This window comes from Leptodactylus fuscus, chromosome 2, assembly GCF_031893055.1.
Source record: "Leptodactylus fuscus isolate aLepFus1 chromosome 2, aLepFus1.hap2, whole genome shotgun sequence".
Classification (NCBI taxonomy): Eukaryota; Metazoa; Chordata; class Amphibia; order Anura; family Leptodactylidae; genus Leptodactylus; species Leptodactylus fuscus.
Window position 1 is genome coordinate 77,736,447 of NC_134266.1, and position 72,089 is coordinate 77,808,535.

A 72,089-nucleotide genomic window follows, 5' to 3' on the forward strand; every position below is an offset into this window, starting at 1 on the left:
GACCTATTGCTGTAAAACACAATAGCCGTCTTCTAATACATGAACTACAAAGTTAGGATTCAGGATTTTTACACTTTGTCTTTTCTAAATGGAACTGAAGATCATATGGTTAGCAATGCTATCTTACAACACCTGTAACATGAGTTAAAATTCAACTAGGCGAATATAAGCATGGAGCGCTTTATGTTTGCACAGGCTACTCTGAAACTGCAGATACAGTGATATATTGACTGGCTTCCTATAGTGTGTATGTGTGTCTAGGGAAATGACATGGAAAACATTATTGGCTGTAGGAAAAAAATACGACAGAATACATTTTATTACGATGTTATACGTAGTAGTACAATTCAGTACAAAACAAGGTGAGAATACAAGATACAAGAGCAACTGTTATAGGAAGACAAGATGCAGTAGGAGAAAGTCATTTCCATATGAGCTTATATCCTGAAGGCAACATCTGTGTAATATGATGTTACTATGTAAACAAATGGCAATAAATAATACAGTACATACAGTACTTATTCTCAAAGTATGCACTAGGATGAAGTCGACATGTGTCACACAGGGCCGGCTCCAGGTTTTTGTGGGCCATTGGGCAACAGAGCCTCGGTTGGCCACTTTTTATAGTCACTCATGCAGACCGCAGCAAAAGAAACAACTGAAATTGGGCATTTTTTGCTGGACAGCCCATTCCATAGAAGTAGATAGAACCTGTACAGATATCAGAAAGTAAAGAGGAATTTTAGGCAGACATCTGCCTTGGATTTCTCCTTATTTTCTGCCCCCGGCTCACGATGGTGGATGCAGACCATCGGCAGGCCCTTGCGCCCCATAACATACTTTTGTCCCCACATACCCTTTCCTGGCCCCCACACAGTATAATGCCCAAAATTGATCGTCGGCCTTGTCCCTTATGCAGGTTGATTTTCTTCAAATTGTCTGAATTTTTTGATGTTATGCACTGTAGGTGGTGGAATATGAAAATTACTACAGATTAGCGAGTAGTACTCAATCGAGTAGGTATTCGATCGAATACTACGGTATTCGAAATACTCGTACTCGATCGAGAACCACTCACTATTCGAATGGAAAAGTTTGATGCAGAACCAGCATTGATTGGCCGAATGCTATACAGTCGGCCAATCAACGCTGGTTCTTCTCCTACCTTTAGAAGTCTTCTCCGTGCAGCGTCCCCGCGGCGTCTTCCGGCTCTGAATTCACTCTGCCTGGCAGAGTGAATTCAGAGCCGGAAGATGCCGCGGGGACGCTGCACGGAGAACACTTCTCGGAGGATCCAGCCCGACCCTCACTCGTGGACTTGGTAAGTATAATTTGATCGAACATTGCCTACCCCTGAAATGAGCATTTTCCCCCCATAGACTATAATAGGGTTCGATATTCGATTCGAGTAGTCGAATATTGAGGGGCTACTCGAAATGAATATCGAATCTCGAACATTTTACTGTCCGCTCATCTCTAAAAATTATGTGTTGAAGAAAATTTTTCTGAAATCATTACATCATTTTTAGACATTTTTTTTTTTTTAATTGCGAACCGCAATCTTTGCTTTTGAGGGACTACTTGTCTCTAAAAAAACTCTCTAGTATTTAATTTCTTTGTTTGTGTTATTGCCCTGAATTTCTAAATTAGGGGTTTTTTTTATGAAATGGAAATGTCTATCAACTTTTGACATAAATTCTGTTCTGATTTCCAAATTATAGTGCTCTTGTTTTATTTAAATTTTGCAAAATGTTCCAACTTTTTGGGAATTGGGGTTGATAGATAGATAGATAGATAGATAGATAGATAGGAGATAGATAGATAGATAGATAGATAGATAGATAGATAGATAGATAAATAGATAGATAATGTCAGAAGTGCCAAGACCCTAAAATATGCTATACTTACAATATACTGTTAGGTTGTCTTCAGTCCTCAACTTCCTTTAGCTGTATTATGACCCACACCCATTCACGTGGTCAGCATTACCACAGATTGCTCAATTTATTGCAGACTGCTACATTCCTGTCAGCACATCCAATAATTTGTTATTTTAGGACAATCTAAAAAAGGCGTTTCCTAGGCATTTCGAAAAGTTATGCCTTAGTTTTGCAATGTATTTAAGTCCTCTATTTGGCAATGATGCAATGAAGTACTATAGTCCAAGGAAGTCTTTAACTAGGAAACTCAATATCAAGCCAGCTACAGTGAACTACAGGGGACATAATGCTGACCACTTTTAAATGATCTAAGGGTCAGTTCACACTTAGTTTTTTGGCAGCGGATGTTGAGGCGGAATCCGCCTCAAAATCCGCTGCCAAAACTGGATCCCATTCAGTTCAATAGGAGCCACTTGCTTCTTTTTAGTTTTTCTTTTTAGTTAGTAGTGGAAAAAAGAAATGAGATGATCCTTCTTGGATCTGCAGCGCGAGACTCCCTCCCTATTAACCCCATTCATTTGGGCCTAATCCAGAGCGGAATGCCACGACGGGTTGCCGATGCACTCACAGCATTTATAGGATGCTGTGAGTTTTAAAGAGGAACTTTCATGGTCCGGGGCACAAGCAGTTCTATATACTGCTGGAAAGCTGACAGTGCGCTGAATTCAGCACACTGTTGGCTTTCCCGATCTGTGCCCCGGGTAAAGCGCTATCAGTCCCAGTACCGTAGCACTTTACAGTCAGAAGGGCGTTTCTGACAGTTAGCCAGGGACGCCCTTCTGCCCAGCAGCGCCTATCGCGCTGCACAGTATGAGCGGGGAGGAACGCCCCCTCCCCTCCTGATAATACTCGTCTATGGACAAGCACTGTGAGCAGAGGGAGGGGGCGTTCCTCCCCACTCATACTGTACAGCGCGATAGGCGCTGCTGGGCAGAAGGGCATCCCTGGCTAACTGTCAGAAACGCCCTTCTGACTGTAAAGCACTACGGTACCGGGACACAGTGCTTTACCCTGGGCACAGATCGGGAAAACCGACAGTGTGCTGAATTCAGCGCACTGTCAGCTTTCCAGCAGTATATAGAACTGCCTGTGCCCAATCTGATGAAAGGTCCTCTTTAACAAATTGGATCCCATATCACATTTCTTAACAAATAACTGCTGGTGGTATAATGTCTCCAATAGTCTTAGCTCTTTTAGCCAAAAATTGGCAGCCCAATTCTTGAACTCCATTACACGTTATGTGAACACAGTCTTACCTATCACCATTTGTGATTATTTCTATTCTGATATACATTACTGGAAAAGGAGTGGTTGTGGGGCGAAGTAACTATAAGTTTACCATATACTTTCAGTAGCAATCTGACCCCTGCATACAGCTACTAGCTCAATTGGCTAAGCATAGGTATATCTTCAATGGGGAAGGGAGTGATTCAACATCTTTGATTCTTTCTTTCCCCAACATCATGTTGGAGAAAGGTTAGCATGCCCCTATATGCTTAAGATAGTTGGCTTGATCTGCCAAAATCGGGAGTTTGGGATAACTTTGCTATAATCATATGTGTATGCATTGAGAATGGCAGCTTGGCTTTACTGTTATAATATATATTTATATTTCAGTTTTGCTCTGTATTCTCACATCTGAGCATCAAATACAGTATCTGACCCACCCTCTAAATATAAAAGGGACATACTGTTTTGCTCAGTTACAACTATTTCAGCTGTGCTAATACATTGAGTCCTTGAGAAACAAAAATACTTGAGATATTTCAGGCAGCACAAAACAATGGCTTTACTTCAGTGTGAAAGTACAGATCAACAGCTTCCTGCTTCAGCAATGGCACCATAAGCTCCTTAAAGAATTGCTGAATTTCACTACAAGAACGGAAGCCTCACATGACACACATGCAGTAACTACATGCTCCATATCTGCTAGCAGTATCGCTGCTTGCACATTACACTTGGTAATATCTTACATAAACTACAGAAATCTAATTGGAGGGTTTTTTACTAATATATTTTTAGGTAGAGGAAGTTTTTCGCCATTGTATGTGCTATTTTTATCAACAGTGCTTTGCATAATAACCATAACTCATTTGACGATTTTGTCCTGAGATTCATTCTGTTCAATGCATACATGGATAGCATGCATAAATCTTATTTAGTTATCATACATGGGAGGGTATTCTGGGACAGCAAAGTATGGAGTACCATAGAGGAAACAAAAAGTCTAAGGCTAGATTCACACCTGCGCTTGGCTCCCGTTCATTCAGTTCAGCTGGGAGACTCAAACAACAGAGAGCCTGTCCCCTAAAACAGCAGTGCCTGCGGACACCCATGGATCCCATAGACTATAATGGGGTATTCCTGATTTCCGCAATTTTAATACGAATACCAACATAGTAAAAAGTCTTGTCCAGGCCGGGATTTTGTACAATGAATATCTGTATTGAGTATACCTTACTGAAGTGAGGGCCCACTGGGTAATTCCCCTGTGCGTTAGTCTGAGCCTGCTTACCAGGATCTTGCTTAACCCTGTGATTGCACAGTTCTTCACTGTGCTTGCCATGGACCTTGAGTGCTTGCGCAGTGAAGCCAACATATACTTTCCTGAATTTAGTGAAAACTGCAAAAGCTTCTGAAGTAGCCACATCAGGATAAGTATAAAGACTTTTGTTTTTTTATTGCAGACATGCTATAGGATAGGGTTATTTGGGACACTAAGACTAAGCCTCAGGTCCATAAGGCTCAAAGTGAATTTAGTTTCATTACAGTCTGTGGCAAGTTCCCTTAAAAGGATTTTTCTGTCTCCAAACTGATTTTTCATACTGTTGACCTATCCACAGAATAGGTCATCATTATCTGATCTAATTAATTAATCCGATCTTTTCACAGATCAGCTATTTAGAGCTAATGGGTGCCGTAAGCTTCTAGTGGATGGGTAGCATGTGCAGCACTGCCCCTGTGAAGTTCATAATTATGTAATGTATGAAAAAACATTGTTATCCTTAAAAGTTGAATGATATAGTTGCTTATGCTTGAAACTGGTATAATGTTATATGGTAAGATGGCGCCTGCATCCATGACGCGTGCAAAAAAACAAATGTTTGGCTTGCTGCCAGAAGACAGCTCCCCAAGGTTACCACGCAGGACTGGGAGTAGCTGGCTATATATGGCACTGCTTAAACTTTTTCTGTTTGATTGAGATGTACCATACTAATCAGGAATGGATAGGAAAACTTAAGTTGTTTTTATATCACTTCCTTTCTCCTTTCCTTACTATTTAACTCCTGTGTTTTAATAAAAAGTGCGTCAGCACACATTCTTTAGCTGAGAGAAGAATGAATACCAATACATACAGTAGAGTGTAGAGATGAGCGAACAGTGAAATGTTTGAAGTTCGATTCGAGTAGCCGCTCAATACTCGACTGTTCGATCGAACATCCAACCCCATTATAGTCTATGGGGAATAAATACTCGTTTAAGGGGAAACCAATATTTGAATCAGGAGGGTCACCAAGTCCACTATGACACCTCAGCAAATGATGACAACACCTCTGGAATGCAACTGGGACAGCAGGGGAAGCATGTCTGGGGGCATCTAACAAGCCCAAGTCACAGTTTTACCCCAACATCACAGTCTATCAACTACACAATTTCCACACTCAAAAAACCTACTATAAAAGTGGAAAAATACCTGAAAACCTTTTTTCCTCCCCAATTGGATGGACAGAAACCCAAATTTTACTCTAATGAAACTTTAACAAGCACCCCTTTAAATCACGTTGCCCATGACAACCACAGATGGAATAGGCAATGGGAAATCCAACAGTACCCACCCTTAACTGTCATTGTGGATGTGTGTGTGATGTGGTAAGACCTTCCTAAATTCACTTTTCTGGCCCTTAACGTGAGCCCTTCCAAATTAAGTTAGAGGCCCATAAGCTGAGTTACCAGTAGAGATTGAGGCCCTTTAGGTGACTTCAGCCTCTTACCAGTAGAGATTGAGGCCCTTTAGGTGACTTCAGCCTCTTACCAGCAGAGTTTTAGGCCCTTTAACTTAGTTGAGCCTTGCACCAGCAGTGTTTTTGGCCCCTGGGGTTAGTTGAGCCTTGCACCAGCAGTGTTTTTGGCCCTTGTAGTGAGTTGAGCCTCTAACCAGCAGAGTTTGGGGAAATCAGGGTGGATTCAGCCTCTAACCAGCAGAGTTTGGGGAAATCAGGGTGGATTCAGCCTCTAACGAGTAGAGTTTGGTGAAATCAGGGTGGATTCAGCCTCTAACCAGCAGAGTTAGGGAAATCAGGGTGGATTCAGCCTCTAACCAGCAGAGTTTGGGGAAATCAGGGTGGATTCAGCCTCTAACGAGCAGAGTTTGGGGAAATCAGGGTGGATTCAGCCTCTAACGAGTAGAGTTTGGTGAAATCAGGGTGGATTCAGCCTCTAACCAGCAGAGTTAGGGAAATCAGGGTGGATTCAGCCTCTAACCAGCAGAGTTTCGGGAAATCAGGGTGGATTGAGCCTAGAAGGATCAGAATTGTGCAACGCAGATGGTGGAGGAATATGAGGAGGAATTGTAGAGTTTGAGCGCAGACATGACAATTCATGTTGGGGTGCTTGACACTGGTGGGCACGAAAATGATGGGTCTATCCAGTGGCTGTTCATTTTGATGAAAGTCAGCTGGTCGGCACTCTCAGCTGACAGCCAGCTGCGCTTATCCGTGATGATACCACCGGCTGTGCTGAAAACCCTTTCAACTAGCACGCTGGCAGCAGGACAGGACAGCACCTCCAAGGCGTATAGAGCAAGTTCAAGCCACAGGTCCAACTTCGACACCCAATACGTGTAGGGCGCAGAGGGATCGGAGAGGACAGGGCAGTGGTCGGACAGGTATTCTTGCAACATGCGCCTATACTTTTCCCGCCTGGTGACACTAGACCCCTCAGTGGCGGGAGTTTGGCCGAAGGGGTGCTATTAACGTGCCCCAGAGCTTAGACAGTGTACCCCTTGTGGGTGTGGACCGGACGGCACTTGTTCGCCTCATGGAGGAACTGTCCTCTCTGCCGCCAACGACACTTGATGGAAACATCTCCATCATGTTCTGCACCAATTACTTGTGGCAGTCATTAATGCGATTGGCCCTCCCCTCTACCGGAATAAAAGACGAGATATTATTTTTATACCGGGGGTCAAGGATTGCAAATATCCAGTATTGGTTGCTCTCCATTATTTTGACTACGTGCTTGTCACTTGAAAAGCACCCCAACATGAAGTCAGCCATGTGTGCCAGAGTGTTACTTGGCATGACTTCACTACCCCCACCAGAAAGGTCACTCACCATTTCCTCCTCCTCCCTTTCGCCCCATCCACGCTGCAAGAATGGGACGCATTGAACTTCCCTGGTAGCCTCCTGTGTCACAATCATATCATGTGCCACGTCTTCATCCTCCTCCTCATTAAACGCTGTGAAGCGGACAGGTGTATGGATCTACTCTCCTGCTGTGACGGTTCTGCTGCTATCCTTGACTCCTCAGTGTGATCAGTGTTATCCCTGATGGCAATGAGGGATTCTCGCATCACACACAAGAGCGGGATTGTTACACTCACTAGTGCGTCGTTACAGCTGACCTTCTTGGTGGACTCCTCAAACACCCGTAGGTCAAATAGGTCTCCCATCCATGGTCACTCATGGTTGGGAAACTGAGGAAGCTGGCTTTGTGGCACCCTAGGGTTTTGGAGATGGTACTCCATCAAAGGTCTCTGCTGCTCAACCACTCTGCTCAACATATGATATGTTGAGTTCCAGCGTGTGGGGACGTCGCACAACAGCCGGTGTTCGGGCAGATGTAGGCGTTGCTGGAGTTTTTTGAGGCTAGCAGCGGCTACTGTAGACTTGCAAAAGTGGGCACACAAGCGCCGCACTTTCACCAGTAGCTCGTGCACATTTGGGTATGTCTTTAAAAAACGTTGCACTACTAGGTTAAAGACGTGGGCCAGGCATGGATCATGTTGGAGGCTGGCAAGCTCCAGAGCTGCTACCAGGTTCCTGACGTTATCAGACACGACCATGCCTGGGCCCAGGTGCAGCGGCTCAAACCATATTGCTGTCTCATCGAGGAGGGCATCCCTCACCTTGGAGGCAGTGTGCTGTCTGTCCCCTAAGCTGAAGAGCTTCAGCACGGCCTGCTGACGTCTACCCATGCCAGCGCTGCAACGTTTCCAGCTTGTAGCTGGAGTCAATTTAACGGCAGCGGAGGAGGGTGTTATTTCAGAGCCCCTGGCAGGAAAGACGAGGTACACCGGCCCAGTTTGTGACCCAGCCCTAGCCTCAATTACATTCACCTAGTGTGCCGTCAGTGAAATGTAGCGTCCCTGTCTACATGCACTACTTCACGCGTTGGTGGTCAAGTGGACCTTTGTGCAAAGCGTGGAACTTAGGGCCCGCCTGATGTTGAGTGACACGTGCTGGTGCAAGGCGGAGACGGCACACCGGGAGAAGTACTGACGGCTAGGGACGGCACAGCGAGGTGCCGCACTTGCCATCAGGTCCCGGAAGGCTGGAGCTTCCACAAGCCGGAACGCCAACATCTCCTGGGCCAAGGCTTGTGCGTGTGTGTGGTTAGCGCTGTATTTTTGCCTGCGCTCAAATGTCTGAGAGATGGTGGGTTGGGAGGAGGTGCATGATGGTGCAGGAGAAGGAGCTGAGACAGGAACAGGGGAGGATGAGGGAGAAGTCCCCAAAGTGGCGGAGCCAGATGTTGCGGTGTCCTGGCTGGTGCTCTGGACTGCAGCACCAGCACTGGCAACAATGGGAGAGGCAGTGACGGCAACGCCAGACGACGATTGTTCTGTGTTTGCTCTCTCCCACTGAGCCCAGTGCTTGAATTCCAAATGATGACGCATGGAAGTGGTCGAAACGTTACTCTTTTCAGAGCCCCTACTCAGTTTCGAGTGGCAAATTGTGCAAACCGCACTATATTTGTCCTCCGCGCATTCCTTGAAAAATCTCCACACCATCGAGGAACGTGCCTTCGATGGGGGAGTTTTTCTGGGCTGGCTATGATAGGGAACATCTTGGGCCATTCTGGGTGTGGCCTGGCTTCGGCAAAGCAGCTGACCTCTGCCTCTGGACATGCCTCTGCCTCTAGCTACCCTCTTTGGTGCTGCACCTCCCTCAACATCGACACTGCTTTCCCCGCTTAACATCCCCCCTGTCCAGGTCGGGTCAGTGTCCTCGTCATCCACCACCTCCTCTGCCAAGTCCTCTCTCGCCTCGGTAGTAGTTACCCACTGTGCTGTCTTTAGGGATGCCCAGATATAATAAGGCTTCAATGCCGTACACTCACTCCAACAACTCTCTCTCTGAAACTCAGCCACCTCCACAAAATAATTCTGGGGGATGTAATCCAAGGTAGTCCTTCTTAGGGTCTGGTTATCTTCTGAGGCAGGTCCCAGATAACACCTCTTGGCAGTCAGGACTCCTTCTCTCCTCAGCACTGTGTCAGAATGCTGGACAGCTAAATTCTCTGTTTCAGGTCTTGGTAAAAGCTTTTGGCTAAAACTTCACCCTCTGAATAAATGCTGTTGGATCTGAGCTTGTCAGTGCTAAGTACTAAAACTCCATCTATACTACACAACTACTCTGAGGTTCCATTGGTTTCCTGGAGATTTTCATCTCCCACAAACCACCCAGTGTCTTGTGAAACACCAAGTGAGAGGGGAACTAGACAGTAGGGACAACCAAATAGGGAAATAAAATGGGGAGAGCTGCAAAACCATACATACATTTAATATATGTTTCTGCCTAATCCTCTTATAAAAGAGGCTATCCGCGGAAACAATAGACTATAATGGGGTCTGCTGGGTTCTGCAAGAAAAGGGTAAAAAAACGCGGAGAGAAAAGCACTGCATGCAGCACTTTGCTCTCTGCATTTTTTAAACGGGTTCGGGGATGGAAATGCTGAACGGAGTTTAAGCACTGGTGTAAACCCAGCCGTAAAAACACAGAAAAGGTACAAATATCTCTCTTTTTTTTTTTTTAACTGTAGATTGTGAGCCCCATATAGGAATCACAATGTACTTTTTTTTTTTTTTTTCAATTTAAGTATGTCTTTTAGAATGGGAGGAAATCCATGCAAACACAGGGAGAACATACAAACTCCTTGCAGATGTTGTTCCTGGTGGAATTTGAACTCAGGACTCCAGTGCTGCAAGGCCAGACATGAGCCACCATGTTACCCCTCAATATCTCTAGCCTGCCTAATCTCTGTACAGTCTCCACTCCTAGTTTTGGCTCACAATCACTGAACAAAATCACTGACCAAACACTGCTGTGTGAAAGAAGCCTAAGGCTGAAGCCCGACATTGTGGAATGCAACTTTTTTTTAATTTTGCTGACGTTTTTTGAGCCAAAGCCAGGAGTGAATTGAGCAGAAGGTAGAAGTACTGTATAAGAAGCTTCCTATATATGTTCCATTCCTATTGTAGCTGTTCCTAGGTTTGGCTCGCATAGGTTGTAGATTAAAGGTAGATGCCGAATGACAAGTCAGCTAAAGGACCTTTATTGACTAGGATATCATAAGTCTGGTCAGTGGGCGGAGCTACACTGGACAGTGTGATTGTGTTAAGGTAAGTTCACACGGGAGTTTTTTGGTCCGGAATTTGGCGCAGAGGCCGCCTCAGATTTTTGACCAAAAAACGGCTATCCGCGATTGTCATGAAATTCCGCTACGGATTAGACCCAAATGAATGGTGGTGATTCTGCCATGGAAGATAGGGCACATCGCTTCCTTTTTGTGCGAGTGGAACAAACCCGCTTGCGGAAAAACTAAATGCCCAGCTCCCATTGAATTCAACGAGAGGCTGTGTTTTAATCCGGAATTTGACGTAGAATCCGCGCCAAATTCCAGACCAAAATCCGCCGTATGAAAATAGCCTTACACAAAAAGAGTAAGCTGACGGGAATGGAGACTGATGGAATATAAGGAGGAGAGGAGACAGCATGTATGAGTAAGAGGAGGGAACTGGGGGCAGATGTAGGGGGCAGTTACAATGAAGGCAGATGGAGGGGGACATTAAAACTGGGGTCAACCGGAGGAGGATATTAAACCGTGGCGCACTCGAGAGGGACTTAATACTGTGGGACATTTGGAGGAGAACATTATAATGTGGGGACATATAATGTACAGGTGACTGTAAGAGCATTATACTGTATGGGGGCACATGGAAAGATGGATGAGAATGGGCGGAGTCAACATAGAAGTGGGTGGAGCTAAATTTGTCGTGGCGCACATAGCATTCTAGAACCGTTTCAATTTCTCATGTGGCCTCATGGGAAAATGAATTGCCCGCCCCTGGTCTATGGGGTCTGTGTGGCTTCTTAGCAAACCGCTTTTTAATGTGTTTGGTATGCTGTTCAGGGGTCCCCATGCGGAATACAGAACGCAGATGTGAACCAGGCCTCAGGTAACACTAGTATTTATGTGCCTTGTGTTACAGATTCTCACTATAGTTACAAAAGCACACAACCAATCAGAAGCCGGCTCTCATTCTTTTGGAACATGAAAGCTGAAACATGATTGGTTGCTATGGTCCTCACCTTTATTATGCCAGCAGTGTCTGGTTAGTCCACAGCAACCAATCGTTTTCTCCGATCTATTTCTAAACTACATTGGACATATTTAAGCTGCAAGCTGATTGGTTTCTACGGGCAACCCTGCAGTTTGTTCCCTGTAATGCATGTTCTGTCAGACCCTATAGGGCGAGCTCCACTGACACAGAACTATTCTATAGTCACAGGAAGGCTCTGACCCTCGAGGCGGACCTGTGACACGTCAGTGCGCCTATAGCATGACTCGGGCCTTGCCATTGGCTGCCTACACACACGTTGTAATTCCAGGCCACTTCTATATGCACGTACAACTGGCCGTATGTGACAGGAAGCCGGGCTCCTTACATCACATAACGGTCTCGGAGGTTCTGCGGCTCTCATTGGCTGTGTCGAGAGATGCTCGGAGCCGCGCGCTCACTGTCCTGCAGGCCACGCCTCTTCCCCGCGAGTAGGAGGCGGTGACGCGCACAGGCGAGGCGGGTTCCCGGCGTGAGGCGCTAGTAGCGGCTGTTGTGTGCCTGTGTGTCCGGTTAGGAGACGGTTTAGTGCTCGCACAAGGGGACAAGGGTCTTGCCGGGGGATCCGGCTGGAGGTGTCGGCAGCAGCATTGTGGAAGAAGCCAGTCTGGTGGTAAGCGGCAGCTGGGTGTGAACTTCGAGCTTCTATAGTGAAGTGGAGGACGGGCTGAAAGCTCAGGAAACGCCGGGGATGCGGCCCGCCCTTCACTTTAGGCCCCGAGTTGTAATCTCCCTGTCCGGGTTGGGTGGGGAGGGTTCAGGCCTTTCACTGTGACTTCCTCCAGGCTTTGTACGCCCCAGCCGCGTCCTGTTTCCGTGCTGCTGCCGTGTAGGCTTGTGAGCTCCAGTGAAACTTCTTCCGCCTGCCCTCTGGGTGGCTGCTTGGCTGGAGAGCTGGCACTTAAGTCGGGCAGTGGAAGGGAGCAGGGCTGTCATTGGTCCCTGGTCAGTGCCCACATGGTGCCCTCTGCCTGTGCCCCCTGTGGCTGACTGCTCTGCACCCTGTGTGGGTGGTAAGGCTAGTGGGTGTGGTGGTGACAACAGAGCTGACTTGTGACATTGTGACCGCAGCCTGGGCACTGGCTATTTGTAACCTGTAATTGCTATGTGTCCACTTCTGCTGGTCACTGAGTAACCAGGGAAATTGCAACAAGTAGATGCTAGACAGAGGGTGTAGTGTCATCTGCTGCCCGGTACTGTACGGGCTATGTCATTTTCTGTTTGGCTGGGTCACTGGTGGTTTGATGTAGTTGCTCAAGCCTGGTCACATGTGTGTGTCCAATGTGATGTGGGATCTGTTATGTCCTAGGTGACGTGTGATTTGAGATCTATAAAGGGAAGTTTGACATTGTGAGGATGGTGTTTGGTCACGAGTAGGCTCCCTACTAACTAGAGGGCTCACTGTCATGACAGGTAACAGCTGGCTGGAGTGCCGGTCTGGGGATGGCTGCTTTGTCATACATACTAATAAGCATGTGTAGTGATCCGTCCTGTGACTCCTCTGTGCTATTCAGCAGAGGCGTAAGAGGTGACATGACATGCTTCTCTGCAGACCGCCTCTTCAGAACAGGAAGAGATGTTCTAAGCGGGCAGTCATCTTACTTATGACAATTTATTGTACTGACTAGCACATCTTCTATAACAGTCTGCACAATCATCTGAACACAGATCTGTGATGGTCAGAGAAAAACAGCCGAGACTCTAATACTGTGCGGCCATCGTGTGCCCTCCGCTTATTAGGAGCGTGATATCCCTTGACCCCTGTTTGGTAACCTAACAAGTGTACTGTATTTAGAAGTGCCTGTCTTTTCTGCTTTCTACATTGTAGTTTATGGGAGTTGTGTGGTAACCACAGTAGCCATGAATTTTATAGACGAGAACCACATGCATGGTCTCCTCGGGGCGTTGGTGTCGGAAAAATGTTGCTCGCTCTGGCTTCAAAATAAAGAGATGAAATATTTTTAATTATTGTACTATTATTGATTATTGTGCAGTAAGTTGCAAAGCTTGTGGCATATTTTCTTTCCTAAGAATTCACTTTAATGAATAAGAGGAGCTTTATTGCTTAGGACTGACCAGTCTGTGGCCCTGCTCCTCTCTGATGATGGGGTGTTTAGTATGGTAACATGACCCTCACTCACATCAGGTATTCCTACTCCTTTAAGATATTGTACAGGTATATGTAACTTACAGAGAGTCTGTCATTAGGAAAATTTTAGTCAAAGTAATCCCAGTACCTTATACACTTTCCAGATATGGCTGTTATTCAGCATTGCATATCCATTGCTGTTTTACTTATGTGCACATGAGGTGCAAAGGGCTTTTGGGGCAGTACTTATCTTCCTGGAGCTTTGCTCTATGGTGTAGATGACCTTCCCTAACTGCTGCCCAACTCAACCCTCCATCCTTAGATAGATAGCTCTCTGGGGAGAACTGGACGGCAGTGAGCAGAGGTGAAGCAAGGAAAAGATGACCAACACCCCAAACCGAAACCACAGATTTTTTTTTTTATGGCTGGTAAAGGAATACTGTTCTGTTGTAGTCCGTGTAATGCACACAACTGTATTCTATCCAGGAAACCCTGTGAGGACTACATCTCCAAGACTGACTGCAGCTGTGTGCATGAAACTCTGCATCATAGGCAGTTGTGCCGCAGCGGGCACCCCGATGGCCCGATCACTATTATACTGAATGCATAAGGCTGTTGGTCCTCACTGCATCATGTACACAGCTGTGGTTGGACTGAATATGGTTGTGTGTATGAGACCTTACTGCTTGAGTAACTCATGAAATAACATTTTTTTTTTTATCTTCCACGTTGTGTTGTTCCTCTGTTATTACTCCTAGTCACGTTGACAACTGGGTGTTGCCAGCTGGGAGGTGTGTCCCTTCACAGTCTGAAAGTGTGCGCTCCTGCTGCCAGGGTCAGACTATGCAGGGGTATAACCTTTTTGAAGAAGGACTTCCTAATGGTAGAATCTTGTCATTTTTCCTTGCTGTGCAGTGGCATTCTTCTGTAAAGAAATTTTTTTTAGACTCTGGATTTTGGGGTTCAACTGTCCTGTTTGCTTGTAGCATGGAAAGCACAAATACGTTATTGTACTTCTATAGTAAAACAAGGAGCGTGTGTGTTTTGCCACATAGGGAAACAATAGCAACTATTTTGCTGTCATGTTCCTCTGCATAATAGTCAAGGAAAGGCAAAGACCTTTTGGGCCTAGTTTCTCAACCTGTTTATGCAGCTCCATAGGCCACCTGGCAAAATGGGTTAAATGGTTATGTTTTATAGAAGTGGCCTAATAGAATGACCTAATGTTGGTATTCCAGCTCTCCACCTCTGCCTGATCAGCTGTCTGAAGCAGCCGTGGTATTAGTGCAAGCCATTCCGCCTCTCATTTACTTCATTTTCTCCAATCCTCAAAATCCTGTACTTCTCATAGCAGCAGTTCGGGGTATTGCTGTGTTTTGAAGTGAATGAGACCCAGCACCCAGTATAGTCACTACTAATAGTATGAAAAAGACAGCCGCTTCAAGCAGCTTATCATCAGGGTTATGCAGAGTTTGAACCCATCGATGAATAGTTTGCCTTAGCTTAGAGTTGTGTTTAAAAATTTTTTTTAATAAATTTCATAATTCAGGTATTTAATAGAACTAAGTTTCTCTGCTTATGAGCTTTCATCTGTCTGCTAACCTGTTCAATTAACTGCCAGCACTGAGATGCATGAAGCTGGTGAGATGGATATCTTGACCCCGGTTCACATCTGCTTTTGGGCCATTCTGTTCCCCTCTCAGCATGAAAGATGCTGAGAGAAAAGTAGGACTTTTCTTGGTGCGTTTTTCATGCGGAAACCACACGGACCCCATTATAGTTTATGGGGTCTTCCGATTTCCTAAGGTAACCGCTTTTTTTTATGCAGATTAGGTTTCCATTAGGGGGTCCTCAAGCGAACTCCCCAAACAGAAACCCATGTGCAGATGGGAATCAGGCCTTACTTTCATCTGCTCCAGGACAATTTGCATGTCTTTACGTCTAATTTATTCCTCGTTCTCCTTCCCTTCTCCATAGACTTCTGTGAAGTTCAGCTTGTCTTCAGTGAATTGAGCTGTTAATAGGTGATTGTTCTTTCCCGTGATAAATTGTTACACGGTTTCTTACTTTCACTTGAATGCTTTACACCTAAGGAAAAAAAAAATTGGGCTGCCGCTAAATCTATAAGATAATCCTTTAATAGTCCCACAATGGGGAAATTTCAGTGATAGTTTCATAGATGGTACAGTAATATATAAAAAGAGAAAAACACATACAAGCTCATGGCAGATAGAGAAATCCTAGGAATCATAGCAACTAAAAAAGAAAGAAACACAGACACACTGCAGGATCATTTAGTTCTCTGTGCGGAGTGATGTTAATAATACAGCCGACTGTGGTTGGAGGACATGAGGAGGGGGGGTCACAGCATGTAGATATAACAGGCAGAAATAACATTAGTCTATCAGTTTGATACAGTTGGATAAACCTCTAAGGGATCGTTCACACGACGGAAAAGTTTTCCGCTGTGTTTTTTGTTTTTTTTTTTGGCACGGCTAGCCACGTCGGGATACCGATACAGTGTATCCCGCTCCTGATTTAAGCCCGAACGAATGGGCGTAAACAAGGAGTGTGTCCCGAGATGCGGAGTCAGTGACAAAATAGGGCATGTCACTTCTTTTTTCTGTTACTAGCTAGTGGGAAAAAAAAGCAAGCAGCCCCCATTGAAGTCAATGAGAAACATTTTTGCAGGCAGATTCCGCTTCAAAATTTGCCTGCAAAAACTGTGTGAATACCCTTAAGGTTCCTTGGAAACTTAAGAATGTCTGTTTCTAACATGGAGTTTTTGTCAAGCTGAAAAAATCTGCAGGAAATAGGAAACTTTTTTTTTTCCATGCAGTTTTTGGTATGATGCGGGTATTTGACCCATATTTTTTTTCTCCAGCACATTGTGTGAAACTTGAAATTTTTCTCTAAAAAACAAAACAAAAAAAACCTAGCAGTTTTTGCAAAAATATCACAAAAAAATCTGTTGTGATTTTATTTATTCCCCCCCCCCCCCCCCGACTCCCATTGATTTCAATGTTTTTTTTCTAGGCGAAATCCGCCTGAACATAGGTCATGTTACTCTCTCTCCCCCCCCCCCCCCCCCCGACTGAAAAAAAACCCCATTAGTGACTCCCATTGAAATGAATGAGAGGCGGATTCCGCGTCAAAATTCGCCTGCAAAAATCTGTGTGAACTGACCCTAAATCCTGAACAAACCTACGTGCCGATTTTATTTCTGTTTTCACTACTCTTTGAAGTATGTGAAATCTGCAGTGAAAATCCCCACACGCCATGTATTAAAGGAATTGTCTGGGCTCTTCCAAGTGTTTGATTCGGATGACGTACTGCAGTAACTCTCCATGGCCGTTATCTGCTTCTGTTCTCAGTATAGTGGCTGCAGGGGGCCCCGACTGTCGGACCCCTGCTCATCTCATACAGGTGACTTGTCCTACTTAACCCTTTGAGATTCTGTTGTAGTATTCTGCAGGTTTCTGCAGCATGTGCATATAGTGTAAAGTGGCTGTCCAGTGTAAATCTACTATGTATTAATATTTTATAGCATATTAATTTTTTAATGTAGTTATGTCTTCCTAATGCTGTCTGTCAGTAACGTGACAGGATCCATTTGTCTACTTGCTGTCTCAGTAAATAAAATACTTTCTGTTTACATTGTTAGGCTGAACTCCTGCCCCTGGCTCATGTCTAATAGACTTGTTAGGCCTCATGCATTAATTTTGCTTCCATCTCACAAGGCAGTCATATTTCTACAGTTTGGGCATTTTTGGATGTAGAATGCCTAATGTGTGTTGTTTTTGTGTTTTTTGGAAATCGGGCAATTTCGGGGGGGGGGGGGGGAGGTATGGGTATTCCACGAATATTCCTTTCATTGATTTGGGCACAGGCAGTTCTATATACTGCTGGAAAGCCAACAGTGCACTGAATTCAGCGCAATGTCGGCTTTACCGATCTGTGCCCCAGGTAAAGAGCTATCGGTGCCGGTACTGTAGCTCTTTACGTCCTTCTCCACAGCAGCGCCTATCACGCTATACACTGTGAGCAGAGGGAGGTGGCGTTCCTCCCCGCTCACACTGTACAGCGCTATAGGCTTTCCAGCAGTATATAGAACTGCTTGTACCCAAATCAATGAAAGGTCCTCTTTAAATTACTGCTTAGGGGCAGTGAGACTGAGCCTCCAATGGCTCTAGCGTTACTATGATAGGCCTGGGAGCCTTCAGTAGGCTCCAGGCTGTCCTAGGAACAGGTTGGCAACTTTACAGGTATGGGACCAGCCCCAGGGCGATTTTTAAATTTTGGGGGGATCTTTAACCACTTGTGAGCAGACTCTCCCCGCTGTCATTCACTTTGGTGGTACCAATGGAAAAGTGCTGAACCTCAGCTATTTCCAGCACTGCCATTGAAATAAATGGGAGCAGGGGTTCATCTGTGTACACTTTAGCTACATTCATTGTGGGGATAAATCACCCCCAGAATCAGAGGGGGTCTCGTGTCCACCTATCAGTAATTTTATTCTCTAGTTTAGAGAATACATATTTTTTAAAACTTTTATTAATTTTTTTTTTTTTTTTTTAAAGATTTCTTTGCAGATGTGTACCACCACCCATGGGCTTTTAACAGATTTCTGACTTCCGTGGTCATCACTGACCGCACATGGTCTTTCACATATTCAGTTTGTGTGGATGACCTGTCTCTGATTTCATGAAGAATGGACATCACATGGATGACATCTGTGTACTGTCTGGTTTTTATAGACCACTAGCTGGTACCCGCAACTTCGTCTGCGGTGATTGTAGAAGTGGGTATATACAGGGGTGGGTAAGGTTTTCGTAGTGTGTATAAGGTATGGGATATGAAATGCAACTTTGTATCTTGTTTTTGCTGTAATTCAGAGAATACGTGAGACTTTTGTGTTGAAGTTAATTTGTATTTGAGCTGCTATACAGTGTTGGTATAAACTGTACATAGTGACTTTGGGACAGAAGTATTTGAAGTTAACCCTTTCCCGCCGATGGCATTTTTTGATTTTCGTTTTTGACTCCCCTCCTTCTAAACCCCATAACTTTTTTATTTCTCCGTTCCCAGAGTCATATGAGGTCTTAATTTTTCCTGGGACAAATTTTTCTTCATGATGCCACCATTATTTATTCTATATAATGTACTGGGAAGCAGGGAAAAAATTCAGAATGGGGTGGATTTGAAGAAAAAATGCATCTCTGCGACATTCTTACGGGTTTGGTTTTACGGCGTTCACTGTGCAACCAAAATGACATGTCCCCTGTATTCTGTATTTCGGTACGGTTCCAGGGATACCAAATTTATATGGTTTTATTTACATTTTGACCCCTTAAAAAAAATCCAAAACTGTGTTAAAAAATTATTTTTTGAAAAGTCGCCATATTCCGACAGCCGTAACTTTTTTATACGTGCGTGTACGGGGATGTATAGGGCGTCTTTTTTTGCGGGACCGGGTGTACTTTGTAGTTCTACCATTTTCGGGAAATGTTATTGCTTTGATCACTTTTTATTCAAATTTTTATCAGAATCAAAACAGTGAAAAAATGGCGGTTTGGCACTTTTGACCATTTTTCCCGCTACGGCGTTTACCGAACAGGAAAAATATTTGTATAGCTTTGTAGAGCGGGCGATTTCAGACGTGGGGATACCTAACATGTATATGTTTCACAGTTTTTAACTACTTTTATATGTGTTCTAGGGAAAGGGGGGTGATTTGAATTTTTAATCCTTTTTTATTTATTTTTTTTTTTTTACATTTTTTAAACTTTTTTTTTTTGCTTTTATTAGACCGCCTAGGGGTATTGACATGGGTGGGCGGTGTCGCGGATTGTCAGAGTGGTGGGGGTCGGCAAACATGGCTGCTCCGGAGCGTTAAAGAGCGCCTCCTGGAGTATCGTTAAGGTGAGGGGCAAAGTGGTAAAGTATATGTACACTCACCGGCCACTTTATTAGGTACACCATGCTAGTAACGGGTTGGATCCCCTTTTGCCTTCAGAACTGCCTCAATTCTTCGTGGCATAGATTCAACAAGGTGCTGGAAGTATTCCTCAGAGATTTTGGTCCATATTGACATGATGGCATCACACAGTTGCCGCAGATTTGTCGGCTGCACATCCATGATGCGAATCTCCCGTTCCACCACATCCCAAAGATGCTCTATTGGATTGAGATCTGGTGACTGTGGAGGCCATTGGAGTACAGTGAACTCATTGTCATGTTCAAGAAACCAGTCTGAGATGATTCCAGCTTTATGACATGGCGCATTATCCTGCTGAAAGTAGCCATCAGATGTTGGGTACATTGTGGTCATAAAGGGATGGACATGGTCAGCAACAATACTCAGGTAGGCTTTGGCGTTGCAACGATGCTCAATTGGTACCAAGGGGCCCAAAGAGTGCCAAGAAAATATTCCCCACACCATGACACCACCAGCCTGAACCGTTGATACAAGGCAGGATGGATCCATGCTTTCATGTTGTTGACGCCAAATTCTGACCCTACCATCCGAATGTCGCAGCAGAAATCGAGACTCATCAGACCAGGCAACGTTTTTCCAATCTTCAATTGTCCAATTTCGATGAGCTTGTGCAAATTGTAGCCTCAGTTTCCTGTTCTTAGCTGAAAGGAGTGGCACCCGGTGTGGTCTTCTGCTGCTGTAGCCCATCTGCCTCAAAGTTCGACGTACTGTGCGTTCAGAGATGCTCTTCTGGCTACCTTGGTTGTAACGGGTGACTATTTGAGTCACTGTTGCCTTTCTATCAGCTCGAACCAGTCTGGCCATTCTCCTCTGACCTCTGGCATCAACAACGCATTTCCGCCCACAGAACTGCCGCTCACTGGATGTTTTTTCTTTTTCGGACCATTCTCTGTAAACCCTAGAGATGGTTGTGCGTGAAAATCCCAGTAGATCAGCAGTTTCTGAAATACTCAGACCAGCCCTTCTGGCACCAACAACCATGCCACGTTCAAAGGCACTCAAATCACCTTTCTTCCCCATACTGATGCTCGGTTTGAACTGCAGGAGATTGTCTTGACCATGTCTACATGCCTAAATGCACTGAGTTGCCGCCATGTGATTGGCTGATTAGAAATTAAGTGTTAACGAGCAGTTGGACAGGTGTACCTAATAAAGTGGCCGGTGAGTGTATATGTGATTGTGTGGGGTTAGGGGCTAGGCTGTAGAGGGCAATATGAATTTTGTGGCTTGCTATGGTCCAAAGTGTGTGAGATTGCAGAGATGGTGGTGCGAGTTTGGGTTTTGTGGGGGTTCTGGCACAAACGTATGTGCGCTATTGTGACGAAAAGTAGCCTATTGTTTAATCGGGTGTATTAACTATGTTTGTGGAAAATTTCAGCCAAATTGGTGGAGCGGTTTTTCCGTGATTGAGGAACAAACATCCAAACACACAAACTCACAAACTTTCACATTTATAATATTAATACGATGATGGGTATCCACAGTGGCGAAACACCATTAAAGAGAGTATGGGGCGGTTCACATGGTGGAAAATGAAGAGGAATTCCCTGCCACCCTTTACTGGATGCTAATGTAGTGCATTGGCATTCAGTTGTGGCTTTCCAATGCTGACTAGGCCCAGATGAATGGGCCTAATCACAGGGCTTCTTGAGCCATGAACTGTTGGGCTGAGTCAGCTGCAAGAAGACCAAGCTGGATACTTATTTTTCAGCTTCTTGCTACGATCTCTGCCTCCCATTGAAAATAATGGGATGCGGAATCTGACACTGACTCAGGTGTAAAATCCACCCCAAATCTGTGTCAAATTCCTACATGTTAATGGCCCCGAAGGGTTAGCTAGCATCAGTTACAAAATGTTAATTCAGAATAATGGATTTATGACAGATGACTCCTTAGCCTTCCCTGCTCTCACACACCTAACAGGGTGTGCATTCAATAGGTCTGGCAAGGACTAAGGGCTAGTGCAGAATGGTTGATTTTGGTCCTGATTCTGACCCGGGAAGCTGCGTCAGAATAGGGCCAAAATGCGCCTGCCACGACTGTCGTAGCTTCCCGCTCTGGAGTAGGCCCAAATGAATGAGCCTAGTCCCGAGGGTGCTGCCCCACGAGGAGGACACTGGGACTGAATCAGCAGCGGAATCCGCCTGAAGGAAGAGCAGCTCGCTGCTTTTTTCCATGAGCGGCAACATGCTTTGTGTGATCCCTCCCCCCACCGTAAATTTTGTTTAATGGCCCAGCCCTAGGTATCGCCATGCCACAAAAAGGCCAATCTATTAAAGATAAAAATACTTATCCCATAAATATCCTTTGATGCAAGGAATGCTCAAGTCCACCAGAATGGGAGTCACAAGAGAAGGCCTGAGACTGAGAGCTTGCCCCCCAATGACATGACTGTATTGTAATAGATTAAAGAGAGTCTGTCAGCAGGAAGATATGTATCCAATTAATGCTAGCACCTTGTACGATGCCTTTCTTAATCTGCATTACAGCTCCATTTTAATGAAAATCTTTCATTTATTATGGAATTTAGTTGAAAAGGGCTTTCGGGGCGTTTCATTTTCTGCTCTAAATAACTGCTGCTCAGATCTTCCCCTTATTATCTTCACTATGTCTGCAGTTAGGTGCAGTTATCTAAAGCAGAGCGCAAAAGCCTCAGCAGGCAAAATGTCCCTAAAACCCTTTTCAGCTAATTTGCATAAGAATAATATGTTGATTTTTCCTGAAATTGGAGCTGCATTGTAGAATAAGAAAGGCATCTATGGAAAGTGTCGAAGCCGCCCTACAAGGTACTGTCATTACTTTGATACTGATTCTTTCTTCTGACATTGGTTTGTGTATATTGAAGAGTACCTGAAGGGGAGAGGCGACACTTAGTTGGTAATGTATGCATTCTGCAGGTTACATGGTACGGTTAAGACTTTTTCAATCAGCTTCATCATAGGGAGGGAAAGGTCATGACTGAAGAGATGAGTGAAGAAAATAACCCCCCTGAATGTTTCCATAAGTATCAATGCTATTATACTGGGAAAAAGCATCTAAGCTGTTGCTGCTGTGATCAGTTCTTGGGAAAGGTTATTCTGTACATTCACTGTCCTTACAATGAAAAAGCCTTGTCTTCTGTAGTGAGAGGGAGGGGGAGTTCTTTCTTATCTTTTGAGGATATGTGACGTGTAACAGCTTTTCCCCGTATTTCTTAGTCTATCACCTACACTTGTTCTAGTAATGTATCTGCTGCATAGACAATTCCAAGCATACCTCTGATATGTAGAATAGCCTTCCAGGATGACTGCAAGGCTAAGGCCCCACATAACAGGCTGCACTGAAAGTCTATGGACTTTTTACTTCAGTTACACCTATAGGGAAACTACTTGTTTTTCCTTAGGGATAATTGAGATGCTGCCATTTCTGAAAATGCAACGGATTTGGAAGTCTCAGCATTTCTCGTACATTTCTGCAATGTGTTCACAGGATTCACTGTAAAAACACAACAGTTTCTTCTATGCCGTTTCCACCACGTGGGACCCTGGCCTAAAGCATATTTTTCTGGGTATGCAAATGACCCTCACAGAGCACAGGGCGATTCGACTGCCAAAGCACAGCCTTTGTGAGTTTGTGTGTTTGGATGTTCGGATGTTTGTTCCTCAATCACGCAAAACCCGCTCCACCGATTTGGCTAAAAGTTTCCACAAACATAGTTAATACACCCGATTGCGCAATAGGCTACTTTTCGTCACAATAGCGCACATACGTTTGTGCCAGGACCCCCACAAAACCCAAACTCACATCACCATCTCTGCAATCTCACACAGTTTGGACCATAGCAAGCCACAAAATTCATATTGCCCTCTACAGCCTAGCCCCTAACCCCACACAATCTCATATACATATACTTTACCACTTTGCCCCTCACCTTAACGATACTCCAGGAGGCTCTCTTTGAAGCTCCGGAGCAGCCATGTTTGCCAACCCCCACTGCTCTGACAATCCGCGACACCGCCCACCCATGTAAATACCCCTAGGCGGTCTAATAAATGCAACAACGAAAAACTACACCCGGCCCAGCAAATAAAGACATCCCCGACACAGACAAATAAAAAATTGACTGCTGCCTGAATATGGCAACTTTTAAAAGCAAAAAAATGTCAACACACTACTGGCAGAAAATATCAAAGCATACAATGTCGTATATCGAAGTATATTAACTTCAAATACCTCCGTCCCAGTGTCACTATGTACAGTTTATACCAACACCGTATAGCAGCTCAAATACAAATTAACTTCAACACACAAGTCTCACGTATTCTCTGAATTACAGCAAAAACAAGATACAAAGTTACATTTCATATCCCATCCCTTATACACAGTACGAAAACCTTACCCACCCCTGTATATACCCACTTCTACAATCACCGCAGACGAAGTCGCGGGTACCAACTAGTCCAAAATAATGCCCATGCAGTCATGTAGTGCGACACCTCTCCCCCTCCTTCAGAAGTTCCAGAACAGCATAATCTTAGGGCTAGTTCACACGGGGCAAAATGGTCAGGATTTTGACGTGGAATCCGCATCAAAATCCTGCTAAAAAAAAAAAAAAAAAAAAAAAAAAAAAAAAAGCCTCTCATTGAAATCAATGGGAGCCAGTCATTTCCTTTTTCCGCGAGCGTGGAAAAAAGAAGCAAGCTGTCCTATCTTCAGGTGGATTTCGCGGTTGAATCAGTGACGTCCGCTTCACGACAACACCCTCCAGACTAGGCCTAATCCGGAGCAGAAAGCTGCCACGGGATTTCAGTGCACTGCATCGGAACCTCATGTGAACTAGCCCTTACAAAGAGCTACACCGAAATCCTATGCATGTACTCCTGTAGTTTGTGCCATATCAGAGTGTACGATTTGGGGAATACCAAATTAATGTTGCATCAAAGTTTGAAGGGTTTTTTTTAATTTTTTTTTTTAATTTAAACAATAGTAGTAGAGAACATCAAATAAGAAAAGGAAAAGAAATCAGGCCAAGGCCCGATGGGCAAATATAGTATAGATGATATCCTATCAAGCATGAAGACAATACACAAAGGTTAACATTGAATCCTGACCTGGGGGCAAATAACCCAACAGGATACCAAATTTAGTTTTATATATGTAACCTCGTAAAAAAACAAAATTTACAAAACAAATGATTTTTCTTTTGATTCCCATGTGTCGGAATGTATTGTGCTTAAGTAGTTATATTACATCCCTGTCCCATGAGTCCATACCCCTTTTAATACCTGACAATAAGCTGCCGGCTTTAGAAGCAGCAGACTGACATTGCATACTGTGTTTACCCAGATGCAGAAGTTTACATTTATCCACATTGAAGCTCATTTGCAATGAGGCTGCCTTGTCTGCTTGTAAGCTACGTACGTCCTCCATAGACTGCTCTGTACTACATAGCTTGGTATCATCTACAAAAATACACAAAGTGCTAATAATCCCATCTTCTATATCATTAATAACTATAGCTTGTTGTACATAGTTTAGAACTCTTATGCTGGTCCTATGTTATAATATATTTTTGATATTGGTATTTTTTAGAATACAAGTATTTGCAAAAAACAAAACAAAAACATGCTGTTTCTGAAGGGTAAAGCTTATTGAGGCATTGGAGATATTTGGACGACTTTCTATTAAGACATTTTTTATTTTTATTTTTTTGCGCTCTAGCCCCTATATTACATTGGTAGTAATTTGAGTAGGGAACTAAGGGCTTCCACTGCTGACAGATTCCCCATAAATAGATCTTGTTTACTGCATGCAGGGTTCCTCTGTCCGCTTGAGAAGTCGGACATCTTCACTTGCGGGACAGGGAAGGACGGGCACGGAGTGCAAAACAACGCACCCGATGCCCATTGAAATAAATGACAGGTGTCACGGACACAGCTAGTGTCTGCTCCTAATGTCCGTGACAGATTTTGAGCGGACACTACCTGTCGGACACAGATGGTAGTGTGAACGCCCTCTTAATTGAAATGTTCAGTTTTGGTTATTTTTGGATTTTCCAATCCTTGTTCTGGGGCCTCCTTTTTTCCATTCCTTGGTTCTACTTAGCAATTTAAAATAAAATGACACTTGGGCTTTCCCAGTTTGGACCTTTTTGCCACATTGTCTGACACTGTCCTATCAATTCTTTTGTGTGCAGGGACACCCCACTTACTGGGACAATCCCACCTTGTGTAAGGTTCTGTTCTCACTAAGCATTGGCCCTTTAAGAGAGTTTCAGGTGTATGTGATGAACCTATCTATTGTTCCTCATTCTACTTGTATATGTCTAAGGCTGGTCTTACACGACCGTAATTTAAGTCCGCAATTGAGGGTTTTCAATTGCGGACACATTATACTCAATGTGGCCTCTTACACCACCAGACATTTTATCCGTGGTGTGGCTGGGCCGCAATCGTGGTCCGCAATTTATAGAGCATGTCTGTAATGGCCGTGAATTGCAGCACTGCACCGACTCGCCCATAGAACTCAATGGGCGAGTGCGGCAGTACACTGACATCTGCGGCGTGTATGTTGCCGATCAGCAACTAGTGTTGCTGATCAGCAACATGCGGACCATAGAATCATTACATCCAGAGTGGTAAACATGTATTTGAGTCTCTGATTTTCTTAGTCCTTAGGACTAGTTCACACGGGGCAAGAGGGGGTGGATTTTGATGCGGAATCCACCTGAAAATCCACCCCCTCACTATAGAGGTCTATGTAGACCCCTAGCATTCTTTTTTCCGCTAGCGGCTTGTTCCCACTCGCAGAAAAAAGAAGCAAGCTGCTCTTTCATCAGGCGGATTCCGCCTTGCGACACCTCCCTCCAGACTGGGCCTAATCCAGAAGGGAAAGCTGCGACGAAATGTGTTCACGCGGAATCCGTGTGAACTAGGCCTTCCTCATAGCATAAGGAAATGACAGTGAACTCTTATATGGTGCGATTACTCAGGAGCTGCACATGCTCCATATGTAGAGTATATAGCCTGTGTTATTCGGATCACGCTGGTAGTCTTTGAGGGGCTTGTCTAACTCCCTAAGATGCTGCTGTGAATAGCAACCACTGCATCTGTGAGACGTTGTCTCTCTCTTCTGGCAAGGAGATCACGGGATGCTGAGTGGTAACCATGTAAACTTAAAGGGTTGTAAACCTGGTGAATATTGTGACTGCACAATAACGCTTACTGGTCTATTATAACACGCTGAAGACTGTTTAACTGAAACCTAAAAAGCAGTGATGGATAGGTTTGTGTGTTGTGGTGGTGGTGGTTGTTTTTTTTTGTTTTTTGTTTTTTTTACACAGCTATTCTAGAATATTGGGTAGTGGCTTCCTTGTTACTGTTGTTGACAGAAAAATAAAAAAAAAATTTTTTTAGGGCTCTTGAAAGGTTGGGCATTTAAAGCCTTCCCTTGTACAAAACTTCTGAGACTAGCCAAGGCTGGCTGCTCAGCTACTTTTACAAATCTCGTACCAATAAATGGCGAGACTTATGTTTTCAAGGCCCTCTCTCATTTTCTTGTAGCTGCACACAGGGCACGGTCCCAGACGTGAGATGGGCATCTATGGAATATCCTATGGATATAGTCATAAATTTCCACGGAAAACCTTTTTTTTTAAAAAAAAAAAAAAAAAGCAAGGGTTGATTCTTTCATAGTGGAAAAGTGAGCTATTGTCCTTGTACAAGAAAATGGTAATTCCCAGTCCAGTCAGGTTCTGAATTAGTGAAAGCCGTAGTGACTAATGCCGTTCTGCATCTTAGAAAGTGTCTGCAGCCATCTAGTTAATGGCCACCATGCTCTCTACTTGCAAGGGCTATAGGTAACGGCCATTCTTTGCCAGTGATATAGCTGTGTTTTAGCTGAAATGGGGATGTTCTTGTAACAGAGGATTCCAAAATCTGATTTTGATATTGTCTTGTTTTTGGGATGCAGGGAGTTTTTAGTTTTTAGTGCTGCATGCTAAAGTGGTTGTTCGTGTGCTAGTAAAGCTCAATGCTTATGAGCTCTCCATTGCGTAGGTCATCTGTATCACATCAGTCGTGGTCCGTCACTGACAATCTGCTGTTCAGCCCACCTGACGCCGTATACCAGGTGTCACTTGAATATAACATGTATTATTAGAATAGATGCAGAGCTGCCATCACTAAATTGTACTGATGGGAAGCTGTATGCAGTGTACAAAGCTCTGTACACTGTAGCAGTGACTCCACAAACTGCTGCTGTTTTCATTCACTTCTAGTTATATACCTGTATACGGCTTCCGGTGAAAAAAAACAGCACGGACAGTGCAGGACCTGGACCAATCTGGTACCAATGACCTATCCTATGGCTAGGTCACCAGTATTCAACTTTGCTAGGTCTTGGACAACATCTTTAAGACGCTTCAGGATGGCTTTAGATCTTCTTAGATTTCATATTATAAATGGTCATTTTGGTGAGTGAATAGGGTTTCTGAATATATTCTGTTGTGAGCTATTATAAAGTGTAACTGTGAAGTGTTTTCTGTCAGTATTTGTATCATTAATAAGTTTTGTAATATACATTAGTACATTTTGTCTCCTTTCTGTGAAATCCTGCTTTTTTTTTTTTTTTTTTTTTTTTTTTTCTTCTTTCCTCTTCACTCATGCCCTTGCTTCTCTATTGAGTGGTTTCCTGCTTGTTTGGTGTACAGGCCTGTGGGAGAAGGTCACTTCCAACGGCTATATCTTGGGCATTATAAAATGTAGAAACTTTCTTTGTGTCCTATGAAAGAGAATGCAGGTCTATCTGTATGATTTCCAGAGATGGCACTGGTTGAAAACAGTAGGGATTTTTATTTGCAGTGGAATATAACACATGCACGCTCTCACTTGCGCATATATATATATAATATATATATATATATATATATATATATATATATATATATATATATATATATATATATATATATATATATAATCTTTCATATGCCAGTTCCTTTGTTTTATAGTGCCCGAGATATAGGTGTTTGACATTACCATCTCCTTCTCGCCACCCTCATTTTCTCCATTTCACAGCGTCCATATACCTTACATTTTTAGAAGCAGGGAAAAGAGTGAAAGTGCAGAATTACAAACAAAGGAGTCAAAATGTGTTCATGTATATTACAAAATGTATTGATTATGCTTGTATAGTGCTGTCATATTCCGCAGCGCTTTACAGACATTGACGGCCACTGTCCCACGATCTACATTCCCTATGGGCATGCTTTTGCAGTGTGGGAGGAAACCCACGCAAACACGGGGAGAACATACAAACTCCTTGCAGATCTTGTCCTTGGCGGGATATGAACCCAGGACTCCAGTGCTGCGAATCTGCAGTGCTAACCACTGAGCCATTGTATTAATGATGCACAAGCTGCCAGAAAATTTTAAAGTTGTCTGAAAATTTTGTTACACTTTAAAGTGGCTGCCCACAGGTCTGGGGGAATCTATTTAAAATTTAGAAAAAAAAAAAAATTCAGTTCTATCACCTCCATTCCCCCAGGCAGGAAGTCCTGTCTCCTTCATATATAGAATCAGCAATAGCTTAGTTGGCTTTCAGTGGGGGACAGGGAAGGGTTAATATTGGAGGCATTCTGAATATGGAGGGTTAACACAGAAGACGCACAGTGCTTTTGACAAAGAAAGCAAAGCTTTACCTTTCTGTAATCTGTCTCATCATCTCTGCTGCAAGAGACTGACTTCACAAGAAGCAGCAAGTTAGTCAGTGGAGACCTCTGCTGGCCAGCACTTTCAGGCAACATTGGTAGTGATGGCTATCATATTGGGGGGGGGGATACTCTTGGATACCTACTTCTTCTATACAGGTCTATTGTGTACATTTCCTGTCTTTATTGATTCCCCATTGATATGAAAATAACACTTAAGTGCACATGTCCAGACTTTAGGACAGATGTTATTGCTTTATTCTGACCTGTATTGTTAGTGATGGGCTTAGATTTTTTAGCTCGGGGACTGTTCAGTGTTCTCCTCGACCTCTGGGAAGCTGTGAGATCTGTGGTAACTTAGTATCGCTATGTGCATTAGGGAAAGGCAACAGGAGGTGAATTACTATGAACATAACCTTGCAACTAACTATATATCTAATGCCCGATGGCTGAAATGTGTAAAGAGGCCATGTCTTTGTCATCACTTTACACTTTTTTTTTTCTTCCCCTTCAGGTCTTTGACACAATTGTTCCAAAAACACGGAGCAGAAACTGTTTACATGCTTAGGATAGCAAGTAAGTATCATGTTGTTTTCTGTCACATGTAAAATATTTGGCTTGTGCTGACTTTTCCCATTTTCCGTGCCTCAATCTTCTGTTTGCTGTATAGAATGGGAATGGGTTTATAGGGAATGTCATATACTTGTGAAAGAGCTGATACAACTCTACTTCTGGATAGCAATGGTATACACCTTTATGTACCTAGCCTTTGCCCTGTGTGAGCCTTTTCAGCAGTTAATCAGGTAATCCTTTTTTGGTGTAGTAAGTTTCATGACGGCATAAAAATCATAATTTCTTGCTGTGTACAGGGATGTACAGTCAATAATAAACTAATAAGGCTGGGTTCACATCTGCTTAATTGGCTCTCTGAGCTAAATCCGTTTATTAAACAGTCTCAACTCCCTCAAATCCTGATTTCAAACAGTTAATTTTAAAACACATTAATTTCAATGGATTGTAAAAACCATATGCGGAGTATTTCTGTCTGGTATCTCCTCTTTTGGGGCAAAAGTCAGACCTGCAGAACTTTTTATCAGTTTAGAGAATGATACCAGACAAAAAGCAACCAATCCATGTTTTTTTTTTTTTTTTTTCCTATATAAAAACAAAAACATTGAGTTACGGAAAGCAGATTACAAATGGGTAGTGATCAGTTTGTGTCTGTTTTTTGCAATCCGTTAATCCCTCTGCACATGCTCAGAATGGAAAGGGGGGGGGGCGGGATTGGTCAAAAACTGACACAAACTAACAAGGTCAGTTGTTTGTTTTTTTTTAATTGACACCCATTGACTAATCCATCAAAAAAGATGTATTTGGGTATCTGCTATGTAACCGTCTAGCATCCATGTTTTTTTTTTGCAAGCTGACAGAAATCAGGTGTAAGTGTGAACATAGCATTAGCTATTTGAACGGTATAGCGAACATTTGCACAAACCACAAAGAAATTTCATGAGAATTGAAGCATATTAAAAAGCAAGCAAGCATTGGCTTCAGTGTTATATGGCAGACGTTATTGGCAATTTGTTTGCTTTAAAGGATTCTCCTGCTCTGAATGTAGCTGCCCCATTAATCCCTAGATTCTCTGAAGGTGCCTACTCCACAACTACATAGACACAGTACTTGTGTAATGACCATTGAGGTCTGTTGAGTCGAGAGACCTAAGAGTACCTTAAAGTAACAGTACATTTCAACAGCACTCCATTGGTTTCTGCTCTTATAGTATCTCTCTCTGAATAGGAAGCACCAGTTACCATTAGCAAGCAAGCTCTATACTACTTATGGCCTGGTGAAGGGTTGGTTTAACACCAAATGTATTGACTGTGGCTCTAATAAAAGTTTAAGAATCATAAACCATTGGCGTGCTGTTCAAATTTAGGGGGCGTGCACACTACCGTCGGGTGTCCGACAGGTAGTGTCCGCTGCTAATGTCTGTTCAGAATCTTGCACGGACATCAGCAGAGGACACTAGCTGTGTCCGTGACATTTTTCATTCATTTAAATAGAGATCAGATACGTTGTTTTACACTCCGTGCCGGTCCTTAAGTGTCCGTTCCTAAAGATGTCCGACTTTTCAAGCAGACAGCAAAACCAGACATGTAGGTTTTTTCTGTCCGCTTGAAAAGTCGGACATCTTTAGGAACCGACACTTAAGGACAGGCATGGAGTGTAAAACAACGTACCCGATCTCCATTTAAATGAATGAAAAATGTCACGGACACAGCTAGTGTCCTCTGCTGATATCCGTACAAGAATTTGAACGGACGTTAGCAGTGGACACTACCTGTCGGACACCGATGGTAGTGTGAACGCCCCCTTACTGTTACGTATATGAAATAGTGGGAAGATGGGCAGCCCCACACAGAACCTGCACCTGATACAAAGTTACAAGTTGAATGTTAACCCCTTCCTGCCGCTGGCAGTTTTCAATTTTCGTTTTTGATTTTACCCCCCCCCAATCCCATTCCAAATCCCATAACTGTTTTATTTCTTCACTCTGAGCCATATAATGTCTTTATGTTTGTGGGACAAATTTTAAGACCTCATTTTTTTCATGATGCTACCATTAATTATTCTGTACAATGTACTGGGAAGCTGGAAAAAATCATAATGGGGTGGATTTGAAGAAACAGCAACATGCCCTATCTTTAGGTGGATTCCGTGGCTGAGTCAGCCATGGCATCCTCTGCTCAAGACTCCATCCTGATTCGGCCCATTCATCTGGGCCAAATTAGAAGGATGCTGTGTGTGAGAGCCGACGGCGAAAAAATTTCCGCTTTGTGAACTAGACCTAAGATGTCTGCTACTGTATCCAGAAGCATTACAGAAAACTGGTTATCAGTGGGGGTGCTGGGCATCCAATCCCCCAACAGTCTCATATTGATCTGTCCTAAGGATAGGTCAGTAATATTAAGTCTTAGATAACCTCTTTAAGCAACTAGGGCTTATTAGGTATTATCTGCATAGAGGCAAGCATTGTTTCACTAAAAACACAGTAATGGTTTGTTTCATACATCTGCACCGTTTCTTAGAAGATGTGTAGGAGTGCTGAGGCATGAGAACAATGCTCTAGATGTGAACAGTAGCAGATTGTTCTCAGAAACGTATCACAGATTAACAATTCTAGTGTGACGTGAAAAGACCGCATGAAGAAACAGATGGGTAGAAATACCAGCAAAACCAAAGTTAAATTATATATTTTCTTTAAATTTATCAAGTCTGTTTTTGTTAATATGAAGTATCATACCAAAAATATGAATCAGTTAGTAGAGGCAATATTTAGTAAAATGTCAGTTGTGCAAACTGTGATGGTGGGAAGATTTACTGAATTAAAAAAAGTTATTTCCAGGTATAGGTGACAGTGTGAAGCCTATATGTTTAGGGAGGCTCATTGAGGTCATGATCCTATTGGCTCAACAGAGCAATTTTGCAATTATAATCTTCTTGTACTTCAACCTTGGAGTGCGCATTTCTATAAACTTGCAGCCAAATTTTCTTACGTTACAAAAGTAAACAAACATGAAGGAAGATAACTTCAGTCATATTGTTTTACTTTATTGTAGATGGAATCTGCCTTCACAATCACTTTGCGACCGTTTAATGTCTGTTTCTGTCATTCTAATACGGAAGACTGCAACTGACCTTTACAACAGTAGTTTGAGTTCGCCATTACTGTAAAGACATTTTGCTTTTTAAATAGTATCTATGGACAGGCCTTCCATAGTAACGGAGAGCAAATTAGCTAGTAAGGAGACACCTAGTGGCAGCCAGTTTAGAGAGGTTTTGGAAGCAGAAAACATTGACATTTTTCAATCAAGTATATCACGTAATTTAAGAGACCATATAAAGAGGAGCTGTGGCAATTGTATTCCACGTGAAATAAGCTACAGTTCTACTGTGCACAGCATGCAACATAAGTGCACCTAGCATAATGGCGTTGTCCCTGATATACGTGTTCACTGCTTCATTTTTCCTGCCCATCTCTGGTGCCCATGCTTAATATTAATGTTTAGCAGCTATGGAGTGGCAAGACAATTCTATTACTACAACTGAGACAGAAATCCCTCAGCATGGTTGATAGGATAAACATAGGAGCAAAGATGTTTATTGCTGGCTATGTCATTCTCCTTATTTGTCAGGGAGAACAGGAGGGGTGAATAAGTATCTCCGAAGAAGTAGGGAGGATAGATTGCCATAAAAAGGCATAATTCTGCTAAGCAGGGACATGGAGGAATTACTTGGAACAACATTGCATTGGAACTTGGCAAAGAAGAGGCCTGTCCTCTGAGAAATCCCGAAAAGCCATATATATATTCAGCCTAGGTTTTCATTAAGTTCAGCTTATTTATTTCACTATTATAGATGGCTTTTTTGTTCTGACTTCATATAATAGTAAACCAGTTTGATTCATGTTAACTGAGAATCCATCTCCACTTTACACGATGCAGTACAACATGAAAATATCTTGGTATATTCTGTTTACATATCACATACTTCGGTATTCATTGTCGCATCCACATCGTGTTGTCTTTTTAGCTTCTCAATCTGATCACGACAATGAAATAATCAAATCAGATTGTCAACCATTCTGGATTAGCTGTTGTGCCTCAGTGTTTCATTGCTCCATGAAATTATATTCTGGAAGTGTCCGTCCATGCCACTTGCTAATAAAATTGACGCATAAAGTTGTGCAGATAGGAGAGGGGATGGGATTATTTGGGGTAGAGAGGAGGTCCTTATGGGTTGCCCAGATGGTTAGAAGGGATGGGATTATTTTGGCACCACAGGAATTATAATAGATTTATGGGGTGCCTCAGCAAGAGGTGTTTAGATGTATTTAGTTACATCATACCTTTGCTTCCCAATTCCCATTACACCTCTTACAGGTCTCCTCGTATCCCATTACTGGAATGCTGTATTCTCAAGGATCGGGCCTCACAAATCAAACTTTCTACCCTCACCTATTGGTTAGAAGGTTGTGCCACTCACCCTTGTTGGGAGAGGCTAAGTGCAAATGTTTGAGCTCTTCCATATCCTTTCCATGTTTCCAGTTGACAGCAATAAATTAGTCACCAAAAATGTGGTTGTGTCCAGCTGTGTCCTCCTTGTGGACTGAGGTGCATCTTCCAGCATGGGTCTCTTATTGGCATGTCAGGAAGTGGCCATCCACTGGATGACGGGCAAGACCCCCTGCCAGCCTAAGTGCCAACAATGTACCATTTCCCTTTATCCTTGTTCTACTGTATCCTGTCAGCCTACAAACATGTTTTCTTTAATCTGTTTTGCTTATGTTCTGTTTTGTTTTTCCGTCTTTGTCTGGTTCTTGTAATATCTCTGCTCTGACATAATCTCTGAAGCAAAAAAATCGTATCAATTTACGTAAAATGACACTGGTGGAAAAGGGAAAAGATCTGTGTGCGTGTCTGTCAACAGTTTGCTTTTGTCAATTTTTAATAAATATTTTTCACCTTTTACAGTTTGCATCAGTATTTGACAAACCAAAAACCATAATGCGCGAGTACAAGCTCGTGGTCCTTGGTTCTGGAGGAGTTGGGAAGTCTGCACTGGTAAGTAAAGTGTTGATCTAAATTGCCATGAAAAAATTACTTTGTGCCCTAAAATTCCATTAAGTGAGTATAATAGTGTTACTCACCTCTCCTTGGCTCCAGCACGAGTCTTTGTCCACTTCTGGTCTCCTGCATGACATCAGGGACCACTAAGTCATGTGGTGTTGTAACGTAAATATGACTACGTTAGTCTTGCTCCTGTGTCATGTTGCCTTGTACTGCTGAGGGTCAGTCAAGGGCCTCAGTGGTCGGTGATATAATTGAAGAGAACTTGGACGAGCACCATAACCCACAGTGGCAAGTAACTTATATACATTTACTGTATACTCTGGCTTCTGAAGAGACCTCAGAGTATAATAGCAATTCTGGTTCGGTTCCAATGAAACCGCTGTGTGAATCTCACGAGACTAATCTGACAAGGATCACCCAACTCATAATCACCTTTAAAAGGGGTGTGTTTTAAAGGGGTGTCGCCTAAATAATTGATACTGAACATAATCTAGGTAAAATTCCTGAATAATCATAATTTGCCCTGGTTCATAATTGGCCAGACCTACTAGGCTCCTATGAAAGTACATATGCAATAAACCATGCATCTAATTATGTAATACCAAGAATTGTGTAATATAATGTTAAAATAATTTTATTTTGATATCTTAATTGGTAATTTTTCTTTCAACCTACGGCCGAGGCCCCACGTTGTGGATTGTGTGTTGCATATTTTGCTGCTTTTTTGAGCCAAAGCGAAGAGTGGCTACAAATGGAATGGAACATATACCTTCTACTCATCCCACTACTGACTTTGGCTGGAAAAAAAAAACCCTAGGAAACTGGAAAATCCCCTCTCCTTCCCTCGATGTATAGATTTCCTCTTTCTGGAGGAGAAGTCTTTACTTAGTAGCTGTAGTAACCTGAGAACAGTCAATGGAGCTTTTCATTTTTAGCTGCCATAACGGACACCTTTCTATACTATCAAGTTGTGCGTTTGTGGGTGTTTTTTTTTTTTTTTTTTTTTTCTTTACACTTGAGTTATAAAAAAGAAATCCATAATGGCTTCCCATTAATATGTAAGGCAGAGAGCGAGCAGATGAGGCCAGTGGAAAACATTCTCCTCTTTGCCTTTGTTTGGACAAGTTCCTTAAACAAGAGCAAAGGTTATTCCCATGCAGTTTGAAGAACGCAGCAACCTGTACAGATGGGTGGCTTATTGCTTGTGTGCATACGGTGATGGAACATGTTTTCTCTGTTGGCTTCAGAGGCTACCAATGAACATATTGTAGGCCTTGTATAATAAGATCATTGTTTCTTCCAGCTTATTCACCTAGACTGGGTTGGAATATAAAGGGAATGTGTTACCTAACTTTAACTGAAAACATACAGATAATGATAATGTGGCCGTGATCAGTGTGCTATCCGTGTATTTCTCAGATAGTACACAGACTCACTTATTTCTCTGGGCCCGTACACATGACCGTGAATTACTGGTCCTATTCCTGTTCAATTTTTCGGCCCTTGCTTTAGTGGCTCCTATTTAATCAATAAAAGGGGCTGAGGAAATACGCGCAGCACAAGGGTGACATCTGCATATGTCTCGTGTGCCGCTGTCCCTTTAATTCTCGACCAATAGCACATGGTCGCCTGCAACCTGCCTTAGAGAGATGCTTTATGGCTGCTAAGCTGGGTCTCCTCCTCTCTGCAATCTTACCTTTTGTGATGGAAATTTGGAGCTTGAAGAGTCCTCTGAGTCTGCCATTTTGGTCCAAATCGGTTGCTAGGCAACCCATGTCACAGTGATCTAGTACACTGCAATATATATGCATTGCTATGTACTATATAAGTGGCTGAACCTCCTAGTCCTAGTATTAGATAGATAGATAATGGATATTGACATGGAGAGTTCTGAGAGTACATGGGACCATAATAATCCCCATTTTCTCCTGATCACTGGTCTGTATCACAGGCGTGGAACCGCCCATCAGTAATATATAGTGCTATATGGAGGCATCAAGATACAGATCAGGAGGAGCTGATCACATTCTTACATGCTTATTTTGGGGAAATATCTTGTATAACTTGTATATTCATTGAAATGTATGCTCTCTCTTTGCTACAGGGTTAAGGAGGCGATCAGATCAGTGACTGTAGCCTCCGCTATATCTATGCAATTGAGACGGCAGTCAGTCACTCATAGGGCCGCCTCCTTGACTTTATAAAAATCTGTAATTGATGACCATGTCCATGTATAGACATAGAGGGCAAGCTGCGGTCACTGATCTGACTGCTTGATTTTATAGCAAAGAGAGAGCAGAGATTTCAGTGGATAAGTTATACTGAATATTCTCCCACATACATCAATCTGCTCAGCTGCCCCTGCTCTATAACATACAGAATGTGCTGTATTTTCCTGGTGACAGGTTCCCATATAGCTCCTCTAATAATCTAGATCATATGAATGTCCTCTGGCCTCAACAAGTGAGGGGTAAATATGTAGAACTAACTTGAGATGTTTTTTTTGTATCAATTTTTTTCTCTTTGTAGACGGTGCAGTTCGTTCAAGGAATTTTTGTGGAAAAGTATGACCCTACCATAGAAGATTCATACAGAAAGGTGCACTTAATTTACATTGTTTACATGGAATGTATCTGTCCCTAAGACAAACCTATAAAAATAAGGATGTTGGTATGATGCACTATTCAGACTGTTAGTGTTGGTTAGAAGTCCCTTTATTCACTAGTACTGCTCTATCGAGGCATCACACTGCCGCCATCTTTGAGATAAATCTATACAAATATATATTATACAGACTAAAACCCGGTTCACATCTGGATTTGGGGATTCTGTTCCCCTCTCCCCATAAAAAATGCAAGCAGCAGTTCTGTCTCCGCGCTGACCCTGTTATAGTCTGTGGGGTCTTTGGGTTTCCCAAGGTAACCACTTTTTTTTTATACGGATTAGGTTTCTGTTCGGGGGTGTCCATGCGTACCTCCCGAATGGAAACACATGTGCAGATGTGAATCGGGCCATAGTAACTGCTTCATACACATTGAAAGCGGCTAAAAGGCATCAAGAAGAAAATCAGCCCTCAGTATATTCTTGTTGCATAAGACCTTAGATACCTCAGTTATAACACATCTTCATCTTGATGCTAAGTCTCTAATACAAAATCTATCAATATACTGTGTATCATGTTTTTTAAGGGTTTTTTTTCTAATACAAAATCTTTTTTTTTCTTTCTTTCTTTCTTAGCAAGTAGAGGTAGAAGGACAACAATGTATGCTTGAAATTCTCGATACAGCTGGAACAGTAAGTGACTTGACAACCTCTATATATGTGTTTTGTTTTATCACTGAAGCAAGCTGATACATAGGCATGACAAGAAAAAGAAAATGCATGTCTTTCATTTATTTTGCTTTCTTACTAGCAACAGCACATTTTGCATCACTTTACAGACACTCTTTTCAACACTGTCCCAAATAGGTCATTTAGATTGGGAACCCTATCGGTATATCTCTGTGTGGGTTTCCTCTGGGTACTCCACTTTCCTCCCACACTCTAAGCATGGGGATGTCTAAGGTTTTAAAAGGGATCTTATAGCCAGATTTTGTAGCAAAACCATTCTTTACATCTGTTAAATCCATATACATATTGCACAAATGACCATAATCGGATGTATGTGGAATTGGTGTCACGGAAATTTCTGCAGGATGTAGACATACCTTTAGTCACCATTGCCACCTACCGTTTAGAAATGATACCAGCTGTAACTGTTCTGCTATGTAAGAAAAACTTGATGATGGCCGATCTGACATACAGGGGGTTTTGCCACTCTTTTAATACTCTTGGGCTTTTGAAATGACCATATTTAACAGCACTCGGAATATTTAACATGATTGTTCATTTTTATTTGTAGGAACAATTCACAGCTATGAGAGACTTGTACATGAAGAATGGTCAGGGATTTGCACTAGTATACTCTATCACGGCACAGTCCACGTTTAATGACTTGCAAGACTTGAGGGAGCAGATTTTGCGAGTTAAGGACACAGAAGATGTAAGTCTGAAATGGGTTTAGATTGTAATGTTCAAATCAAAGATAACTTTAACATTGCATAGATTATGCAAAATAGATCTGTATTCATGGTAATGTATATTGCAATGTGACATCAGCTGCTTAATGCTAGGTTCACACCTGCGTTCTTCTTTCCGTTCTGTGCTTTCCATCTTCTGCATGCCAGAAGACGGAAAGCACAGACCGGGTCCGGCCGTGAGCGTTTTAGGCTCTCCGCTGCGAAACCGGATTTTTTAATCCGGACACAGACACTGCATGTCCGACTCTGTGTCCGGATTAAGAAACCCGGTTTCGCGGCGGAGAGCGCAAAACGCTCACCGCCGCTCACGGCCGGACAGCTTTCTCACCCATTCAAATGAATGGGTGAGAGAGACTCCTGCAGGTTTCCGTCTCCTGCTCTGTTTTATGCAGGAAACGGAAACCTGCAGAACGGAGAGGGCAACGCTGATGTGAACGAGCCCTAACTCGTCATATTATACAAAGCTATAAGCCTCTATCATTAGGAGCACCTTACAAAATGGGGGAAAACATTTTGAAGATTGTAGACATGATGTAGTATCCAGTATTAATGTATTAATTATTTTTTTTTGTCTTCACCTTTCAGGTTCCCATGATATTAGTTGGCAATAAATGTGATTTGGAGGACGAGCGGGTAGTTGGCAAAGAGCAGGGACAAAATCTAGCCAGACAGTGGAATAACTGTGCCTTTTTAGAATCTTCTGCAAAGTCTAAAATCAACGTAAATGAGGTAAGTGTCATTTCTACATCTGATTTATTTTACATCAGTTTTATTTGCCTGTGATTAAATAAAGGCTGCTGTTGACGTGCAATATGTAGGCGAAGGGGCACTGGAGTTTGTTGGCAGGTTCACACCAGGCACTTTCAACTTGTGTCTGTTTTCACAGGATAAGTTAGTAGCTTTATGGACATGAAGGCTTCTAAACTGTTCTCTATGGGAAGGTTAGAGGAATGTGTGTTTTACTTTTTACAGAGGTGTCACTTGGAGAAGTGGCTTTAGGGAGCAGGAGAAATGGTGTCAAATGCATGGGTTGGAGTTGTTACCATACTGACACTTTCAATTATCTTCCCCTAAAAATATGGTTATTTGAAGACCCACACTTAACAAAGTTTCTTTGGTTTTGCAGTTTCCAAACCCAAAGCAATCTAAAAAATAAGTTATTCTGTTAGAATGGGTGTGTACAGTAGATCAGTCACATCTACAAAATAACCCTCCTTTGGGCACTTGACCATACAATATTTGTTCCATTTCGAAAGATGGGCTGTGTACATTCTATTTTTGGTCAAAGGTATTTTCCATCTTGTATTTTTATGGTGTATCCTTCAGATATGCCGTAAATGTCTGGTGCAGGTCCAACAAATATCTACAAAATGGAGCTTCTCTGATGTGGTAGCCACTTTGGATTAAGAAGTGGCCCAGCAAATGCAGCTCTTCCCATTCACATCTCTGTGGGGGTTTCAAAAATGGCTACGCACATTTGCACACCTAGTAGTACCTTCTTAATGCTAGTATAAGAAATCTCTGTGAACCTTACATTCTACATGGCACTGCATGTTTGTTTAGTAGGACTCCTATGTTATCTTATCTGGGGGAGGGATACACTAGTTTTTCTAAGACTTGATCTGGTCTTATGCGAAATGTTGCTTAAAGAGGATGTTTCACCACTTCCACAAACTCAAGTTCTTAGTATCTGTTAATACGTGACACTAAACTGATTTCAACAGTTGAATTTTTCTCTCCATTCTTGAAAAATCTGTGCGGATAGTTTTGCCGCCTGATATGGAGTCAGGTGGGCAGAGCTCCAATCATAGGTGGATAGTGTCTGCGCTCAGAATCACACTCCTTAAGGGCGGGCTCACACCTGCGTCCAGTCTCCGCTTTGTGGGTTTCCATCTTCTGCCTGAGAAACTGGACAGGAGACAGAAACCCGGCAGTCAGTGTCCACCCATGAGTGTCTTGTGTGTCTCCGCGGCGAAACCATTTTTTTTTTTTTTTCCCTGCATGTCCAACTTTGTGGGTTTTTTTTTGTTTTTTTTTAAACTGTTTTACAGCAAAGAGGCAGAAGTCTCTCACGGGCAGACACTTTGCAAACCCATTCAAGTGAATCGGTTTGAAAATTGACTGCCGGTTTCCGTCTCCTGTCCAGTTTCTCGGGCAGAAGACGGAAACCTGCAAAGCAGAGACCGGGCGCAGGTGTGAACCCACCCTTACCTGCTTCTGTCTGACACTTATAGGACTTGATGGCGTCCTTGCAGAATTGAGAGAGGTTTCAAGGTATACTTGAAAACACTCAATTAAATCCTAGACTATGGAGACTCTACCATTAACATTTGATGGCTGGTGGTCCGGCACTGCTGGAATTCGACATTAGGCTAAGCGGTAAGCAGACTGCTGTATCCACTGTATAGTGCCAGTGCTGGAGTACTTACTGCAGTTCCGATTTTCTTGAGTGGTAGCTTGGCTTCCATATGCTGCTTCATAGTCTGCCCATAGGGTTGGCCCCACGCCAACTGAAAACAGCTGAGTGGTGAGAATGCCAGGTGCCGGGCCCCCATATATTTGGTATTTATAGCCTGTTATGCGCTTATTCCCTCTATCTGAGAAAAGTCTATCCCTTCTGATGCATTTACCTATTTAGATGGATTGCACAGAAGTCAGAGGTTTGAGTAAAACTGCTAAACACACCAACAGTGCTTTCCCTTCCATTTCTGTGAATGCTGACGCTTCTCTCATAGATCACAATGTAGGCTGGCACTTCTTACTCAGATTCATGTTTGCTTCAGGGGAACACTGACCTGTGGCTGCACTCTGAATTACATAAACATACTTGGGAGTTTCCATGGGTGGAAGTAGATCCGATTGCTATAAAATGTGAACTAACCCAGGCAGCTGTATAGCTGTAGATTAATATGAAGCTTGATTATTATTTTATTTTCCTTTTTAAAGGGATATATGTGGTTTTCAGTTGTCAGACAGCTGCCTGTAGAAACCTGAATTTAGTGCGAGGAACAGACATAAGTTTTAATTATACTATATTATGACGTATCACTTATTGCTAAGGGTAACTACATACGTGCTAATTCCTGTTACTGAATACCCCTTTAATGTTCAGCATTATCATTTTTCCTTTTACCTTAGGGTTTGGTCTTGTTTCCTACAGGGCTGTGTGGTCAGTAAGCCAAATCTCCGACTACTGCTCTGACTGCAACGTCTTTATAAATGCCTGACGACAAACTGTTTCGTTAATAGAGACGAGCGAGTAGTGTTCAATCGAGTAGGTGTTTGATCGAATACTACGGTATTCGAAATACTAGTACTCGATCGAACACTACTAGCTGTTCGAAGTTTAAGGTTCAATGCAGAACCAGCGTTGATTGGCAGAATGCTATACATTCTGCCAATTAACGCTGGTTCTTCTCTTACCTTTAGAAGTCTTCTCCGTGCAGCGTCCCCGTGGCGTCTTCCGGCTGGAATTCACTCTGCCTAGGCCCCGATGCCTAGGCAGAGTGAATTCCATCCGGAAGACGCCGCGGGGGCGCTGCGCCGGGAGAAGACCAAGGAGAATCCAGCCCGACCGTCACTCGTGCACTTGGTAAGTATAATTTTATCGAATTTTGCCTACCCCTGAAACAAGCATTTCCCCACATAGACTATAATGGGGTTCGAAATCCAGTCGAACAGTGTGCGGCTGTTCGAATCGGATTTCGAACCTCAGACATTTTAGTGTTCGCTCATCTCTATTCGTTAATTATACAATATTAATAATTTCTAATAATGGAACCAATTTTGGGTGGAGTCAGGTAAAAAATCTGACTCTGGGTTAAAATAAAATGATTTTTTTATTTTATTTATTTTTAATAGAGCTAATCCGTAATGTTAAACATCTCTATGTACAGATTTTGTTATATTGAGTCTTTGTAATAAAATTTAAAAAAAAAATAAAATAAAAAAGTAATTTCCTCCTTCAATCGGCATTCTGTACTCCACAATGATAACATGAAAACAGAATTTCGCACAGACGTAAGTTCTCAAACCCTTTGCTAAAATACTTGACATTTTAGCTCTGGGTCCTCCCATTTCTCCCCCTATGGTAAAACTCCTTTATTAGACATGAACTCGCACTGCTGTCTCTATAAAGTCTCATGGCTGACCATGCAGATCAGAGTTAAGCCCAACTCATGGGGAGAACTGCTTTGAGAACTCACAGACCAGATAGTGTTAAGACACAGATTTGGAGAAAGGTACCAAATAGTTTGTGCATGGGTCCCAAGAGCACTGTGACCTCTATAATTCTTAAATAGAAGATATTTGGTCAGAAAGAAGCCTCTTTGGCAGAAAAAAAGCCCAAAGATCTCAGATTCTGAGAAACTAGATTTCCTGGTGAGACCAAAATTATCTTTTTGACCTCCGTTCTAAAGTGTCATGTCTGGAGAAGACTGTGCACTGCCCATTACCATACTTAAGTAAACATGGTGGTCCCAGCAGCAGGGTAGTATTTTTCAGTGGCTATGGCAGGGAGACTGTTCGGGGTTAAGGGAAAACTAAATGGGGAAAATTCCAGAGATATTCTTAAAGGAAAAACCTGATCCAGTTCCCTTTGGAGCTCAGTGACACTTCGCCCAACACTTGAGACTTCAGTTGATCTCAGGATTGGATCCAAAAAAATTAAATAAATTTGAATTTCTGAAACATTTTCCCTTTGTAGATCCAATAGCAGTTTTTGACAAACAGACTATTATTAGAAACTGTAGAAATGATGCCTAGAAGTAGTATGGAGGCAATAATGACTTGATTGTGTCAGGAATTGACAGCCAGAAGGGACAAAGGGCAAGACCTGGGCAGATCATGCACCTTCACGCATTTTTGGGTTAGGATTAGATGATAGAAGTTAAACAGAACATCCTGAAAATCCTGCGGAGAACTTCAGGGGTCCAGTGGATCCTCTGCAGATCTACCTGAAGAATGGGTTTTGGGTGAGTCTTACACTAGGTTCACTCTAGCACTGGACAGAGGATCAGAATGGACGGATGGACTGCTAAAACAGTGGGAACATATGGAGCCCGATGGACCTCGTTGGCTAATAATAGGTTCAATTGTTTTTTTTTGTTTTGTTTTTTCTGTTTATTGTTCCTTTATATTAACCCCTTCCCGACATTCGCCGTAATAGTACGGCGCTGCAGGGAAGGGCTTCCCGCAAACCGCCGTACTATTACTGCGGATGCATGGTGCGCACACAGAAACTGTGTGCGCACCATGCACAGCGGGTGACAGCCGTAATACACGGCTGACAATGCCCCGTAACACCCGCGGTCGGAACCGGGTCCGATCGCGGGTGTTAACCCCTGAGATGCCGGTGATCAACATGACCACCGGCACCTCCGGGGTTACAACGTCATATGGTGCCGATCGGCACCCCCCGCGCCGGTTTCGGGGGGTGCCGGTGTTCGTAGGGGGCAGCCCGGGGTCTGATCAGTGACCCCGGGTCTGCCCCATCACTTACCCCGTCCTCGCTCCTGGCAGATCCTGCCGTAAATGAAGCTGTCAGCCTGTGCGTCTACACAGGCTGACAGCTTCTTATACTCTGCAATACACGTGTAACACGTGTATTGCAGCGTATATCTATTGAAGCAGTGATCAGCCGATCACTGCTTCAATCCTCCATGGGGACAGAAAAAAAAAGTGAAAAAAAAGTTTAAATAAGTTTAAAATAAATTATAAATAAAGCCCCAAAAATCCCTTTTTCCCCATATAAAATGTTTTATTATGTAAAATAAAGAAAAATAGAAAAAAACATTACATATTTGGTATTGCCGCGTCCGTAATAACCTGAACAATAAAATTAAAACATCATTTAACCTGAACGGCGAATGTCATAAAAAAAAAAAACGTAGAAAACCGCACAAAATAATGATTATTCACCACAAAATGTTCAATAAAAAGTAATCAAATGGTCAGATGAAAACCAAAATGGTACCAATAAAAAGAGGTCTTCCCGCAAAAAAATAAGCCCTCAACCAGCTCTGTCTAACGAAAAATAAAAACGTTATGCCTTTCAGAAGATGGCGATGCAAAAACAATAGATTTTTTTCCCTGAATTGAATTCTATTCTGCACAAATAGCAACGCATTAAAAAATCATATAAATGAGGTATCGCTGTAACCGTACCGACCCGCAGAATAAAGGTAACATGTTACTTATGCTGTACACTGCACGGGAAAAAAAAAAATGCTAAAAAGCAATGCCAGAATTGATGTTTCCTTTTACATCCCACCCAGAAAGAGTTAATAAAATGTAGTCAATAAGTTACACGCCCCAAAATGGTGGCATTGAAAAGTACATCTAATACCGCAAACACCAAGCCCTCATATGGCCACATTGCCAGAAAATAAAAATAAAAATCTACCTTATACAATGTGAAGACAAAAACCCCAAAAGTCGCCAAATCATTAGGACATAAGTGGCTGCGACTAGAAGGAAATGTGTAAGCGGTGCGAGCGTTTTCAGGGGACACCCCATATTTAGAGCTTATGAGAGAGCATACACCAGCGCTGACCCCCCAGAATTCCCCTCTTCCCCGTCCGCGTCATAGGAGCTGGTGGGAAAATAGAATGGGATTTGGTGTACCCAATTTACTCCGCACAGCTTACACATTCACTTCGGGGTTACTAATGCTACTACATCACTTGATAAATTCTTTGAGGGGTGTGGTTTTCAAAATGGGGTCACTTTCTAGAGGTTTCCACTGTTTTGACACCTCAAGGGCTTTGTAAATGCGACATGGTTCCTGAAACTGATCACAGCCAGATCTGCCCTCTAAAAGCTCTTTGGCGCGCCTTCCCTCCTGCGGCTCGCTGTGCGTCCATATATTAGTTTACACCCACAAGTGGGGTACTATGGTAGTCGGGGGAACTTGCCTAACAAATTGTGGGATGCGTTTTCTCCTTTAACCCCTTGTGAATGTGCAAATTCTAGGGCTAAACGAAAATATTAGTAAAATAAATTCAAATTTGAAAATTTCACCTCCATTTTGTATTAATTCCTGTTAAGCACTTATAGGGTTAAATTACTAGGTATATGTTGTTTTGGCTTATTTAACGGGTGCAGTTTTGAAAATGGGGTGATTTATGGGGGGCTTTAATACAAGGGTCTTTCAAAACCCCTTCATAACTGGATTAGGCCCTTTAAAAAATGGGTTTTTGGAAATTTCTTTAAAATTTTGAATATTGTTGCTTCACTTGTAAATCTTATAATGTCCGTAAAAATTAAAAGGGTGACTAAAGTTTGATGCCGACATAAAGCAGAGATCTGGGACATGAGATTTATGATATAATGTTGGCGTTCTGACTATCTGTATGTACCGTATTTTCCGGACTATAAGGCGCACATAAAAACCTACGATTTCCTCAGAAATCGTAAGTGCGGCTTATAGTCCGGTGCGGCTTATATATGGATGGAAGCGGCGGCAAAGACTGCGTGCCGCTTCCATACATACATAAAAGGCACCGTAAGGGTGCATTCACACTACCGAACGCCGGCGTGTATCACAGCCGTACACGCCGGCGTTATAGCAGGGCTGCCGGACACTTCCTATTCATTTCTATGGGAGCAGGCATGCGAGCGCTCCCCATAGAAATGAATGGACAGACACTTCCCATTCATTTCTATGGGAGCCGGCATGCGAGCGCTCCCTATAGAAATGAATGGAAAAAAGCAGTCCATTCATTTCTATGGGGAGCGCTCGCATGCCTGCTCCCATAGAAATGAATAGGAAGTGTCCGGCAGCCCTGCTGTCACGCCGGCCTGAAACAGAACGTGAAACTTACCCAGCGGTGCAGGTCGGGCGGGCATTCAGGCCTCCTCTGCCTCCGATGTTCCGTACTTCTCCTCCGGCGCTCGCTGATAATGGCCGGGGCGCATGCGCAATATCATAATGCTTCTACTGCGCATGTGCCCTGGCCATTATCAGCTTGCGAGCGCCGGAGGAGGACGGAACATCGGAGGAAGAGGAGGCCTGAATGCCCGCCCACCCTGCACCGCTCGGTAAGTTTCACATTCTGTTTCAGGCTTTTATTTTAAAACGGGGGGGGGGGGGGGGGGGGGGGGGGGGAGTAGTAGTTTAATCTAACGTTTACTGTTGGGCTCTATCAGCATGATTTTGCTGATAGAGCCCCTCCTCGCCTGCCGAGCGCTTCCAATAGAAGCGGCTGGCACGCGGGGGGTTAAGCGGCCGCTGGCAAAGTCTGCCTGCCGCCGCTTTCAATAAGATATAATGCGCACCGGACTGCGGCTTATAGTCCAGTGCGCCTTATAGTCCGTAAAATACGGTAATGTACATCATTTCAAACTTTATAAAATGCATATTTTTCAAAATTTCCACCAAATTTCCAATTTTTTTATAATTAAACACAAAACATATCAACCAAAATTTACCACTAACATGAAGTACAATGTGTTACGAAAAAACAATCTTAAAATCACTTTGGTAAGTTAAAGCGTTCCAAAGTTATTGCCACATAAAGTGACACATGTCAGTTTTGAAAAATCGAGCTTGGTCAGGAAGTCAAAAAGTGCCATCGGCGGGAAGGGGTTAAAAATATAAATGATGTAGTTCTTACTGATTCTTGATTATATTATTTTCTTCTCTTTCAGATCTTTTATGACTTGGTCAGACAGATAAATAGGAAAACACCAGTGGAAAAGAAGAAGCCTAAAAAGAAATCATCGTGTCTGCTGCTTTAGATATGTGTCAAGCAGCAGGTCTGAGCCAGGTAAGATGTAATATAAATCTTTTTTTTTTTTTTTTTTTTTTTTTGTTGTTCCAGTGCCTAATTTATAACCACTTGTCTGTAAAGTCAGAGAACAGATTAATCTATATACAGGTAGTCCTCGGGTTACGACGGTCCCGGGTTACGACGTTTCGCGGTTACGACAGCTCCCTTGTAACAGAAAACTGCCAGCACTCCCAGCTAGCAAGGACTAGCCTGCGGAAAATCAATGCTGGCAGCTTGCTGTTACAAGTGAGCTTGTAAAATAAAACCCTGAAACAGAATGTGAAACTTACCGTACGGTGCAGGGTGGGCGGGCGGGCATTCAGGCCTCCTCTTTCTCCGATGTTCCGTCCTCCTCCGGCGCTCGCAAGCTGATAATGGCCAGGGCACATGCGCAGTATCATGATGCTTCTATTACGGCTACTGCGCATGCGCCCTGGCCATTATCAGCTTGCGAGCGCCGGAGGAGGACGGAACATCGGAGAAAGAGGAGGCCTGAATGCCCGCCCGCCCACCCTGCACCGTACGGTAAGTTTCACATTCTGTTTCAGGGTTTTATTTTAAAGGGGGGGGGCTGTTGATCCGTTCCTACACGGCGAAATTCGGTTTACGACGCCGCGCAAGAACGGATCAACGTCGTAAGTTGAGGACTACCTGTATTCACCGTTTACTGATTCTAGACTTGTGTAATCTTGCATCAGCTATTGCATTGAGGTTTCTGTCTGGCTTTGCAATTGTAACTGTCACACAGTAAAGTGTGAGTTGTGTCCCCTGGGAATCAGACATCTGGGGGATTGCCAGCCACTCTCAGATATGCTCTGTTATCTTGATATAGCGGCTGATGGACGAGGCAGATCACATGACCCTTAGTCAGTGGCCATAGTGGGACTCTGGCAGTACACAGTGGAACAAATGCCGCCTGCCTTAGTCAATGAGAAAAGATCATGTCTATTGGCACCAATGTATTTTTCTGCTGGCAAGAGTCAATGCACTTTGGCTCTTGCCGATTAATTGATGGCCGCCTCACTTCCTTGTTTTATCCTGTACAGAAAAGCCAACATAACAGTGCAGCCTGTGCAGTAAAATATAAGTTTACTGTAGTACTCACATTAATTGTTATGAAAACTTCTATAACTATCCTACCATAGGACAGGAGAATAGAGCCAGAACGCAGGAAAACAGGCTAAAAAATTCTTGAGGATTGGAGAATAGAGGCTGTACTGGAGGACAGAAAAATAGATGCCAAATGCAGCAGATGATGGGGTAGGATAGAGACAGAACGGAGACTGAATACAGATGAAAAGAAGAATAAAGGCAATTTTTTAATGTTGAAGAGACTTATACTGTTCTTAGCCCAATTTTGAAAAATCTAAAAGTGGGGCTCAGCCTCAAAGCTTGGCCCAGAATTAAAAGAAGTCTGCCCAATGACAGGCAGCATCAGATCCCACTGACCATAATTCGACCCATCATGTGTCCGTTATTTAATAGAAATCTCTGTACAAAAAAAATTGACCTTTCAGGATTTCTGCCGGACTCTGTGTTGATGATTCCGGTGCAGATGTGAACATTGCAGGGATTTTTTTTTTTTTTTTTAAACTGAAAGCCAGGAATGGATTGAGCAGGCAGACTTATAAGTACTTTTGTATATATTTCCCACTAGCCTCTGCCCACAACTTCGGCTGTGGGTTATTGGCGTCGATGATCCGCCTATATTCAGGAAATTGCTGCTATCGATGGTTTGCCTGCTCTGGCATTTTGGCAGCTGTCAAGCTGTCCTGATGCTGAACTTATTCCTCACACCGTGCCTGTGATCGTTCCGGCAGCTCGCTGGGACACCACATAATGAGCGTACTGTTGGTGTTGATGATCCGCGTGCTCTGGCGTTTCAGCAGCTGTTAAGCTGGCCTGCTTCTGAACTTGTTCCTCGCGCTGTGGCCGTGATTGTTGCAGTATCTCAGCAGCTCGCTGGGACGCCATATAATGTGTGTTGTTGGTGTTGAAGATTCCCCTCGGCTCCAATTGAGGAGAACTCTGTGACTTCTGGCTTCCTTCATAACTGTCGTTGTTTGCGACAGATTAGATTTTCTTTTTCAAGGCATGTTGAAAATTGGCAAACTGCCAATTTGGATTAAAGGTGTTTGTCAGTTTTTCAGTGGTGCCTGGAGAAGGTCAGATAATATGCAAATGCATGAACACTGAGGGTTAGCGTGTGTTTACACAGAGAGATAACAGCCCTGGCTTTCTTAGAAGCTGAGATAAGAGCAGTGTAATATAGTATGTGAACATAAGTTCATAACAGTTGTGAAGCCATGTCATTTACCAGGATTAAAAGTAGCCTATATTTTAATCAAGGTTACAATCTATGTGCCGAATTTCATCCAAATCCGTTCAGCCATTTTTGCGTGATTGAGCAACAAACATCCAAACACACAAACTCACATTTATGATATTAGTAGGATTCCTTTTGTAGCCATTCTTGGTGTTCACTCTAAAAATTGCACCAAATGTGGAACAAAAAGCTGTTTTTCTGCAATGTGAGGCCTTAGGCTGAGGCGTCAAATTGCGGAAACGCAGCTTTTTTTTTTTTTGCAGATTTTGTTGCGGTTTTTTGAGCCAACGCCAGAAGTGGATTGAGCAGAAGGGAGAAGCATAAGAACTTCCTATATATTATCCATTCCTTCTGTAGCCATTTTTGGCTTTGGCTCAAAAAACCGCAACAATATCTGCAATAAAAGAAGCTGTGTTTCCGCACTGTGGGGCCTCAGCCTTAGACTTTTGTTTTTAAGATATTTGTTTTACATGCAACTCACTTTTTTCCCTTTTGTTTTTCTTCTCGTCTCTCCCGCAGACTATAGGAATGAAGAACTGTTGCCTGGTTGGAAAGTGCCAGCATTCCAAAATGTAAAAAAACACAAAAAAAATATCCAATCCTAACTTAACATATCTGAAGAGGCTCCTTCTGTTTTATATACTGTATTATGTGAAGACTTTAGATCTCCAATACTGTTTGCACAAGGTTCCCTGGCAATGATTTAGCTGTTTCTCTCTGAAAATAAGACACCATTGTGTCACCTCTTGCAATAGCGGCGCTCACAGATGTGAAAATAAACATACTTGACTCGATTCTGAATGATTATGAGAGCATGAATGCATTTCAGATGTTAAATATTGCTAGTTTAATGATTTTCATATTGACTCTCTTCCAGCTCCTCTCCCTAGTCATGCCTGTGTCAAGCACTAAAAATGTAGCCATTTCTAGTTTTTCTTTATAAATATATATAGAGAGATATATATATCCCCTTTAATGAACTCAATGGGGCTAATACCTTTTTGAGTCACGGTGACTTCATTTTATATTTAAAACTTCTGGGTTTATTATAACTTTCATCTTGCCATTATATTATAATTAAGAAACCATTTTGTGCATAATGCTTTTGGGGAGGGATGGTGGGGTCTTTTATAGGAAAACCGGGATACTGATTTCTATGGATTTCAAAGCTGAAATATATAATATACTAAAACAACTCTAATATTGCTTCTTGTGTTTTACTGTCACAAATTAAATTACAGCTTTTATGAATGATTAAATTTTAGTACATTTTCATTTTCTCGATTGTGTGTTTTTGTTCCATCCTGCCATGCTGCCATTTTATTTTACTGTAGACTTTGATGGATCTGCAGATCATTGCATTTTTTTTTTTTTTGTACATTGTTTTAAAAGTGAGGTTGGGATTCGGTTGATTTTTCAGTGCTATAGCATCGATTATTGTGACTGGCTTTACAGATCAGCCATTAAAAAAAAGGCTAAGTCTAACGTATTGCAGAAAATGTTTACAAGAAGAAAAATACTCATCCCGTTCCTGCAAACGCAGCCTAGTCCTGGGAGGGGGTCCATGTAGCGTAAATGCAATTAGCGCAATGTGTCTCCGCCATGGTTTTTCCACAGTGCTTTGGGGCCTTAGTCTGAGGCAAAATATTGCAAAGAAAGATGCATTTTTTTCCCTTCACACCCAACTGAACCGTCTTATTTCTCTGAGGTGCTCTTCTGGTCTCTGAAAAATCAAATTACCAGTAAGTAATCATCATTTGGCTCGAAAACTATAGCTTTTCTGCAACGTCTTTATTTTTTTATATATATATTTTTTTTTTTAATGATCAGTAAATAAAAACTAACGTGAATAATTATATTGAAATGAACATGTGCATTTTCTGTTAATAAATTAAGACTGAATGAGTATGTAAACACTTACATTATGTGCACACAGACTAACTGAACATATTCGAACACTCTAAAGTGCACTGAAATGTGCCTGACAAGTGCTTTCTGTGGTAAAGCACTGCTCCAAAAGCACTGCAAGTATTAGCCCCAGCACACTGCTGCTCTGCTAAATGGTGAAACACCGGGACCAAGGAAGAACACACATTCATGGCAAACGCCTGCTAAGTGCGGGTGAGCATTATCTTACAAAATAAAACAAACAAAGCCCATGAGGCAACACATGTGGCTGTTCAGCTCCACTGAACTTTGATGCTGCTTTGAATCATTACTAGGGGTTACCCATTGTACCAGATGACTTTCCAGATCTTCACATCAGCAGTTGCAGTAGATTGTTACTCCACAGCAAAGATAGAATTGAAGTGTTCACTACAGGGCCTCAATACTCACCAATCATCATTGGATTCCAAACATAACCTAGTTCTAGTCTGTAGCAGATCAGGTTTCTCTGTCAAGACACTGTTGCAAATGAAGGCAATGATTGGTGGCTGTCAATGGCAGGACACCTAATAAATACTATAGAAGTGCAACCTGCGCCTGAATGGTGGACATTGGAGACTGTAGGAGCTGCTTGTGGTTATTGGTGGATCCTCTCTACTGGTAGCAAAGTAAAATGAATGGGACAGCTGGCGCATACCCATGTGACCAACGGATGTGTGCGTAAGCAGCGCATAAAAAAAAAAAGTCATTCATTTTTATTTTTTTTCTTCTCCCCTTCTTTCTTTGTGGTATTCTGACTTACAGGTCAGTCAAAGGCCTAAAAGACTATTCTGACCATGACAAAGATCTGTAATGTGCATCTTTCACAAAAGGGGCTCAAAGTGCAGGCAGAGTTATGGTGTAGAAGAGGCAGTGTCCGTCATTCAGGAGCTCATCCCAAATGTGCCTCAAGGGTCTGTTGTTCTTCAGATTGCAAGTTTACCTATCTGAATATTTTTGGCTTGTGGGAGGAAGCGAGTATCCTGAGCAAACAGGGAAAACATACAGCATACCAGTACTACAAGGCAAAAGCGCTAACCACTGCCCTACTGGAGTAGCAGGACTCCTGCCACCTAATATAACCCTATGAGACATTCAGTATAAGCTAAATACTTAGCCACCATGATAAGAACTCGGTCTAAGCCTGGACTGCCCGCTTCAGGGTATGTGGGGTGTAGAAGTAGCGAGAGACAAAGACCAGTGGTAATGATGTCCTGATAAGTTAATAGAAATGATATTTCAGCATTAGGCCAACTTGGATTTTGGAAGATATGTGGAGAACCATTTAATAGTTGTGCATAAGTGAAACCTCTCCTACTCGATCTACAAATGGGTTTGTTTAAAAAAAAAAAAAAAGCACCCAAATTCAGAATTATTTATTTCTTCCCCTGAAGACAACCACAACAAAGACATTGTCTGACCTCAGCGTATAGGAGTTCTCCCACCGAAATAAATAGGATCCTTGCTGTTGCATTGCCATGATAAAAAGCTGCAAACGTTACACAATGTGGTTTCTCACTTCTATAACTGATGGCATGTCAATAGGATCCTTGCAGTACAATGTTGTACATGACTGATGTCATACTTTTATTAAGGAATCCTAACACTGATTTTGGAAATAAAATGAACTTGGCAGTAGTGCAGCCCCAGGCTTGTAAACTACAAGTCTTAATAGATCAGCATCATATTTTAATGAACACCTAAGGGTTTTTATTTTTGAGGATGGGAAAAGCAGTATTACATAAAGATTAGATGTACAAAGTATTTCTAATTCTCTGAAACAAGACAAACTGCATGGTGCTCAGATTAAAATACATGTCCTATATCCTAGTGATGCACATTACAGTAACATCGGGCTGTTATATGGTATCAAGCCTTCCACAGACACTGCTCTCACCTCTGCCTCCCCCCCCCTTCCCCCCAGTCCTTCATAGCCTTAAAGGGGCTTTTTTTTTTTTTTAATCACAGAAAGCCTATTTAATCTGAGAAACTCTTGTAGTGATCATCTGATCGCCATCGGGTCAGCACCCAAGACCCCCTAGCAAACAACTACTTTTCCTAGAAAATGATTCTTTCAGCTATGTATCTACACTGCTCAAAAAAAATAAAGGGAACACTTATGGGCTCGTTCACATCTGCGCCCGGTCTCCGTTCTGCAGGTTTCCGTTTCCTGCACAAAACAGAGGCAGGAGACGGAAACCTGCAGGACTCTTTCATACCCATTCATTTGAATGGGTATGAAAGATGTCCAGCCTTGAGCGGCGGTGAGCGTTTTATGCTCTCCGCCGCGAAACCAGTTTTTTTAAATCAGACATGCAGTACTCTGTGTCCAGTTAAAAAAAAACGGTTTTGCGGCGGAGAGCGTAAAAACGCTCACGGCCGGACCCGGTCTGACAGCTTTCCGTCTAATGCATGCTGAAGACAGAAACCACAGAATGGAGATCGAACGCTAATGTGAACCCAGCGTAAGCTGTACAATATAACTCCAAGCAACAATGATTGACAATCAATTTCACATGCTGTTATGCAAACGGAAGGACAACAGATAGAAATTATTGGCAATTATGAAGGCACATTCAATAAAGGAATGGTTCTGCAGGTGGGGACCACAGACCAAATCTCAGTACTAGAGATGAGCGAACAGTGTTCTATCGAACACATGTTCGATCGGATATCAGGGTGTTCGCCATGTTCGAATCGAATCGAACACCGCGTGGTAAAGTGCGCCAAAATTCGATTCCCCTCCCACCTTCCCTGGCGCCTTTTTTGCACCAATAACAGCGCAGGGGAGGTGGGACAGGAACTACGACACCGGGGGCATTGAAAAAAATTGGAAAAAGTCATTGGCTGCCGAAATCAGGTGACCTCCATTTTAGACGAATAGTGGATTTCAAATCCGGGTCATATGAGAATGTGAACTTTGTGACTATGAGACAGGGATAGCTGTACAGGCAGGGATAGCTAGGGATAACCTTTATTTAGGGGGGAATGTTATTAAAAATAACTTTTTGGGGCTCTATCGGGTGTGTAATTGTGATTTTTGTGAGATAAACTTTTTCCCATAGGGATGCATTGGCCAGTGCTGATTGGCCGAATTCCGTACTCTGGCCAATCAGTGCTGGCCAATGCATTCTATTAGCTTGATGAAGCAGAGTGTGCACAAGGGTTCAAGCGCACCCTCGGCTCTGATGTAGCAGAGCCAAGGCTGCACAAGGGTTCAAGCGCACCCTCGGCTCTGATGTAGGAGAGCCGAGGGTGCACTTGAACCCTTGTGCACCCTCAGCTCTGCTACATCAGAGCCGAGGGTGCGCTTGAACCCTTGTGCACACTCTGCTTCATCAAGCTAATAGAATGCATTGGCCAGCGCTGATTGGCCAATGTATTCTATTAGCCTGATGAAGTAGAGCTGAATGTGTGTGCTAAGCACACACATTCAGCTCTACTTCATCGGGCTAATAGAATGCATTGGCCAGCGCTGATTGGCCAGAGTACGGAACTCGACCAATCAGCGCTGGCTCTGCTGGAGGAGGCGGAGTCTAAGATCGCTCCACACCAGTCTCCATTCAGGTCTGACCTTAGACTCCGCCTCCTCCGGCAGAGCCAGCGCTGATTGGCCGAAGGCTGGCCAATGCATTCCTATGCGAATGCAGAGACTTAGCAGTGCTGAGTCAGTTTTGCTCAACTACACATCTGATGCACACTCGGCACTGCTACATCAGATGTAGCAATCTGATGTAGCAGAGCCGAGGGTGCACTAGAACCCCTGTGCAAACTCAGTTCACGCTAATAGAATGCATTGGCCAGCGCTGATTGGCCAATGCATTCTATTAGCCCGATGAAGTAGAGCTGAATGTGTGTGCTAAGCACACACATTCAGCACTGCTTCATCACGCCAATACAATGCATTAGCCAGTGCTGATTGGCCAGAGTACGGAATTCGGCCAATCAGCGCTGGCCAATGCATTCTATTAGCCCGATGAAGTAGAGCTGAATGTGTGTGCTAAGCACACACATTCAGCACTGCTTCATCACGCCAATACAATGCATTAGCCAGTGCTGATTGGCCGAATTCCGTACTCTGGCCAATCAGCGCTGGCTCTGCTGGAGGAGGCGGAGTCTAAGGTCGGACCTGAATGGAGACTGGTGTGGAGCGATCTTAGACTCCGCCTCCTCCACCAGAGCCAGCGCTGATTGGCCGAATTCCGTACTCTGGCCAATCAGCGCTGGCTCTGCTGGAGGAGGCGGAGTCTAAGGTCGGACCTGAATGGAGACTGGTGTGGAGCGATCTTAGACTCCGCCTCCTCCAGCAGAGCCAGCGCTGATTGGCCGAATTCCGTACTCTGGCCAATCAGCACTGGCTAATGCATTGTATTGGCGTGATGAAGCAGTGCTGAATGTGTGTGCTTAGCACACACATTCAGCTCTACTTCATCGGGCTAATAGAATGCATTGGCCAGCGCTGATTGGCCGAATTCCGTACTCTGGCCAATCAGCACTGGCTAATGCATTGTATTGGCGTGATGAAGCAGTGCTGAATGTGTGTGCTTAGCACACACATTCAGCTCTGCTTCATCGGGCTAATAGAATGCATTGGCCAGCGCTGATTGGCCGAATTCCGTACTCTGGCCAATCAGCACTGGCTAATGCATTGTATTGGCGTGATGAAGCAGTGCTGAATGTGTGTGCTTAGCACACACATTCAGCTCTACTTCATCGGGCTAATAGAATGCATTGGCCAGCGCTGATTGGCCGAATTCCGTACTCTGGCCAATCAGCACTGGCTAATGCATTGTATTGGCGTGATGAAGCAGTGCTGAATGTGTGTGCTTAGCACACACATTCAGCTCTACTTCATCGGGCTAATAGAATGCATTGGCCAGCGCTGATTGGCCGAATTCCGTACTCTGGCCAATCAGCACTGGCTAATGCATTGTATTGGCGTGATGAAGCAGTGCTGAATGAGTGTGCTTAGCACACACATTCAGCTCTACTTCATCGGGCTAATAGAATGCATTGGCCAATCAGCGCTGTCCAATGCATTCTATTAGCGTGAACTGAGTTTGCACAGGGGTTCTAGTGCACCCTCGGCTCTGCTACATCAGATTGCTACATCTGATGTAGCAGTGCCGAGTGTGCATCAGATGTGTAGTTGAGCAAAACTGACTCAGCACTGCTAAGTCTCTGCATTCGCATAGGAATGCATTGGCCAGCCTTCGGCCAATCAGCGCTGGCTCTGCCGGAGGAGGCGGAGTCTAAGGTCGGACCTGAATGGAGACTGGTGTGGAGCGATCTTAGACTCCGCCTCCTCCAGCAGAGCCAGCGCTGATTGGTCGAGTTCCGTACTCTGGCCAATCAGCACTGGCCAATGCATTTCTATGGGGAAAAGTTAGCTTGCGAAAATCGCAAACTGACAGGGATTTCCATGAAATAAAGTGACTTTTATGCCCCCAGACATGCTTCCCCTGCTGTCCCAGTGTCATTCCAGGGTGTTGGTATCATTTCCTGGGGTGTCATAGTGGACTTGGTGACCCTCCAGACACGAATTTGGGTTTCCCCCTTAACGAGTTTATGTTCCCCATAGACTATAATGGGGTTCGAAACCCATTCGAACACTCGAACAGTGAGCGGCTGTTCGAATCGAATTTCGAACCTCGAACATTTTAGTGTTCGCTCATCTCTACTCAGTACCAATGCTTTATGGCTGATGTTTTGGTCACTATTGAATGTTGGTTGTGCTTTCACACTTGTGGTAGCATGAGACGAACTCTAGAACCCACACAAGTGGCTCAGGTAGTGCAGCTCATCCAGGATAGCACATTAATGCGAGATGTGGCAAGAAGGTTTGCTATGTCTGTCAGTATAGTGTCCAGAGGCAAGGACAATGCCAGACCTCATGTGGCTGGAGTGTGTCAGCAGTTCCTGCAAGATGAAGGCATTGAAACTATGGACTGACCCACCTGTTCCCCAGACTTGAATCCGATTGAGCACATTTGGGACATCATGTCTCTCTCGATCTACCAATGTTGCACCACAACTGTCCAGGTTTGGGAGGAGATCCTTCAGGAGACCATACGCAACCTCATCAGGAGCATTCCCAGGCGTTGTAGGGAGGTCATACAGGCACGTGGAGGCCACACACACTACTGAGCCTCATTTTGACATGTTTTAAGGACATCAACGTTTTATCAGCCTGTAGTCTGTTTTTACACTTTAATTTTGGGGGTGACTCCAAATCCAGGCTTCCATTGGTTAATAAATTTGATTTCTATTGGTGATTTTGTTGTCATCACATTCAACTTTGTACAGAACAAAGTATTCAATGAGAATATTTCATTCATGCAGATCTAGGATGTGTTATTTGAGTGTTCCCTTTATTTTTTTGAGCAGTGTATTATGACGTAGTATACATCGTGTTTATGGATGAAGCTGTTTAGATGAGTATATGGACATATTGTCGGGGGATCTCTGCCCTTGCTAATGATGTTTAGGTTAAACCCACATAATGATTTTACAGTCCATAAAAATATATTCCACCTACGCCCAACAGCAGTACAACTGGGGTAATCCTGCCCCTATGAGCTGTTAGGACAGGTGGAATATTTAATTGCCTAACAGCAATCAACCCCTATAAGAGGTCAGAGGACCAACTCCCCCTTGTGTTTTTTTCTGTCCTGTGGGACAGGACAGGTGGATGGGGGAGAGGTGCTCTGGCCTCTTATAGGGGTCCCCTCTCCCCCCCCCCCTAAATTGTAGCTTGCTGCGTGGTCCTGATGGAGTCTCCCTCCCCTGCTCCGGTCCGGGTCCCCTGCTGAAGCATGAGTAGCGGCGGCATCGCGACGTCTGGATACTGTAGGAGCCGGCAGGTAGGAACGTTCATCTGTCGGCGGGGTCTGGGAACTAGTTCTTGGTTCCCGGGTTCCGCCCGAGCCAGGGACCGCTTCTGGGGAAACCACGCATGCGCAGGCCGCGCGACCAGTGTCTGGGGCCGCGGCGGGCAATGATAAAGAAAAACAGCAGGTAAGCTACTGCTGGCAATGTACCCCCCCCCCCTCGTGCTCGGGAGAGGGGGGGTGAGTTATTATTAAGCACTAAGGAGGAAAGAGCTCGGACCTAGGTGGGGGGGCGTGGCTCCGCCCCCTGTCCCTCCCCCAGCCGGCCTATTTAAACCCCCCTCCACCACAAGATGGTACCTGTCGCTCCGGTTACAGGTACTTCTGAAGCATTGCTGCCTCAGGATTTAAAAGCTCAAGAGTTGGAACTCCCAGTTCGTACTATCAAGTATGTCCTCCTCATCCTCCTCGACCGTCCCTCGGAGGAAAACCACTGCGAAGAGGAAACATTTGTCTTGTACCCGATGTAAGATCCCCCTCCCTGATGCCTGTGAATACAGGTACTGCCAGGGATGCAGAGTGCCTCCCTCTGAGGCTACCCCTATCAGAGAGATGGTCTCCTGGGTTAAGGACTTTGTGTCCCATTCCATGAAGAAAATGGATGAGACCATTTCCCACCTCGCCAAAAGGCCCCGGCTGGAGGCTTCTGAGCCCTCCCTTCCGCCTCTAGAGAGGCTTCACATTGGGGAGGTTGAGTCCTCTGAGGAGGACCCTGTGGAGGTGGAGAAAGAAGTATTTCCCCTCGAGAAAATGGGCAGACTTTTCAGAGTCCTCAGATCAAGTGATCGGGAGGCGGGGGAAGGGCCAAGCAGGAGGGCGAAGTCCTTTAAAGCTAATGCTGACCTGGTCCAGGTAATGGAAGGAGAGTGGAGGCGTCCGGAGAAAGCATTTACACCTTCCGCTAGGTTCAGGGCACTCTTCCCGATGTCAGAATCCCAGCAGGGTGCCTGGGGACCACCGCCAAAAGTTGACGTGGCAGTTGCCAAATTATCCCGCCGTACGGTCCTTCCGGCCAAGGACGGGTCAAGCCTGAAGGACCCGTTGGACCGCCGCGTAGAGGGGTCCTTGAGGCGGGCATATTCTGTCGGCTCGTCGCAGACCTCCGTGGCCATATCGGCGAATGAGGTGGTCTCTGCCCTACAGGCCGAACTATCGTCCCTTGCTAGGGATATAGACACGGGGGTCCACCGGGACGACCTCCTATCGGCTATGACCGATATTAATTTATTGGTGGACCACTTGGCTGAATCCTCCAGGACACAACTAAAGCTCGCCTCCAAATCTATGGCCCTCACCACTGTGGCCAGGCGACCGTTGTGGATTAAACCATGGAGGGTGGACAACGCCTCCAGACTAGGGCTTTGTACGCTGCCCTTTGAGCCAGGTAGGCTCTTTGGCAAAGCCCTGGACAAGATCATGGAGGATCTGGCGGACACTAAAACCAAAAATCTGCCGCAGCCGCCAGAAAGGAGAAGAACCACCTTTCGGGGCCGAGGTTCCTCCACCAGAGGCTTCAGGGGGCGTGGACGCTCCGCTCCCCAGGGCAGAGGTAGAGGACGCGGTACTTCCCGCGACCGTAAGAAGGATCCCTGACCCGTCAGTAGTCTGCCATCTTGGGAGAAACCGGGCCCATCCTCCATCTAGGGCCCCGACGCAAAGGTCCCGGGGTCGCTCGCTACATCAAGGCTCCACCGACCGAGAGAACATCTTGCCCTTTTTAGGGCCCCAAACAACTTCATCTATGAGTACCCGTCCAGAAGGATCTCCCTCCGGGTTTCTTGGTTTCCAGGATCTTGGGCGAAGGTCTCAGGCTCATCGTCTTCAACCTAGACCGCTTCCTCCACGGGATGCGGTTTCTTTAAGAGATCTTCAGGCCAGGTATACTCGCAGGATCTCTCATAGCTCGGTCCAGGACCTTAGATCAAGGGGACGAATACCCAGATGGAAAACCTTGTCCTCAAGTTTCCACCCTCCCAGACGGCACAACTTCAGCCCCCCCTATTTCCAGGGGAGTAGTATCCACGGGTCCTCCCCCAGCCCCCTAGCAAGGCTGGGGAGCTCTTTAATTGGGCAGAAGGCTTCTCAGAGCCAGGATCAAGGAAGGCTACCTCAGGCACAATCAGACTGTAGCCAAAGACCCGTTAGGATTAATTACGATTCCATCAAATCGAATCCAGTTCCGGGGATTCACCAGGGACTCTCTTACCTGGAGGCACCTTCTCTATGTCAAGAAGCTGCGAGTCCGGAATCGCTGTCCCTATTGACTAAAAAAGCCTATCCAGTAAACCATCAGTGCCCGGCCATTTCTGGCCCGGCAGACCCATCTTCGCGATGGCAGGTCCTCGGTCAGGTTTACCTAGACCCTGTTGACCACAGATGCCTCCCTGTCCGGGGGAGCTCATCTGGGGGAGCCCCTGGTACAGAGCACCTGGCGTTACCTGAAGAGAACGCGCTTACCCAGCTGGCGAGAGATTACCAGAGCTCAAGTGAAGCTTCTGACGTGGACTGCACAGTTTCGGGAGCAGAGGACCAGGATGGACAACCTGATCACAGCCTATTACAGTCATCACGGATGGAGGATCAGAGCCTTCTCCACGTTACCAGACGCCAGGATCCTCATCTATTCGGATCTAGGAATCTCCCAGCGGCCAGCGGTTCAAATTCCAGGTTACAGTCTGTGGGACTGACTCACCAGAGTACGGATGACCTTAGCCAGGTCATCCCCAGACCAGGGTGCTTTCCACTATCCTACCAAAGGATGAGGTCTCCCCGAGGTGGATCTGATGGCCACCTCACACAGCGCCGCAATAGAGGAGCGTTGCTTCCCAGTTCGGGAAGACAATCCTCTGGCGCTGTATGCCCTGTCAATACCAGGGAGGTTCAAACGGAAGAGCGTTTAGCCTCCTCTACAGAAGAATCGGAAGGTATTGACAAAACGCAGGCAGGACCAGAGTTTGGCAAGGAGCACGCCATTCTGGTCAGAAAGGGCATGGTTCACCGTCCTCACTCTCATGAGACGGAGGAACACCTGGAGGCTTCCACCAGTGTAAACTCTGGTAATCCGGAACAGTCGGCCCTATCAAGGCCTGAACAGATTCAACCTCATTTTAGCTGGCGAAAGAGGATTATCCCAGGGAGTGCTAAGAACTTTGGCGCACTCAAGAGTGGAGTCAACTAACCAGAGCTACCGGAGGGTCGCCCGAATTTTTCAGAACTGGTGTTCAAGTAACCAGCGCGACCCTAATAGGAATGCAGTCTTGGAGTTCCTACAAGACGGCCTGGAGAAAGGGCTAGCACCTGCTACCTTGAAAGTCCAAGTCTCAGCTCTGTCCGCGCTCCTGGAGACCCGGCTAGCACTAGATCCTCTGATTAAGCAATTTCTAAGAGGGGCTACTAGACTTCGTCCTCAGGTGCAGCCACCTGTCCCTAGCTGGGACCTAGCCGCAGTTTTGCAGGGGCTCTGTGCGCCCCCTTTGAGCCCCTATCTGAGGTGGATCTGAAGTACCTAGCATACAAGATAACTTTCCTGTTGGCAATAACCTCCGCCAAGAGGGTCGGTGAGCTACAGGCCTTAGCGGCCTCGGAGCCATTCATAACCTTCTTTCCAGACACAGTACAACTGAGGTTCGTCCCAGGATTCTTGCCAAAGGTACCCACTTCCTCAGAATATTAACCAGGCAATCTTACCAGCCTTTTTTCCCTCTCCCACCTCTGAGTGGGAGGAGAGGATGCACAAGTTGGACTTGGTGAGAGCGTTGCAGATTTATCTAGAGCGCACTGTGTCCTTTCAGAAATCGGAGTATTTGCTGATCAATGTGTTTGGCCACACCAAAGGGACCAAAGCATCCAAACCAACTCTATCAAGATGGATTAGAGAAGCCATTATCTGCTCCCTACGTGCTCAGGACCTCCCGCTGCCAGATCTTATCCGGGCCCATGCTACCCGAGCGGTAGCGACATCATGGGCCGAGAGACGTTCTCTTTCCTTGGAACAGATATGTGCAGCGGCTTCTTGGAGTTCTCAGTTAACTTTCGCCAAACATTATAGACTTGAGTGGCGAACAAGGGAGTCCACAGCATTTGGACATTCGGTTCTGGCATCAGCTTGCCAGGATCACACGCCCTAGGGTAAAGCGATACTTGCTAAATCCCCAGTTGTGCTGCTGTTGGGCGTAGGGGGAACGAAAGATTGTGAATGACAATCTGTTTTCCCTTAGCCCAAACAGCAGCACAAGGCTCCCTCCCTATGCTGTATTTGTACTATTTGTTTGTACTATGTCATATTACCTCTGTTAAATAGATGTCTAAAACCTTTACTTGTTACTAACACAAGGGGGAGTTGGTCCTCTGACCTCTTATAGGGGTTGATTGCTGTTAGGCAATTAAATATTCCACCTGTCCTAACAGCTCATAGGGGCAGGATTACCCCAGTTGTGCTGCTGTTTGGGATAAGGGAAAACAGATTGTCATTCACAATCTTTCGTTCTCCAATGCACACACCACAAGAAAATCCAAGTCCAGAAAGGCTACAAAAAGTGCTTATTGCTATTCATTAGTGTGAATAGGTACAATGTAACACTCTCTATCCCCTGGTGTTGGCGCTGTACAATCAGCTGATCACTAATGTGTTTGCTGTGTGACACTTTGTGATCTGTCGAGGAACATTTCTGACAAGGAGGGATTGTCCCAATGAGCATGAACGTTCAGCTGTAACATTACCTGCCTAATGTTGTCTAGGCTTCCCTTAAAGGGGTTGTCCCATCACAAGGATCCTATCTATACTGCTAGTTTATGAGGATTTAAGACTTTTCCTAAATGCATTGCTTTATCAAAACTGCTTTGTTTGGCTGCTATCTTAATTTATTCACTTCATTGTTTACACTCCGTTTCTATGGCGCTTGGGATTATCTGCTCATTTGTCAAGTGATGTAGCTGCTTGCTCTCAGGGGGGGGGGGGGAGGGATGGGAGCAGCTCTGAGCTGTTTGAGAAGCTCCGCTACTTAAATGACACAGATAGGGGAGGTGAGAGCTCCTGGATTTCTGAGCTCTTATCAGTCGGTTTAATTGAATTTGGCTGATAAGGGCTGAGATAGGGAGTTACCTCTGTATGTAATGCAAACTGACTCAAATCCAGCTCTGCTACATCAGCTTCTCACTGTGGTAATTCATTTACAACCAATCCCATGCAAGTGAAACCCCGCCCACCAATGTGCCGAGAGAAGCAGGAAGTGAAGAGAGCACAACATCCTGCAGGTTAGTGAACAAGCGTCATGGGAATACCCCTTTAAGCCACCAGCAGCTTTGACCTGCCGAGCAGTTGGCTCCATGAGCAGTTGACAACTCAGCATGCCGTAGTTTAAGGCCCCACGTTGCGGAAATGCAGCTTCTTTTTCAGACTTTGTTGCGTTTTTTTGAGCCAAAGCAACAAATGGTTACATATGGAATGGGAAATATCCAGTAAGTTCTTATGCTTCTACCTTTTTGATCAATTCACTCCTGGCTTTGGCTCAAAAAGCTGCAGCAAAATTTGCAACAAAAAAAAGCTGCGTTTCTGCCAGGTGGGGCTTCTGCCTTAGACTTGTTTTTCCAGTAAATCTCATGGATGCTCAAGTGGGAATTTGAAGACTAAATCAATACCGCTTTCTCATGTTCCTCAAACCATTTCTGGAAAATTTATGCGGTTTGGCAGAGTATATTAATCTGCTAAAAGAGACCACTGCTATTAGACGAGACTACTGCCATAAATGGGTGAACTTGATCTACAACCATGTTTAGCTAGGTGTTATGATAGTAACATCCACACCAGAGCCTTCTTCCCACAGTGTATCCTGGTACCATCTATTCTACAAGTAAATGAAGCACATACACAATACCCATCCATACAATGTAAATTGTCATTTATCAGACCTGGCTTTTTACATTGTCCAGTTTGGACAGTCACGTATTTGTCCATCAGTTTAGCAGATATAGAAGTTTTCACTGCCCAGCGGTGGTGTGCTAAAGGTTTACCATTAAGTACGCCAGATTGACGCTGGTTGATACATCGGGTGTAACTTCACACTGTCTAGTCTAAGTATATACCACCTACTAGATGCCTTAAAAAAAGGCGATTGTCATTTCCAGTTACATCCTGTTGTGCAATACTGAGTCCCTGCTGAACCAGCTCTCAGTGAGAAAATGTGAAGGAGCAGGGGCAGATATTAGACTGTAGTAATTCATAGGATGGGTTATTATGCGACTGATCTGGGTTTGCTCTTACAAGAGCTTGGCATGAGCCTCAGGTCAGGGTCAATGGGGTTTTCTATCTGATGACCTATCCATAGGATATGTGATTGGTGAGGGATACAGAAACCCAACAAAGATCAACTGTTCCACCGAGTGGCAGAAGCTGCTGCAGTGGACAGGGAGCAGGCACAGAATAGGGGCAAACATTTAGCATTTTTGTTCCATCTATGCACACCAGACCATTGAAAAAAGTGCATAAGTTTGTTATCAATGGCATCTGTATCAGACACAAAACAATCTACTGGACATGATCAGTCCTTCTGAAATCAGTCTTACGCTAGGTTCACACTAGTGTTTGGGTTCCTGTTCTTTGCGTCCACTTGGAGACTCAAAAAATAGAAGCCCTATCCTCTTAAAAAGAAGTTACCTGTGGACCCCTGAGACTATAATGGAGTCTACCCAGTTTTCACCTGAAATTTCTGCCTATTTTAAGTGGAATTGTGGGGGGGGGGGGGGTGAAATCTCTGAACACTAGTGTGTTCCAACCCTTACAAAATTTAAAGCTATTAACATTTTCCTAGAATTGATTCTTAGGTTGCTTACTCAATTTCTACCACTAGATGGAGCCACACTCGTAAGATAAAGTTCCCTGTTTGACGCCATGAGCAGTGTACTTTGAGAAAAGGATTATTAATACGGTAATACTAATATTTTACTATATTGATATATTCCCCAGCAGAATATAGTCGAAATATATCATTTTCTCTGACGGAGAAGACCTTTTCTCTTCATAAGCACATAGATAGATCCTCAGTAAAATCCCAAGATAACTCTGCACTACTTCCTTTCCACCAGGCTGGTTTTATCTTTTAGTTCTTAAGATTATATTTACTTGGAGGTTTTCAGTGATGTTATTATTTCAGTTTTACATTGCTTTTTGTAAAACTATGACCTTTTTGCCAAATAGGAAAATGGAAGTAAAATTATGTCTTTGACTATACTATCTGAATAGATCCTAATAGCTGTATCATTAACCCCTTCCCGACATCCGCCGTACTAGTACAGCGGATGCTGAGTGTTTAACTATACAGTAGACACCCAGCGCTAATGCCCCCGGTAAAAAAGTTTGGGTGTCAGAAGATGGCGACTAGAGATGAGCGAATAGTATTTGAAACTCTAGTTTCGAATACCTCGCTCCATAGGAATGAATGAGACGGGTTGGTGCGCTGCAGGTGCCGGTGGCCGGTGCTTAACCCCTTTGCGATCGGCCGCTCCCATTCATTCCTATGGAAGCGGAGGTATTCGAATCTAGGATTCAAATACTATTCGCTCAACACAAATGGCAACTTTTAGAAAAAAAAAAAATTTGCCACAGATTTGGATTTTTATTAAGGGGTTAAAATATAAATAAAACCATATAAATTTGGTATCCCCGGAATCGTAGCGAAACATAGAATACAGGGGACATGTCATTTTGGCTGCACAATAAACGCCTTAAAAATGAAGCCCGTAAGAAAATCACACAATTGCACTTTTTTCTTCAAATCCACCTCATTTTGATTTTTTTTCCAGCTTTCCAGTAAATTGTACAAAATAATTAATGGCAGCATCGTGAAGAAAAATTTGTCTCACAAACATTAAGACCTCATATGGCTCTGAGAGTGGAGAAATAAAAAACTTATTGGGTTTGGAAGGTGGAGAGTCAAAAACAAAAATAAAAAAATGCTGTTGGCGGGAATGTGTTATACAGCATATCCAGTTTGCAGTGTTGATGGCCTATTCTTGGGATAGGTCATCAATATGAGATCTTAGGGCTAGTTCACACGGGGCAAAATGGTCAGGATTTTGACAAGCAGTCCATGTCAAAATCCTTCTGCCTCCCATTGAAATCAATGGGAGCCGGTCACTTCCTTTTTCCGTGAGCGGGTTTAATCCGTAGCAGAAAGCCGTGACAGAATGTGTTCACGCGGATCCCCGTGTGAACTAGCCCTGAGATAGCTCTGACACCCTGACATGAACTATAGTTGGAATTGACTTGAACTTTAAAGGTCCTCTTTAACATGCTGCTTTTTTCCACAGTGTATTTTTCTTCAAAGTGTGGATGTGATTAAGACCCGTGCCCCATGTTGTGAGAATGCTGCATTTTATATCTCCTTGTTTCAGCAGCTTTGCCTGCTGTCTCTTCTTCTAACTTCATCAAAAAGTCAAAGACGCCTTTCCACCTGCAAAGTGAAGAGAAAAACTCTACGCACTCTCTTTCAAATTTAGATTTTTATTAATAAGCAGAAATTTTCAATAGGTATGGGAACAGAAGGAAAGAAGGGATTTGGGGACAACAATATCAGGGCTCGTTCACATCTGCGCCCGGTGTCCGTTATGCAGGTTTCCGTTTCCTGCATAAAACAGAGTAGGATATGGAAACCTGCAGGAGTCTTTCATACCCATTCATTTGAATGAGTGAGAAACCTGTCCGGCCGTGAGCGGCAGTGAGCGTTTTATGCTCTCCGCCTCGAATCCGGGTTTTTTAATCCAGACACAGAGTCGGACATGCAGTACTCTGTGTCCGGATTTAAAAAAAGCAGTTTTGCGGCGGAGAGCATAAAACGCTCACCGCCGCTCATGGCCGGACCCGGTCTGTGGTTTCCGTCTTCTTGCATGCAGAAGATGGAAACCACAGAACGGAGACCAGAACGCAGGTGTGAACCTAGCGTCAGCAAGTTACAGTCATGTAATGGACTGACAAAACACAGCATATTCACATTACATTATACCATATGTGCTGGTGTCAAAGGCCAAGGGTGAAAGGGGAACCAGTAGATGGCAATTTAGGCTGATGTCAGGTAGGGGTAGGAGAGGAGGAAGGAAGAACAATAGAAAACATTAGAACAGACGTTACAGAACAGAACAGAACGGATCATATCAAAACACATCCATAGCTCACATAACTGATTTAAGGAAATAGCTTACAAGTACGCATCAGCATCAGGTTAAATATAGACTCAGTGGATGTATTCCGAGCGAGGGCCAAGTCTGTTGTGAGGAGGGTCTCTCATACGAGCAATATAATCAGACCATAGCGTATATTTAGAGCTGAAACTGGGGTACCTATGGCTCTTACTTGCCAGCATCTTTTTTCACTATCGCAGTCCTACTCGCCCAGGAGAGTATAGCTCTAGAAAAACTAGCTAATAGGGAGGACACCTCGGTAAGCAACGGGATATAATTCAGGGAGAATAAGTACGACCCTGGAGCTGTCACCGAAATCCCCAAATAAGTATTGCTGTTCCCACCCCATTGGAATGGGAATTTCGTTTCGAGTAGAGCCTCAATATTCGACTACTCGATCGAATATCGAATTCCATTATAGTCTATGGGAAAAAATGCTCGTTTCAGGGGAAACCACTATTCGACTAAAGGAGAGACTCCAAGTCCACGAGTAGCAGGAGGAGAGTGATTAGGAGGAGCGCTGTGCAGTTAAAGCGCACGAACCCCATTATAGTCTATGGATTCTGTGTGCTTTAACTGCACAGCGCTTGCAGTTGCGCTGATAAAAATTAAGCTCCCTCGTAACCGCAAGTTGCCAGCTCTCCCGACTAGCAAAGACGAGCCCGCTCAGGAGAGCTGGCAGCTTGCTGTTACAAGGGAGCTGACTTTTTTGTCATAGGGATACATTGACCAGCATTGATTGGCGAGTGTACAGCATTCGGCTAATCAACGCTGGTTCTGCTGGAGGCTTGTCTGTGAGGAGGCGGAGTCTAAGATCGGACCACAATGGAGACTGCTGTGGTTCGATCTTAGACTCCGCCTCCTCACAGAACCAGCATTGATTGGCTGAATGCTGTATACTGGCCAATCAACGCTGGTCAATGCATTCCTATGACAAAAAAGTCAGCTCCCTCGTAACAGCAAGCTGCCAGCTCTCCCGACTAGCAAGGACGAGCCTGCTGCAGAACCAGCGTCGATTTGCCGAATGCTATACCCTAATGCTATACACTGTATAGCATTTGGCCAATCAACGCTGGTTCTGAATCGAATATTTACTGCGAATAGATAGTAGTATTCGATCGAGTACGAATATTTTGAATACCGTAGTATTTGATCGAATACTACTCGCTCATCTCTAGTACTTATGGTTTTCTAATGTTCACATCTTCGTAATCATAATGATGATTATTATTTTATTTTATATTCTGAACTCTACAATTAATGTGATAATCAATTATTATTTGGTTAACCAGCCCTAAATGTTACCACACCCTTTACCATAACAAGGGAGGATCCATAGTGTAGGTAATGTGGCTGACAAATTACAGTGAGACAATGGCCTCATTGTTTTACTACAAACCTACCAGTCTGCTTTTCATGCACATTATTAGCTCTTAATGCTTGTTATGTTATGCTTTACAGTGTAGTGTTAAAATATTAAATCTATTATGTAAAACTTACTACTGGATATTCCATACTGAAATGAATAAAAACATCAGGTACTGTCAGTGCTGGACGTTCCCTTCCACCAAAATGGGGCAGCATTATGCTCTGTTTTCTCGGGGAAAATTACAGACAATGTAACAGAACCCTGACCGACCCCATTATTTCAAAGAACTTTTAAAGGCCCGTATTCCTTGCTGTCCTCTCAGATCAGCAGGCACATACTGTACAAATTGTCCGCATTAAACGATTTGGAGCCAGAGCCTTCTGCCATGTCGCCCCCATTCTCTGGAAAACATTACCAAGACCAATCGGAGAGATCTCATCCCTGCGCAGTTTCAAATCAAGACTCAGAACAAGTCTCTTCAGATTGTTATCTGAGGGCAAATAACACCTTCACTACGCTGTTTAGTTAAAGTATAATTAAACTTTTGGACAACTTTTGATTTTCTGACAGTATTTTTGTGATTGATTGTTGTAATCTACTTTATTAAAACATTTTGTCTCCTTTCTGTGAAATCCTGCAACTCTTTATGGTTCCCCTTACTTCTGTATTGAGAGCTGTTGCTGCCTCTCACTGACTGTGTATGGAGTAGGGGGTTGTGTAAAATATAGAGAAAATGAGAATGGGGGAGGGTCACTTCAGACAGTTATATCTCAAACATTATATAACGTACAAACTATATAATACTATAATATTATGATACAGTATAAGCTTGATATTCCACTTCACAATTGTGTCCCACTTGTTGATTCTTCCCCCCAAAATTAAATTTGATATCTTTATGTTTGAAGCCTGAAATGTGGCAAAAGGTTGAAAACACTTTCGCAAGGCACTGTACGTCTGCTTTCATTCCTCTAATAATCCCCTCTTTGTCATTCTCTCCACTTACTGCTCATCACACAAAAACAATCCAATTCAAAACCCTTATTTCACCCTATACAAACCTGCATTTCTTCTGGAATTGTACTACTGATTTTTGGGATGAAAAGATCATATGGGTTTCCAATGTATCTCGTGAACAAAGTTTTGTTGTATTACTCCAATATTGTGAAAGTGCACCAAAAGTAGATGATGCTGTATACAGTGTATGAACCAATACTACCAAAGAGGTGTGTTGCAAAACAAATAGAGATCTTTTTAGAGGGTGGGGGTCCAATCAAGCTTCTCAATGATTGACGAGGACATGACTTGCTTTGCAACATGAAATGTGACCCCAAAATGATGACGTATTTGTAGGGGAGCAACTGAATTAACCATGTGCTGCAGAGTAAGACATCCACTTAGTGCTATTCCTATGTTGCTATATATATATATATATATATATACTTATATATATATATATATATATATATATATATATATATATATATACACAGTCCTATGAAAAAGTTTGGGCACCCCTATTAATCTTAATCATTTTTTGTTCTAAATATTTTGGTGTTTGCAACAGCCATTTCAGTTTGATATATCTAATAACTGATGGACACAGTAATATTTCAGGATTGAAATGAGGTTTATTGTACTAACAGAAAATGTGCAATATGCATTAAACCAAAATTTGACCGGTGCAAAAGTATGGGCACCCTTATCATTTTATTGATTTGAATTCCCCTAACTACTTTTTACTGACTTACTGAAGCACAAAATTGGTTTTGTAACCTCAGTGAGCTTTGAACTTCATAGCCAGATGTATCCAATCATAAGAAAAGGTATTTAAGGTGGCCAATTGCAAGTTGATCTCCTATTTGAATCTCCTCTGAAGAGTGGCATCATGGGCTACTCAAAACAACTCTCAAATGATCTGAAAACAAAGATTGTTCAACATAGTTGTTCAGGGGAAGGATACAAAAAGTTGTCTCAGAGATTTAACCTGTCAGTTTCCACTGTGAGGAACATAGTAAGGAAATGGAAGACCACAGGGACAGTTCTTGTTAAGCCCAGAAGTGGCAGGCCAAGAAAAATATCAGAAAGGCAGAGAAGAAGAATGGTGAGAACAGTCAAGGACAATCCACAGACCACCTCCAAAGAGCTGCAGCATCATCTTGCTGCAGATGGTGTCACTGTGCATCGGTCAACTATACAGCGCACTTTGCACAAATAGAAGCTGTATGGGAGAGTGATGAGAAAGAAGCCGTTTCTGCACGTACGCCACAAATAGAGTTGCCTGAGGTATGAAAAAGCACATTTGGACAAGGCAGCTTCATTTTGGAAACAAAAATTGAGTTGTTTGGTTATAAAAAAAGGCGTTATGCATGGCGTCCAAAAAGAAACAGCATTCCAAGAAAAACACATGCTACCCACTGTAAAATTTGGTGGAGGTTCCATCATGCTTTGGGGCTGTGTGGCCAATGCCGGCATCGGGAATCTTGTTAAAGTTGAGAGTCGCATGGATTCCACTCAGTATCAGCAGATTCTTGAGAATAATGTTCAAGAATCAGTGACGAAGTTGAAGTTACGCCGGGGATGGATA

The 72,089-nt window shown here is 43.7% G+C and overlaps 1 protein-coding gene across 1 annotated transcript; it reads left to right on the forward strand.

Moving 5' to 3' along the window:
• Positions 1 to 11,989: 11,989 nt before the first annotated feature.
• RAP1A (RAP1A, member of RAS oncogene family) lies at positions 11,990 to 51,421 on the forward strand. The gene is made up of 9 exons (XM_075264050.1): positions 11,990 to 12,175; positions 29,852 to 29,913; positions 34,872 to 34,961; positions 37,500 to 37,568; positions 38,208 to 38,264; positions 38,872 to 39,012; positions 39,635 to 39,778; positions 47,699 to 47,817; positions 50,666 to 51,421. The coding sequence occupies exons 3-8, from the start codon at positions 34,905 to 34,907 to the stop codon at positions 47,786 to 47,788; spliced, it is 558 nt and encodes a 185-aa protein (XP_075120151.1). The 5' UTR covers positions 11,990 to 12,175; positions 29,852 to 29,913; positions 34,872 to 34,904; the 3' UTR covers positions 47,789 to 47,817; positions 50,666 to 51,421.
• The last annotated feature ends 20,668 nt before the right edge of the window (positions 51,422 to 72,089 follow it).

What these genes read in the sequence shown, in the direction of transcription:
- RAP1A (XM_075264050.1), top strand. Translation starts at nt 34,905, where the DNA reads ATGCGCGAGTACAAGCTCGTGGTCCTTGGTTCTGGAGGAGTTGGGAAG. An exon ending in GAGTTAAGGACACAGAAGAT is followed by an intron (nt 39,013 to 39,634) that starts GTAAGTCTGAAA and finishes TTCACCTTTCAG; the next exon opens with GTTCCCATGATATTAGTTGG. An exon ending in CTAAAATCAACGTAAATGAG is followed by an intron (nt 39,779 to 47,698) that starts GTAAGTGTCATT and finishes CTTCTCTTTCAG; the next exon opens with ATCTTTTATGACTTGGTCAG.